Source organism: Pseudophryne corroboree, chromosome 4, assembly GCF_028390025.1.
Source record: "Pseudophryne corroboree isolate aPseCor3 chromosome 4, aPseCor3.hap2, whole genome shotgun sequence".
NCBI classification, from domain to species: domain Eukaryota; kingdom Metazoa; phylum Chordata; class Amphibia; order Anura; family Myobatrachidae; genus Pseudophryne; species Pseudophryne corroboree.
Window position 1 is genome coordinate 7,217,351 of NC_086447.1, and position 72,089 is coordinate 7,289,439.

The 72,089-nt window shown below is 47.6% G+C and overlaps 1 long non-coding RNA gene across 1 annotated transcript; it reads right to left on the minus strand.

The window, feature by feature from the left end:
- Window positions 1-11,321: 11,321 nt before the first annotated feature.
- Window positions 11,322-52,996, minus strand: LOC134911049 (uncharacterized). The gene is made up of 5 exons (XR_010176291.1): window positions 52,844-52,996; window positions 41,295-41,439; window positions 28,886-29,032; window positions 16,141-16,287; window positions 11,322-11,539 (listed from the first exon to the last, which is right to left on the minus strand). It is a non-coding gene; the product is annotated as an uncharacterized LOC134911049 (long non-coding RNA).
- Between the last annotated feature and the right edge of the window lie 19,093 nt (window positions 52,997-72,089).

Here is a 72,089-nt window from a genome sequence, read left to right on the forward strand (position 1 = left end):
TGCTGGCCATTGACTCGGCTAGAAGGGTCTCGGACTTGGGTGCCTTATCCTGTAAGTCCCCCTACCTGAGTTTTCACTGTGAACGGGCGGTTCTTAGAACGCGCCCGGGTTATTTATTTACCCAAGGTGGTGTCTTCCTTCCACTTTAACCAGGAGATTGTGGTTCCGGCCTTTAATTCTCCTGAGTTGTCCTCCAAAGAGCGTTCTTTGGCTGTGGTACGGGCTCTCCGTATCTATGTGAAGAGGACAGCCTCAGAGCTGGATTAAGGCTTCGGGGGGCCTGGGGTACTTAAGACAGGGGGGCCCTAAGATTTAAAATTAAAATCATAGCGTCTTCAATCACTACAAAGAAAATTACGATTAGATGGTAAATTTTACAGAATCTTTCAGACTAATCCATCTTAAATGGAATATTATTATTTCATATTTTACACAAAAACAATATACAATATATTTTAATCAAGGTTTTTTTAATACAGTTTTGAAATTAACAATACAAACGTTGCAGACTATTTAACTGCTGCTAAACAATACCCAGTATAAATAAAAAGTGCAAATAAATAAAATATGTCCAAAGACTGTGCAAAATCCTAACAGGTGAAACGAGTGACCTGACATTGTATTTTGTTTCACGCTTGCAGGCAATAACATTGGGCTGCATTTTAACAGAAATACAGCAACCATAGGATAACATTATATCAAAACTTATGTTTTCTTGCTTTAACACGGGCAAAGTTTTCAATAATGGTTTCAAAGCAGATTCCTCGCATCAGTTCACTTTCAATACTTAGAAGAGTTAATGCCTTTAGGCGCTCATCCCGCATTGTCGATCTCAGTTTATTTTTTATAAGTGTTAATTTGCTAAATGAACGCTCTCCTGAGCAGTTTGTGACCATTAAACAAAGGTAGATTCTCAGAGAGACAGCTACATAAGGAAAAACATCCTCGATCTTTTGTTCATACAACAACTTTGCTTGAGATGAAGGTGTGTGACAGCTCCTTCCTTTGGCAAACTGTACAAACTGAACCATTTCTTGAGGATACACTTCTTTGTCTAGATCTAGTGGATAATGTTCAGCAAGTTTCGTAGCCTCTGCCACTATTTCTCCATCCGTCATTTTGGAAGAGCTTAGCACAACCTTGAAACGATCATATATAACAGAATAGGCAACAATTCTATCATTCAGTGCCATTTTGAGGCAATCAAGTATGTGCAAGTATGTCTCCACACGAAATTTTTCTCTTGCAGAAAATGTGGTTTCTTCTGACTCCACACTATCCACATTCCTTTTTTTCTTTCTTGCACGAGTTACTCTATAGTCTGATATACCACTTGCTGCTTGTGCCTCCTTCTCCAAGTTATTAAAACTTCCACGCAGTGAATCTAAAAAGTGACCTAGAGATTCTAGTAAATCTACAGCAACCTTGAGGTCAATAGTCATGGATTGCAGTGCTTTGCTTGTTGTATTAAATCTGGACAGAATGGTGTTCCAGAGGTGACAGAGGAATGCAATTTCCAGCAAATCCATATCCTGAGACAAGGTGTCCGCTTCGTGTCTTGTAGCTGAACTTTGTTGTTTATCTTCGAAAATTTCATCAAAGGCATCTTGAATGTTTTTGTATCCTTTGGCTAAGGCAGCAGTTGCATCTGCACGAGCAGACCATCTTGTTTCTGATAGATTCTTCACTGTGAGTCCTTGCTTTCCCAGATGATTCATTAAAACAGACCAACGGTGGGTGGAAGCAGAAAAGAATTGGTAAACACTTGAGAGAAAACCAAAGAAGTTTACAGCTTCCACACAGCAATCAACAGCATTTGATCCAACAAGGTTTAAGGAATGCGCTGTGCATGGCACAAACACAGCCAGAGGATTAGATTCCTTCACCCTTGCTTGCATTCCAGAATATTTTCCAGCCATGTTGCTTGCATTATCATAAGTCTGTCCACGGCAATCCATGATATCAATGTTTTCAGACTTCAAATATTCTAGCAAGTCTTCTGTGAGGTCTGCAGCCTTATGACTATAAATCCTTAGAAATGTGAGAAACCGCTCAACTGGTATGCCATTCAATACATAACGTACAGTAACACTGAGCTGATCAGCATGGGTTACATCTGGTGTTGAATCAACCGACACTGAGAAATATTTAGAAAGTGAAATCTCTTTCACAATATGGTTTGTCACCTGCTTTGCTATAAGGTCGATAAACTCTTCAACAATTGTTGATGAAAGATAGCCTGTCCTGCCGCGTCCACTGTTTCCAAAGTCTTGGATATGTTTTGCCAGGAAAGGATCAAATTGTGCTATCAATTCAATGATTCCAAGAAAGTTACCATTATACTTTGAACCAACTGTCTCATCACTCCCGCGAAAAGCTAAACCTCTCTCTGCTAAAAGTTTCACAACTGCTACAACTCTGCGTAGTACTTCACACCAGTATTGTTTTCTTTCCACGAACTGTCGTTCCATATAACTGTCAATATGACCTGATTTTTCCCCAAGTTCACGGGCTTGCAAAATGCAGTTCCGGTGCGCATCACTTTCTTCATGGATTTTTATCCTCTCTTGTGCCTTTTTCCAGTGAGAGAATCCATCAGCAAGTGAGAACTTGTCTTTTTTACTTCCCATCAGTGTACAATAAGTACAATAAATGGAACCCTTTGAATCACTATATGACATCCATTTTCTGTGATGGACTACACCATTAGGCCAGCATCCATAAAACATGGTGTTTTTAAAGAAACGATGATATCCTTTTGGTTTGGCCTGAGAAGGTTTGTAGTAGCGTGATGACTTGTGATATTTGTCAGACTCACATTTGTTTTGGCAGTTCTCTAATCCTTGTTTTAGCCAATAATCAACTGTTGCAGAGCTGATTGGAAACCACTTTGCAGGATCTGTTGATTGGTGTTCACTTAGTGTAGCGAGAGCATGACATTGTTCTTCAGTACCTTTACTTGTTGAAGGTCCACCATATTCTGTCAATTGCTGATTTTCATTATCACTGCCTTCAAAAGGACTTTGTCCAATTTCTCCACTTTCTTCATCAACAGATTTTGAAAATGTTGACTCTGTTTCTTTCTGATTATGTGGTGCACTTGTGTCTGCTGAATGTCTGCAGTGCTCGCTTTCAGGAACAGTGTCTTCACATTCATCATCAAAAGATTTAGCAATATTTGACTCTGTACGCTTCAAATTATGTTGTTCAGTTATTTCTGTTGAATGACTGATTGGCATTTGTGATGTGCTTGGACTGGTAGTAGACGTATTTGGTTGAAAGAAATAATTTAACTTGGGCATCTTTGCCAAGACTGCATCAGCACTTCGCTTCTTCTCTTTTGCCTGTTTGCGCTTTTGAGCTCCTGAAGCTAAAAGTCTTTTTGGCATTTTGAAGGACTGAAAAAAAGATATATAGATAAACAGATATAGCTAGACACATATATATATATTATATATAGATATATATAGATATATAGAGCAGGGCAGGTTAATACTATTTTAGCTATGAATTTCTGCTAATAAAGATATCTGTGTATTACAGCACTGTGAGCTGCTCTTGTGTCTGACAGGCTCTGATGTCTTATATCTAGATTTTCCCTGCACCAACTTCATGGATTTACATACAGTAAAAGCATGGGGTTAGCTATAGTGGTTTCAAGAGGTGCAATTGCTATTGGGTCCAGAGGCTTAGGGAGTACTGAACCAGGTTATATAGTTGCATACCAAATTTCCAGATTTGCCTACTAAGCAATTGGGCTGGTCTTCAGTATGCCGGCTGTCGGGATCCCGAAGCACAGTATACCAGCGCCGGAATCCCGACAGCCGGCATACCGACACTTATTCTCCCTCGTGGGGGTCCACGACCCCCCTGGAGGGAGAATAAAATAGCGTGGCGACCCCGGCGAGCCCACAAGGGTCTCATTTGCGCTTGCCACACTGTCGGTAAGCCGAATGTCGACTTCCCGGCGCCGGTATGCTGGTCGCCGGGAGCCCGACCGCCGGCATACCATACCACACACACCCAAGCAATTGGGTCCGAGCCACTGTCCAGCCTAAATAGATGAGTGTGTAGTGAATGTTATAAATGGGCGCTATAATGTGGCATAATATGAACTGGGGACACTATGTCATAATAGGAATTGGAGGTACTGTGTGGTATAATGTGTACTGGCAGCTCTACAGTAAGACATAATATGAACTAAGGAACTACTATGGTTCATAAAACAAACTATGGGGTATAAAATTAACTAAGTCACTACTATGCAATTATAGGTCATAAAATTGGCAACTGCTGGGGAGAGGTGTCTCTCTACAGCATTGGAACAGGGGCCCTTTCAAAATGTTGCTAAGGGGTGAACCACCTTTTCGGCGTGTCTCGCACCGCCTTTTGGGTATGTCTAGCACTATTTTACATTCTATCGGTAAAATCACATGGCGTAATCTAATTTCTCCCTAGTTCCTAATAATACAAGTAGATATAATACACCCCAGAGAAATAAAATGAAACATAATGGTGAGACCACTGGACGGTACTGACTGTCCACTAAGGCATAACCCTGAGTCCTAGCTGCCGCTGCATCCTATCGTTACTTACACTTCCCCAACCTATCCTTGACCTAGTGGCGGAACCAGAGAGTGGTGTGCCTTGGTGTAAAATTCACATTACACCACACAGTATGAGTCAAAATGAACATTTCACCACACGATATGAGAAGAAATTCACATTACGCCACATGGTATAAGCTAAAATTCACATTACATCGCATGGCATAAGCCAAAATTCACATTATGTAACATGGTATGAGCCAAAATTTACATTACACCAGACAGTATGAGATAAAATTCACATTATGCCACACTGTATGAGCCAAATGTACATTCTGCCACACAGCAAGAGATAATTACATTACGTCACACGGTATGAGCTGAAATTTACATTACGCCACCGCTGAAATTTACATTACACCACGCGGTATGAGCCAAAATCTATATTACGCCTCACAGTATGAGTAAACATTTACATTGTGCCACACACCAAGAGATAAAATTCACATTACGCCACACTGTATGAGCCACAATTCAAATTACATCACACTGAATGAGCCGCAATTCGCATTACATCACACTGTATGAGCCGCAATTCACATTACGCCACAGTGTATGAGCCACAACTCACATAACACCACACTGTATGAGCCGCAATTCACATTACGCCACACGGTAGGAAACAAAATTTACATTACACCACGCTTTATGAGATAAAATTCACATTACGCCACACTGTATGAGCCAAAATTTACATTCTGCCACACAGCAAGAGATAATCGCATTACGTCACACGGTATGAGCTGAAATTTACATTACGCCACGCGGTATGAGGCAAAATTCACATTATGCCACGTGCGAATGAGCAGCTGCGGCCTGGCCTGAAAAGACCCCATAGTACCCCCCAAACATATTATATAATACACAGTGCCCCCAAACACATTATGTGACACATGGTGCCCCTCCAAATACATTATATAACACACATTGGTGGTCATTCCGAGTTGATCGCTCGTTATTTTTTTTTCGCAACGGAGCGATCAATCGCTAGCGCGCATGCGCAATGTCCGCACTGCGACTGCGCCAAGTAAATTTGCTATGCAGTCAGGTTTTTTACTCACGGCATTACGAGGATTTTTCTTCGTTCTGGTGATCGTAATGTGATTGACAGGAAGTGGATGTTTCTGGGCGGAAACTGGCCGTTTTATGGGTGTGTGTGAAAAAACGCTGACGTATTTTGGAAAAACGCGGGAGTGGCTGGAGAAACGGGTGCCTGAGCGAACGCTGGGCGTGTGTGTGACGTCAATCCAGGAACGAAACTGACTGAACTGATCGCAATGGCAGAGTAAGTCTGGAGCTACTCAGAAACTGCTAAGAGAGGTCTAATCGCAATATTGCGAATCCGTCGTTCGCAATTTTGAGAAGCTAAGATACACTCCCAGTAGGCGGCGGTTTAGCGTGTGTAAAGCTGCTAAAAGCAGCTTGCGAGCGAACAACTCGGAATGAGGGCCATTATACATTACTTCTGGGTGCAGTCCTGTTCACATGTGGGTTCCGGTAGCAGGTGTTGCTGACAAATGTACTCTACTGCCCCTGCATGTCTGTCGCCGGGCCTGCTGACCGGGCATAGAGGGCGAGTGTAGACAGGAAAGGGTCGGGTGGATGACGGGCGGGGGTGTAGAGAGCGGGTGTGGGCGGGTGTAGTGAGCGGCCGTAAAGAGCGGAAGGTCTCTGAGCGTTGGAAGTCTGTGCAGGCGGACGGCCGTCGAGAGCGGGCTGTCAGTGCCGGCAGGCGTAAAGCGTGGGCGGGCGTACAGTGCGGTCACAGTCAGGAATAGAACTGCACGCTCGGCAATAAGTCAACTACGGGTGTGTGCTGGACATTAGGGGGTGCATGTGTGCACCAGGCACCCCCGTGCGCACGCCTATGATAAATATATATATATATATATATATATACAAACACACAGGTATGTAAACACACACATATATATATATATATATATATATATATACACACATAGACATACACATATATATATATATATATATATATATACACATATATATATATATACACACACATATGTATATATACACACACATATATATATATATATACACACACACATATGTATATATACACATATATATATATATTAATATATATATACATACATATTAAAACCTTAATATAATAGAAAGAGCCATACTTTTTGTGTGCTTTGGCACAGCACAGGTAGGATGGGAGAGCTGCCAGCAACTGGGTGCCTCGTGCCTGCTGCTCCCTCCGCGCCGTCCTCCTTCCCTGCAGTGCAGCCTGCGCGCCCAGCCAATGACTGAGCCGCAGGCTGCTGTTCGTCACATTATTGGGCAGCTGAGCCGTCGCTCAGCTGCCCGTCCATTAGTGACAGCGCTAGCCTTGGGGCGGGAGCCGGAGCCGCCAGGGACAGCAGTTGCTGAGCTGCCCTGGTGACGCGCGTGGCGCTGGCCGGCTCCCGGGAGACGGGAGTGCAGCGCAAAACCGCAGATCGGAAACAGAGATCCGATCTGCGGCGGCGGGGGGCCCTTCGAAAAAAGGGGGCCCGGGGTACTTATCCCCGGGGCCCCCTTCTTAATCCGGCTCTGGACAGCCTCCATTAGGAAGTCTGATTCTCTCTTTGTACTGTTTGGATTTCACAAACATGACTGGCCTGCTAACAAGCAGACCTTGGCCAGATGGATTAGAATGGTGATTGTACATGCTTATATACAGGCTGGTCGTCCAGCTCCTGCTACCATCAAGGCCCATTCTACTCGGTCGGTTGGACCTTCTTGGGTGGCCCGCCGTGGTGCGACCCTTGAACAATTGTGCAAGGCGGCTACGTGGTCCTCAGGGAACACGTTCATAAGGTTCTATCCTTTGATACTTCCGCCTCCCAGGATGCTTCCTTTGGACGCCGGGTTCTTGTGCCCACTACAGTGCGTCCCCTCCCGTAAGGAACTGCTTTGGGACATCCCCGATGTGAATCCTTGTGGAGCCCAGTGTACCCCGCAGCAGAAAAGGAGATTTATGGTAAGAACTTACCATTGCTAAATCTCTTTCTGCGAGGTACACTGGGCTCCACAAGGCGCCCACCCTGACGCACTTAGCTTCTTTGGGTTGCTATTGGCATAGCCGCTGACACCCTCTCCTGCGGTGAGTGTGTGGTGTAATTGGCTACGAGCGATTGCCGTCTCTGGTACCTGCTACTGCATTGGACTGGTTAACGAAACTGAGCTCCTGTGCACGGAGGCGGGGTTATAGAGGAGGCGGCGCTGTGCATCTTGGGAAGAAGGTCAAAGCTTTGAGCCTGTTGGTGCCTCGGATCAAGATCCTACTCTACACCCCGATGTTATTCGTTATGGAGCCCAGTGTACCTCGCAGAAAGAGATTTAACAACGGTAAGTTCTTACCATAAATCTCGTTATTTATATACAGATGGAGCCATCCTCATCTATCCCTGTAATAGGATTATCTGAGACAGAGCAGTCAGACTTAATCCTCTGCTGTATTGTTCTCTCTGTATTGTATTGCAGCTGAGAACAATAGATGAAAGGCTTATGCTAATATGCCTTGGTGCACCTAGGTGCAGAATAGAAGCCTAGATGAGCGAGGCTACACCTGTGGGGCTCTTTCTCCAAAAGGAATCAAGGCTCTTTGGGGTCTATGTACTAAGCACTGGATGGAGGTAAAGAGGACGGAGATAAAGTACCAGCCAATCCGCTCCTAACATATTTGTGGAACAGTAAATTCCGCGGCATCCGGAACATCTAGATAATTTATTTCCCGGCTCCCCTAGACCAGAGGTTTGTTACGGAGAGACTCAGAAGAGGATATGAAATGACGTACGTTCTGCTTATATGTCTCCTCAGGTGTACGGGGAGGGACAGGACACACATACTGTATATTATACCTGGCAGCCACCAGCCCTGGTATTGCACCAACCTATTACCACCAACCCAGATCTTCCCCGCAAGTGCCCAGAGGCGCCCTCTAGTGACTGGCGCCCAGTTTGGGAAGGTGCTCAGATGATACTTTAGGTCGGCCCTAATTAGACCGTCAGTCAATAGGTCGACACGTAAAAGTTCAACAGTGCTTATGGTCGACAGGTACATATGGCCTGCAGGTTCAAATGGTTGACATGACAATAGCCGACACATATATGTTCGATTTAAGTTTTTTGTTGCTTTTTTTCATACTTTACCATCTAGGAAGACTGCGGTTGGGAATAGTAACATTTGCCCTCATTGTGAGTTGATCACAGCAGCAAGTGTGTTAGAAATTGGGCAAAACCATGTGCACTGCAGGTGGGGTAGATGTAACATGTGCAGAGAGAGTTAGATTTGGGAGGGTTATATTGTTTCTGTGCAGGGTAAATGCTGGCTGCTTTATTTTTACACTGCAATTTAGATTTCAGTTTGAACACACCCCACCCAAATCTAACTCTCTCTGCACATGTTACATCTGCCCCACCTGCAGTGCACATGTTACATCTGCCCCACCTGCAGTGCACATGTTACATCTGCCCCACCTGCAGTGCACATGTTATATCTGCCCCACCTGCACTGCACATGGTTTTGCCCAACTGCTAACAAATTTGCTGCTACAATCAACTTAGAATGAGGCCCGTTGTTCGCTGCGTAGCGATCAGTTAAAAAATGGAAAAACTGCGCATGCGTATGCACCGCAATGCACGCACGCGGTGTACGGGTACAAAGAGCATCGTGGTTTTGCACAGGTTCTAGCGACGCTTCCAGTCGCACTGCCGATCGCAAGGAGATTGACAGGAAGAGGGCGTTTGTGGGTGTCAACTGACCGTTTTCTGGGAGTGTTTGGGAAAACGCAGGCGTGGCCGGGCGTTTGCAGGGCGGGTGTCTGACGTCAATTCCGGGACCTTCGTCGCAGCAATCATCGCACAGGATAAGTAACTACGGGGCTGATCTTGTTCTGCACAAAATGTTTTTGTAGCCGCTCTGCTGCACAGGCGTTCACACTCCTGCAAAGTGAAAATACACTCCCGGTGGAAGGCGGCATAGCGTTTGCACGGCTGCGAAAAGTAGCTAGCGAGCGATCAACTCGGAATAAGGGCCATTGCCGGAAGCGCGGTGAGCGGGGGACGCGGTGCACTAATTGGGGTCGCATGTGCTTTGAATGAGAAAATTACACCACAACTAAAAATGTTGGTTCCACCATTTCCATGTGGACCTTCTCCGGAGTGTTCCTTTTACCTGTCAGCATAATGACCCTGATGAACTTTTTCCATGTCAAATATACAGATGGGTCCACGGTTATCTTGGCTTCTCTGCTGCACCTAGATGCACCATGGTTTATTAGCATAATCCTTTCATCTATTGTTCTCAGCTGCAATACAATACAGAGAGAATAATACAGCAGGGGATTAAGTCTGACTGCCCTGGCTCACTTACTCCTATTAAAGGCCAAGAAAAACATGGCTCCATCTGTGCAGGTCAAACTACTGACCTCTACCTAATTAGGGTGGACCCAGTGACCCGTACCCGTTTGGGAACCACTTCCGTAATGTCTAAGTTGCTGTACAATATGTTCATGTGAGTTGTTGCAAGAGGAATTTCAATGTTTGCATTTGTGTGAGGAACTAACGTATTGGGCGAGACGTAACAGCGTCAGATATTGCGGGAGGGGCGGGATGTAACAGCGTCCGAGATCATGGGAGGGGCGGGATGTAACAGTTTCCAAGATCGCGGGAGGGCGAGACGTAACAGTGTCCGAGATCGTGGGAGGGGCGAGACGTAACAGCGTCCGAGATCGCGGGAAGGGCGGGATGTAACAGCGTCCGAGATAGCGGGAGGGGCGAGATGTAACAGCGTCCGAGATTGCGGGAGGGGCGAGACGTAACAGCGTCCGAGATCGCGGGAGGGGCGGGATGTAACAGCGTCCGAGATCGCGGGAGGGGCGGGATGTAACAGTGTCCGAGATCGCGGGAGGGGCCGTCATCCCGCGCCTCCGGCACTCTCAGACGCTGTTACAGCGCGCCTGTTCTGTCTGATCAGCAGAAACTCCAGAACTCCCAGTGTGGATTCATGTGTGAGAGTAAATTATAAGATGATATTTATTGTGTGGATTCTCTGTTTAGTAATTCTCGGGATAAAGTGGTTTATTGGAAGCGATTGTACCCTGCGTGTCTAGGCTGCCCTCCTCACCTCTCTGTCATCTTCATCAGGACCAAAAGAACCTGCACAAGGTGGAATAGTCCATCAGTGGCTGGTAAGGTCTAAGGGTCTTACACCAACCTACTCTTCCTCCATCCAGCGGTGTCATCATCCACCTGATCCCAGAAAATGCTCTCATTAATATTGTGCGTTGTACCAAGGGGTGTAGTATGGTAGGCCGGCGGTCGGGCTCCCGTCGACCAGCATACTGGCGCCGGGAGCCTTACCGCCGGCTTACCGACAGTGTGGCGAGCGCAAATGAGCCCCTTGCGGGCTCGCTGCGCTCGCCACGCTGCGGGCACGGTGGCGCACTACACATGCCATGCTATTTTATTCTCCCTCCAGGGAGGTCGTGGATCCCCACGAGGGAGAATAAGTGTCGGTATGCCGGCTGTCGGGATTCTGTTGGGGCTTCATCCGTGTGCATGCAGCCAGACCCAGAGGCAGCGGAACAAAATAAGGGCCATTGGATAGATAAGTGTCTGCCAACCCCAGGAGGGTATGAGGATGGGCACTGCCAGCGCTGAGCGATAGGGAAATAAGTGCCAACCAACAAATACAGAGAGGTGTGCGATCTCATAGTTTATTATGTTATGTGTATGACAGTGATGCAATGTATCTCCATTCATAGGAGACAGGACAAAGAAACGTTCTTCTGCATGAAGTGAATGATCCTGTAATTGCTGTGAGAAAGGTAGGTAGGAGGTTCTGCAGCAGCTCTGCCGTCACAGTGGGTTCATGCTGCGGCCTCTTCTGTCCCTTGCTGAGACATCAGGACTTAGCTGTATATGAGAGACATTGTACATGCAGCGTTACTCTCTGTATAGCACCATCAGCATATATGTATTGTGTATATGTATTGTGTATAGTATTGTGTATATGTATTGTGTATATGTATTGTGTATATGTATATGTATTGTGTATATGTATAGTGTATATGAGAGACATTGTACATGCAGCGTTACTCTCTGTATAGCACCATCAGCATATATGTATTGTGTATATGTATTGTGTATAGTATTGTGTATATGTATTGTGTATATGTATATGTATTGTGTATATGTATAGTGTATATGAGAGACATTGTACATGCAGCGTTACTCTCTGTATAGCACCATCAGCATATATGTATTGTGTATATGTATTGTGTATGTGTATATGTATTGTGTATATGTATATGTATTGTGTATATGTATTGTGTATATGTATTGTGTATATGTATTGTGTATGTGTATATGTATATGTATTGTGTATGTGTATATGTATTATGTATATGTATTGTGTATATGTATTGTGTATATGTATAGTGTATATGTATTGTGTATATGTATAGTGTATATGTATATGTATTGTGTATATGTATAGTGTATTTGTATTGTGTATATGAGAGACATTGTACATGCAGCGTTACTCTCTGTATAGCACCATCAGCATATATGTATTGTGTATATGTATATGTATTGTGTATATGTATGTATAGTGTATATGTTTAGTGTATATGAAAGACATTGTACATGCAGCGTTACTCTCTGTATAGCACCATCAGCGTATATGTATTGTGTATATGTATTGTGTATATGTATATGTATTGTGTATATGAGAGACATTGTACATGCAGTGTTACTCTCTGTATAGCACCATCAGCATATATGTATTGTGTATATGTATATGCATTGTGTATATGTATTGTGTATATGAGAGACATTGTACATGCAGCGTTACTCTCTGTATAGCACCATCAGCATATATGTATTGTGTATATGTATTGTGTATATGTATTGTGAATGTGTATATGTATTATGTATATGTATGTGTATATGTATGTGTATATGTATTGTGTAGATGTATAGTGTATATGTATATATATATATATATATATATATATACAAACAGAAAGATCAGCACTCACCATAGCAAGCTCACTTATCCTCACAACATCAATAAACAAATGATGGGGGTTTAGTTAGTGAATTGGCCAATGCACGGAAGCCTGCACACCGCTCGCCAAGGTTCCCCACCTTCTTGCAGGTCCTACACTATCACAGAGTCTCAAAAATTAAAACCTGGCAACTGTATCACACATAATATACTGCACACATGCCCACTAGGTTTAATGTGTATCTGCCATGCATCTTATGGCTTTTAAAAGGTACACTAGTCACCTGACACTGGCTGATAAATTACTAAGGAGCAGCTGACACAGGTTTAGAACAAGTGAGATTACACAGGGGTGCGTGAAAAGGCCTGTGACCACGGTTAATAAGAGTTAACCAAAGATTAACCCCGTAATAAACAAACAAATCTAGAAAACCACAGCACTCGCTACCCCAGAAGCGGGGTGCAATATCTGCACTCACCACTCATAGGGTGGGGTGCATGCAGCCCATGGCCACCAACCCAACGTTTATTACGGGGTTAATCTTTGGTTAACTCTTATTAACCGTGGTCACAGGCCTTTTCACGCACCCCTGTGTAATCTCACTTGTTCTAAACCTGTGTCAGCTGCTCCTTAGTAATTTATCAGCCAGTGTCAGGTGACTAGTGTACCTTTAAAAGCCATAAGATGCATGGCAGATACACATTAAACCTAGTGGGCATGTGTGCAGTATATTATGTGTGATACAGTTGCCAGGTTTTAATTTTTGAGACTCTGTGATAGTGTAGGACCTGCATGAAGGTGGGGTACCTTGGTGAACGGTGTGCAGGCTTCCGTGCATTGGCCAATTCACTAACTAAACCCCCATCATTTATTTATTGATGTTTTGAGGATAAGTGAGCTTGCTATGGTGAGTGCTGAACTTTCTATTTGTATATATTTGGGTTGGTGGCCATGGGCTGCATGCACCCCACCTTATGAGTGGTGAGTGCAGATATATTGCACCCCGCTTCTGGGGTGGCGAGTGCTGTGGTTTTCTAGATTTGTTTGTATATATATATATATATATATATTTATTGTGTATATGAGAGACCATGTACATGCAGCGTTACTCTCTGTATAGCACCATCAGCATATATGTATTGTGTATATGTATTGTGTATATGTATATGTATAGTGTATATGTATAGTGTATATGTATTGTGTATATGTATTGTGTATATGAGAGACATTGTACATGCAGTGTTAGTCTCTGTATAGCACCATCAGCATATATGTATTGTGTATATGTATATGTATTGTGTATATGTATAGTGTATATGTATTGTGTATATGTATAGTGTATATGAGAGACATTGTACATGCAGTGTTAGTCTCTGTATAGCACCATCAGCATATATGTATTGTGTATATGTATATGTATTGTGTATATGTATAGTGTATATGTATTGTGTATATGTATAGTGTATATGAGAGACATTGTACATGCAGTGTTAGTCTCTGTATAGCACCATCAGCATATATGTATTGTGTATATGTATTGTGTATATGTATTGTGTATATGTATAGTGTATATATATTGTGTATATGAGAGACATTGTACATGCAGTGTTAGTCTCTGTATAGCACCATCAGCATATATGTATTGTGTATATGTATAGTGTATATGTATATATATATATCGTGTATATGTATTATGTATATGTATTGTGTATATGAGAGACATTGTACATGCAGCGTTAGTCTCTGTATAGCACCATTAGGGAGCAGTACACCTCCTGTCATAGCAATATATCATACTAAACACCTCATTCCTCTTATAACAGGTGATCAGAAATATTGTGTATATGTATTGTGTATTTGTATTATGCATATGTGTATATGTATATGTGTTATGTACAGTATATGTGTATATGTATATATATTGTGTATACAGTATGTATTGTGTATATGTATTGGGTATATGTATATGGGTAATGTACAGTATATGTGTATATGTATTGTGTATACAGTATGTATTGTGTATATGTATTTTGTATACAGTATGTATTGTGTATATGTGTTATACACAATACATATACACATATACTGTACATAACACATATACACAATACATATACACATATACTGTACATATGTGTTATGTACAGTATATGTGTATATGTGTTATGTACAGTATATGTGTATATGTATTGTGTATATGTGTTATGTACAGTATGTGTATATGTATTGTGTATATGTATATGTATATGTATATATATATATATATAGTGTATATACTGTAGTATGCATTGTGTATATGTATTGTGTATTTTGTATGTATAGTGTATATGTATTGTGTATATGTATATATTGTGTATATGTATAGTGTATATCTATGCGGATTGTGTATAGTGTATCTATATTGTGTATATGTATTGTGTATCTGTAGTGTATATATATATATATATATATATTGTGTATATGTATTTTGTATGTGTATTCTGTATATGTATAGTATATATGTATTGTGTATATGTTGTATATATATTGTGTATATGTGTTTATAAACCGCACATGTTACTCTGCACTGTACGCCGGGGCTCCGGATTGCTGCTGGTGTGCACGGTTGGTTTATCACTGTCTCTGGGAGGGCCCAGTGATCCAGGGCTCTGGAGGTGGGTAAGACGGGACGCTGAGACCCACTGGGTCACCGTTGTGCCTTTTACCCCCGAGCGGGCCGTTCTGAGCATCTTTCCGATGGGGGCAGAGACTTAATCCGGGCAGTAGGAAATGATTGCTTGGTGTAAGTGCTGCAGCAAAAGACCCTCCTACAGGAATGTATACACCCAACCCCGATTCATTTCCAATGACAGTATATAAGGGGGGAAATTCAGCAGCAGTCACATCTCCCCGCACTCCCATGCAGTGCATGCGCACAGGACCTGTACGCGGGCGGGGAGATGCGATCTCATCTCTGTAATGCGGACCCCTGGGCCTGATTGACAGGCAGTGGCGTTCACGGGGCGGGGACGCAGCGTTGAGGGGAATTTGCATGCTGGCCGGGGAGATGCCATCGCAATCGCATCTCGGTTATGTGAACGCCTCTGTCTGATGGACAGGCAGAGGCGTTCGTGGGGCGGCAACGCGGTGTTGCGGGGATGGTGACATGGCAGTGGGTGGGCGTGGCATGGGAAACGGGGGTAGGTTCGGGGGGCGGCCGTGTGTCGTCACAAACGAGCGTTTTTTTGCCAATCTGTGCATGTGCAAACTATCAAAGTGCGATCGCATCCCTGACGGATGCAATTACATTTTGATTGACGGCGGCGGCTGTTGGGGGGGGATCAATGCGGTGTTGCGGAGGCGTGTCTGGATGGTTATCCGGGGCAGCTGCGTGACGTCACACGCCTTTCCTCCCTGGCAGTAGTGTGTAACGCTTGTGTGTGTTATTTATTGTGTAGTTTAATACAATGATTCCCCAGCTCACCCTCCTGTCTGTGTGTGACCCGGACGCTGAGCTCCACTTACCGACAGGATCCGCGCATTGTATGTGGCAGCCGGTGTCACAGCACTTCTGGCTGCCGTCACACGCCCAGTCGCTGGTACAGTCCGTTATAGTGCTATCTCCACACGGTGCAAACGTATTGACCACCGGACACTCGCCTGGTTTCTTCCCTGTAGAGAGAGACACGTCACTGGCTGGTATATACAGAGGAAGCAGGGACAGCCGCTGTCACATCTATATACTCATTATATATAATATACTGTACTGAGCGTCAGCCTTTCTGCCAACATGAATGGGGCAGTAATAATAATAATCTAGTTCCAGATGTGTAATCACTGCTGGCCCCTTCTTGTAGCACCCTGCAGCCACTATCGCCGTGGCAGTGCCCCCGGATGCTCCGGTAGTTAGGGGGTGGGGCCGCTACAGGGCGTTGCGGAGCCTCATATGCCGCTCAGTGGTTATATTGAAGAGAGATTTGCTATTCTATCAGTAGTCAGCCGGCAACATATTTTTTCCACTTTTAACCAATGTGCCCCCTTACTGGTTAATGCGCCTCATTCAGACCTGATCGCAAAAGCAAAATGTTTCTCTAATGGGCAAAACCATATGCACTGCAGGTGGGGCAGATGTAACATGTGCAGAGAGAGTTAGATTTGGGTGTGGTGTATTGTTTCTGTGCAGGGTAAATACTGGCTGCTTTATTTTTACACTGCAATTTAGACTTCATTTTGAACACACCCCACCCAAATCTCTCTCTCTCTCTCTGCACATGTTACATCCGCCCCTCCTGCACTGCACATGTTACATCTCCCACCCCTGCACTGCACATGTTACATCGCCCCCACCTGCACTGCACATGTTACATCTGCCCCACCTGCACTGCACATCTTACATCTGCCCCACCTGCACTATGCATGTTACATCTGCCCCACCTGCACTGCACATGTTACATCGCCCCCACCTGCAGTGCACATGTTACATCTGCCCCACCTGCACTGCACATGTTACATTGCCCCCACCTGCACTGCACATGTTACATCTGCCCCACCTGCACTATGCATGTTACATCTCCCTCACCTGTAGTGCACATGTTATATCTGCCCACCCCGCACTGCACATGTTACATCTCTCCCACCTGCACTGCACATGTTACATCTCCCCACCTGCAGTTCACATGTTACATCTCCCCACCTGCAGTGCACATGTTACATCTGCCCCCACCTGCAGTGCACATGTTACATCTGCCCCCACCTGCAGTGCACATGTTACATCTGCCCCACCTGCACTGCACATGTTACATCTGCCCACCTGCACTGCACATGTTACATCTGCCCACCTGCACTGCTCATGGTTTTACTCATTACAGAAAAAGTTTGCTATTGCGATCAGGTCTTAATAAGGCCCATTGCCTGGTGCACAGAGATGGTGCAGGGTGGGGGGGTGTTCTGATGCCCCTATCTCTCCCATCCTGGTATCCATAAGCACACAGGGCCCCTTTTAGTCCTCTGTTGTATATATTGCTGCACATTTTATACTTTCAATAAAAAGTTTAAAACAACAACAAAGAAAATCCATTGTGATGTCACAGCGCTGATGTTACTATGAAAGCCTGTGTCTCGCTTGTATGGACATTTGGTTTTATGCCGTAGGACGAGCAGGAGAGAATTTCCTGATAGCGGGAAGAAAATGTTTCAATAAATTATGTTTTTGGACCTTCTTGTTTCAGAGTGTATGTGCAGGGCACTTTCATGTGCAGGACACTTTCATGTGCAGGACACTTTCATATGCAGGACAAACTTTAAATCCCGTTTGGTAGCACGAGTTGTAGGGTAATTAGGTATTAATTCTGGAGGTGCCAGCCAATTAAAAGCTTATTCTAATGCACTTTTGGCCGTGCTTCACGCTGGACAGGGGGGTGCGGTCAGCCCTTCATACATTCCGGCCCTGATCCGCCACCCCCTCTCTCTGCGCCACTGCCTGTTCTTTGTTATGGAGGGGAGAGTTGGGGTCCTGTTAGTGCCGGCAGGGATGTACCCCGTTTTCTGTGTTCTCCCCCCGTCCCCCATTTTTCTTGTGTTGGCAACGCAGTTTTTAATAATACTCAAACATGCTCAAACAGTAATAGCACACAGGTAAAGAAGCGTCTATAATAATGCAGGGACACATGGATAGCACCAGGGACTACCGGTGGATCATTGGAAAGTCCAAACTGCACCAACGTCCACCCACAAGCCAGGTATGTAACCCAGCCCTCTGTACCCAGAATATATATGTGACAGGGACAGGACAGAGGTGACAGGACATTGCGGACAGGTTAGAGGTGACAGGGACAGGACAGAGGTGACAGGACATTGGGGACAGGTTAGAGGTGACAGGAACAGAACAGAGGTGACAGGACAGAGGTGACAAGACATTGCGGACAGGTTAGAGGTGACAGGGACAGTACAGAGGTGACAGGGACAGGACAGAGGTGACAGGACATTGGGGACAGGACAGAGGTGACAGTACAGGACAGAGGTGAAAGGGACAGGACAGAGGTGACAGGGACAGGATAGAGGTGACAGGACATTGGGGACAGGATAGAGGTGACAGGAACAGAACAGAGGTGACCGGGACAGAGCAGAGGTGACAGGACATTGGGGACAGGGACAGGACAGAGGTGACAGGACAGAGGGGACAGGGACAGAGATGACAGGGACAGGACAGAGGTGACAGGGACAGGTTAGAGGTGACAGGACAGAAGGGACAGGGACAGGGTAGAGGTGACAGGACAGAGGTGACAGGGACAGGATAGAGGGGACAGGACAGAGGTGACAAGACATTGCGGACAGGTTAGAGGTGACAGGGACAGGTTAGAGGTGACAGGACAGAGGGGACAGGGACAGGGTAGAGGTGACAGGACAGAGGTGACAGGGACAGGATAGAGGGGACAGGGACAGGATAGAGGTGACAGGACAGAGGTGACAGGGACAGGATAGAGGTGACAGGACAGAGGGGACAGGGACAGGACAGAGGCGACAGGGACAGGACAGAGGTGACAGGGACAGGATAGAGGTGACAGGACAGAGGGGACAGGGACAGGACAGAGGTGACAGGGACAGGACAGAGGGGACAGGGACAGGACAGAGGTGACAGGGACAGGATAGAGGTGACAGGACAGAGGGGACAGGGACAGGACAGAGGGGACAGGGACAGGACAGAGGGGACAGGGACAGGACAGAGGGGACAGAACAGAGGGGACAGGGATAGGACAGAGGTGACCGGGACAGGACAGAGGTGACAGGACAGAGGGGACCGGGACAGGATAGAGGTGACAGGACAGAGGGGACAGGGACAGGACAGAGGTGAAAGGACAGAGGTGACAGGACAGAGGTGACAGGGACAGAGGTGACAGGACAAAGGTGACAGGGACAGGACAGAGGTGACAGGACAGAGGTGACAGGGACAGGACAGAGGTGACAGGGACAGAGGTGACAGGGACAGGACAGAGGTGACAGGGACAGGATAGAGGTGACAGGACAGAGGGGACAGGGACAGGACAGAGGTGACAGGGACAGGACAGAGGGGACAGGGACAGGACAGAGGCGACAGGTACAGGACAGAGGTGACAGGGACAGGATAGAGGTGACAGGACAGAGGGGACAGGGACAGGACAGAGGTGACAGGGACAGGACAGAGGGGACAGGGACAGGACAGAGGTGACAGGGACAGGATAGAGGTGACAGGACAGAGGGGACAGGGACAGGACAGAGGGGACAGGGACAGGACAGAGGGGACAGGGACAGGACAGAGGGGACAGAACAGAGGGGACAGGGATAGGACAGAGGTGACCGGGACAGGACAGAGGTGACAGGACAGAGGGGACCGGGACAGGATAGAGGTGACAGGACAGAGGGGACAGGGACAGGACAGAGGTGAAAGGACAGAGGTGACAGGACAGAGGTGACAGGGACAGAGGTGACAGGACAAAGGTGACAGGGACAGGACAGAGGTGACAGGACAGAGGTGACAGGGACAGGACAGAGGTGACAGGGACAGAGGTGACAGGGACAGGACAGAGGTGACAGGGACAGGACAGAGGTGACAGGGACAGAGGTGACAGGGACAGGACAGAGGTGACAGGGACAGGATAGAGGTGACAGGGACAGAGGTGACAGGGACAGAGGTGACAGGGACAGAGGGGACAGGACAGAGGTGACAGGGACAGGACAGAGGTGACAGGGACAGAGGTGACAGGGACAGAGGTGACAGGGACAGAGGGGACAGGGACAGGATAGAGGTGACAGGGACAGGACAGAGGTGACAGGGACAGGATAGAGGTGACAGGGACAGGACAGAGGTGACAGGGACAGGATAGAGGGGACAGGGACAGGACAGAGGGGACAGGGACAGGACAGAGGTGACAGGGACAGGACAGAGGGGACAGGAACAGGACAGGACAGAGGGGACAGGACAGAGGGGACAGGGACAGGACAGAGGGCACAAGGACAGGACAGAGGTGACAGGGACAGGACAGAGGGGACAGGGACAGGACAGAGGGGACAAGGACAGGACAGAGGTGACAGGGACAGGACAGAGGGGACAGGGACAGGACAGAGGGGACAAGGACAGGACAGAGGTGACAGGGACAGGACAGAGGGGACAGGGACAGGACAGAGGGGACAAGGACAGGACAGAGGTGACAGGACAGAGGGGACAGGACATAGGGGACAGGGACAGGACAGAGGTCACAGGACATAGGGGACAGGGACAGGACAGAGGGGACAGGACTCTCCACAAGTATTTGAGCACTTACTAATAGGTGTGGATCATAGGGTCGATCACACTTAGGTCGACAGCCATTATGTCAATTACTATTGGTCGACATCGACTAGGTCAACACCTGAAACAGGTTGACACGGTTATTTTTTTTGGAGTCGTTTTCTTCGTAAAGTGACCGGGAACTCCAATTAGTGCAGCGTGTCCCCTCACATGGCTCGCTTCCCTCCCTATAGTACATGTCACCCTAGTGACTGTCCACCTATAGTACATGTCACCCTAGTGACTGTCCACCTATAGTACATGTCACCCTAGTGACTGTCCACCTATTGTACGTGTCACCCTAGTGACTGTCCACCTATTGTACGTGTCACCCTAGTGACTGTCCACCTATAGTACGTGTCACCCTAGTGACTGTCCACCTATTGTACGTGTCACCCTAGTGACTGTCCACCTATTGTACGTGTCACCCTAGTGACTGTCCACCTATAGTACGTGTCACCCTAGTGACTGTCCACCTATTGTACGTGTCACCCTAGTGACTGTCCACCTATAGTACGTGTCACCCTAGTGACTGTCCACCTATAGTACGTGTCACCCTAGTGACTGTCCACCTATAGTACATGTCACCCTAGTGACTGTCCACCTATAGTACATGTCACCCTAGTGACTGTCCACCTATAGTACATGTCACCCTAGTGACTGTCCACCTATTGTACATGTCACCCTAGTGACTGTCCACCTATAGTACGTGTCACCCTAGTGACTGTCCACCTATAGTACATGTCACCCTAGTGACTGTCCACCTATTGTACGTGTCACCCTAGTGACTGTCCACCTATAGTACGTGTCACCCTAGTGACTGTCCACCTATAGTACATGTCACCCTAGTGACTGTCCACCTATAGTACATGTCACCCTAGTGACTGTCCACCTATAGTACATGTCACCCTAGTGACTGTCCACCTATAGTACATACATGTCACCCTAGTGACTGTCCACATATAGTACATACATGTCACCCTAGTGACTGTCCACCTATAGTACATGTCACCCTAGTGACTGTCCACCTATAGTACATGTCACCCTAGTGACTGTCCACCTATAGTACAGGTCACCCTAGTGACTGTCCACCTATAGTACAGGTCACCCTAGTGACTGTCCACCTATAGTACGTGTCACCCTAGTGACTGTCCACCTATAGTACATGTCACCGTAGTGACTGTCCACCTATAGTACATGTCACCCTAGTGACTGTCCACCTATAGTACATGTCACCCTAGTGACTGTCCACCTATAGTACGTGTCACCCTTGTGACTGTCCACCTATAGTACATACATGTCACCCTAGTGACTGTCCACCTATAGTACATACATGTCACCCTAGTGACTGTCCACCTATAGTACAGGTCACCCTAGTGACTGTCCACCTATAGTACATGTCACCCTAGTGACTGTCCACCTATAGTACGTGTCACCCTAGTGACTGTCCACCTATAGTACGTGTCACCCTAGTGACTGTCCACCTATAGTACGTGTCATCCCAGTGACTGTCCACCTATAGTACATGTCACCCTAGTGACTGTCCACCTATAGTACAGGTCACCATAGTGATTGTCCACCTATAGTACAGGTCACCCTAGTGACTGTCCACCTATAGTACGTGTCACCCTAGTGACTGTCCACCTATAGTACATGTCACCCTAGTGACTGTCCACCTATAGTACGTGTCACCCTAGTGACTGTCCACCTATAGTATATACATGTCACCCTAGTGACTGTCCACCTATAGTACATACATGTCACCCTAGTGACTGTCCACCTATAGTACAGGTCACCCTAGTGACTGTCCACTTATAGTACATGTCACCCTAGTGACTGTCCACCTATAGTACATGTCACCCTAGTGACTGTCCACCTATAGTACGTGTCACCCTAGTGACTGTCCACCTATAGTACGTGTCACCCTAGTGACTGTCCACCTATAGTACGTGTCACCCTAGTGACTGTCCACCTATAGTACGTGTCATCCCAGTGACTGTCCACCTATAGTACATGTCACCCTAGTGACTGTCCACCTATAGTACAGGTCACCATAGTGATTGTCCACCTATAGTACAGGTCACCCTAGTGACTGTCCACCTATAGTACAGGTCACCCTAGTGACTGTCCACCTATAGTACGTGTCACCCTAGTGACTGTCCACCTATAGTACATGTCACCCTAGTGACTGTCCACCTATAGTACAGGTCACCCTAGTGACTGTCCACCTATAGTACAGGTCACCCTAGTGACTGTCCACCTATAGTACAGGTCACCCTAGTGACTGTCCACCTATAGTACAGGTCACCCTAGTGACTGTCCACCTATAGTACGTGTCACCCTCGTGACTGTCCACCTATAGTACATGTCACCCTAGTGACTGTCCACCTATAGTACAGGTCACCCTGGTGACTGTCCACCTATAGTACAGGTCACCCTAGTGACTGTCCACCTATAGTACAGGTCATCCTAGTGACTGTCCACCTATAGTACATGTCACCCTAGTGACTGTCCACCTATAGTACATGTCACCCTAGTGACTGTCCACCTATAGTACGTGTCACCCTAGTGACTGTCCACCTATAGTACGTGTCACCCTAGTGACTGTCCATCTATAGTACATGTCACCCTAGTGACTGTCCACCTATAGTACGTGTCACCCTAGTGACTGTCCACCTATAGTACGTGTCACCCTAGTGACTGTCCACCTATAGTACGTGTCACCCTAGTGGCTGTCCACCTATAGTACGTGTCACCCTAGTGACTGTCCACCTATAGTACGTGTCACCCTAGTGACTGTCCACCTATAGTACATGTCACCCTAGTGACTGTCCACCTATAGTACGTGTCACCCTAGTGACTGTCCACCTATAGTACGTGTCACCCTAGTGACTGTCCACCTATAGTACGTGTCACCCTAGTGACTGTCCACCTATAGTACGTGTCACCCTAGTGACTGTCCATCTATAGTACATGTCACCCTAGTGACTGTCCACCTATAGTACGTGTCACCCTAGTGACTGTCCACCTATAGTACGTGTCACCCTAGTGACTGTCCACCTATAGTACGTGTCACCCTAGTGGCTGTCCACCTATAGTACGTGTCACCCTAGTGACTGTCCACCTATAGTACGTGTCACCCTAGTGACTGTCCACCTATAGTACATGTCACCCTAGTGACTGTCCACCTATAGTACGTGTCACCCTAGTGACTGTCCACCTATAGTACGTGTCACCCTAGTGACTGTCCACCTATAGTACGTGTCACCCTAGTGACTGTCCACCTATAGTATATGTCACCCTAGTGACTGTCCACCTATAGTACGTGTCACCCTAGTGACTGTCCACCTATAGTACGTGTCACCCTAGTGACTGTCCACCTATAGTACATGTCACCCTAGTGACTGTCCACCTATAGTACATGTCACCCTAGTGACTGTCCACCTAAAGTACGTGTCACCCTAGTGACTGTCCACCTATAGTACGTGTCACCCTAGTGACTGTCCACCTATAGTACATGTCACCGTAGTGACTGTCCACCTATAGTACATGTCACCCTAGTGACTGTCCACCTATAGTACATGTCACCCTAGTGACTGTCCACCTATAGTACAGGTCACCCTAGTGACTGTCCACCTATAGTACATACATGTCACCCTAGTGACTGTCCACCTATAGTACATACATGTCACCCTAGTGACTGTCCAACTATAGTACAGGTCACCCTAGTGACTGTCCACCTATAGTACGTGTCACCCTAGTGACTGTCCACCTATAGTACATGTCACCGTAGTGACTGTCCACCTATAGTACATGTCACCGTAGTGACTGTCCACCTATAGTACATGTCACCCTAGTGACTGTGCACCTATAGTACACGTCACCCTAGTGACTGTCCACCTATAGTACATGTCACCCTAGTGACTGTCCACCTATAGTACATGTCACCGTAGTGACTGTCCACCTATAGTACATGTCACCCTAGTGACTGTCCACCTATAGTACGTGTCACCCTAGTGACTGTCCACCTATAGTATGGGTCACCCTAGTGACTGTCCACCTATAGTACATGTCACCCTAGTGACTGTCCACCTATAGTACATGTCACCGTAGTGACTGTCCACCTATAGTACATGTCACCCTAGTGACTGTCCACCTATAGTACGTGTCACCCTAGTGACTGTCCACCTATAGTATATGTCACCCTAGTGACTGTCCACCTATAGTACATGTCACCCTAGTGACTGTCCATCTATAGTACATGTCACCGTAGTGACTGTCCACCTATAGTACATGTCACCCTAGTGACTGTCCACCTATAGTACGTGTCACCCTAGTGACTGTCCACCTATAGTACGTGTCACCCTAGTGACTGTCCACCTATAGTACATGTCACCCTAGTGACTGTCCACCTATAGTACATGTCACCCTAGTGACTGTCCACCTATAGTACGTGTCACTCTAGTGACTGTCCACCTATAGTACGTGTCACCCTAGTGACTGTCCACCTATAGTACATGTCACCCTAGTGACTGTCCACCTATAGTACATGTCACCCTAGTGACTGTCCACCTATAGTACATGTCACCCTAGTGACTGTCCACCTATAGTACATGTCACCCTAGTGACTGTCCACCTATAGTACGTGTCACCCTAGTGACTGTCCACCTATAGTACAGGTCACCCTAGTGACTGTCCACCTATAGTACGTGTCACCCTAGTGACTGTCCACCTATAGTACATGTCACCCTAGTGACTGTCCACCTATAGTACATGTCACCCTAGTGACTGTCCACCTATAGTACGTGTCACCCTAGTGACTGTCCACCTATAGTACATGTCACCCTAGTGACTGTCCACCTATAGTACATGTCACCCTAGTGACTGTCCACCTATAGTACGTGTCACCCTAGTGACTGTCCACCTATAGTACATGTCACCCTAGTGACTGTCCACCTATAGTACGTGTCACCCTAGTGACTGACCACCTATAGTACAGGTCACCCTAGTGACTGTCCACCTATAGTACAGGTCACCCTAGTGACTGTCCACCTATAGTACATGTCACCCTAGTGACTGTCCACCTATAGTACGTGTCACCCTAGTGACTGTCCACCTATAGTACATGTCACCCTAGTGACTGTCCACCTATAGTACATGTCACCCTAGTGACTGTCCACCTATAGTACGTGTCACCCTAGTGCATGTCCACCTATAGTACATGTCACCCTAGTGACTGTCCACCTATAGTACGTGTCACCCTAGTGACTGTCCACCTATAGTACAGGTCACCCTAGTGACTGTCCACCTATAGTACATGTCACCCTAGTGACTGTCAAGCACACATATACAGGGAAAGTACAAGCTCATTCATATCCTGGACAGTGCGTCCTACAGGCCTGTGTCCAGCAGGGGGCTCCATCCGGGTTACTGCGCTCATTGCCGAGAGCTGTGCTGTTGGAGATGGCCCGGTCTGGTCTATGTGATAACAGGCCCGGTCTATTTGATAAAAGGCCCGGTCTATGTGATAACAGGCCCGCTCTATGTTATAACAGGCCCGGTCTATGTGATAACAGGCCCGGTCTATGTGATAACAGGCCCGCTCTATGTTATAACATGCTCGCTCTATGTGATAACAGGCTCGCTCTATGTGATAACAGGCTCGCTCTATGTGATAACAGGCCCGGTCTATGTGATAACAGGCTGCTCTATGTGATAACAGGCCGCTCTATGCGATAACAGGCCCGCTCTATGTGATAACAGGCCCGGTCTATTTGATAACAGGCTCGGTCTATTTGATAACAGGCCCGGTCTATGTGATAACAGGCTCGCTCTTTGTGATAACAGGCCCGGTCTATGTGATAACAGGCCGCTCTATGCGATAACAGGCTCGCTCTATGTGATAACAGGCCCGCTCTATGTGATAACAGGCCCGCTCTACGTGATAACAGGCTCGCTCTTTGTGATAACAGGCCCGCTCTATGTGATAACAGGCCCGCTCTATGTGATAACAGGCTCGCTCTTTGTGATAACAGGCCCGGTCTATTTGATAACAGGCTCGGTCTATTTGATAACAGGCCGCTCTATGCGATAACAGGCCCGCTCTATGTGATAACAGACCCGCTCTATGTGATAACAGACCCGCTCTATGTGATAACAGGCCCGTCTATGTGATAACAGGCCCGGTCTATGTGATAACAGGCCCGCTCCATGTGATAACAGGCCCGGTCTATGTGATAACAGGCCCGCTCTACGCGATAACAGGCCCACTCTACGTGATAACAGGCCCGCTCTATGTGATAACAGGCCCGCTCTATGTGATAACAGGCCCGGTCTATGTGATAACAGGCCCGCTCCATGTGATAACAGGCCCGGTCTATGTGATAACAGGCCCGCTCCATGTGATAACAGGCCCGGTCTATGTGATAACAGGCCCGGTCTATGTGATAACAGGCCCGCTCTACGCGATAACAGGCCCACTCTATGTGATAACAGGCCCGCTCTATGTGATAACAGGCACGGTCTATGTGATAACAGGCTTGGTCTATGTGATAACAGGCTCGGTCTATGTGATAACAGGCACGGTCTATGTGATAACAGGCTCGGTCTATGTGATAACAGGCCCGGTCTATGTGATAACAGGCCCGGTCTATGTGATAACAGGCCCGCTCTATGTGATAACAGGCCGCTCCATGTCATAACAGGCCCGGTCTATGTGATAACAGGCCCGCTCTACGCGATAACAGGCCCGCTCTATGTGATAACAGGCCCGGTCTATGTGATAACAGGCCGCTCTATGTGATAACAGGCCCGCTCTATGCGATAACAGGCCCGCTCCATGTGATAACAGGCCCGGTCTATGTGATAACAGGCCCGCTCCATGTGATAACAGGCCCGGTCTATGTGATAACAGGCCCGCTCTACGCGATAACAGGCCCACTCTATGTGATAACAGGCCCGCTCTATGTGATAACAGGCCGCTCTATGTGATAACAGGTCCGGTCTATGTGATAACAGGCCGCTCTATGTGATAACAGGCTCGTCTATGTGATAACAGGCCCGCTCTATGTGATAACAGGCCCGCTCTACGTGATAACAGGCTCGTCTATGTGATAACAGGCCCGGTCTATGTGATAGCAGGCCCGCTCCATGTGATAACAGGCCCGGTCTATGTGATAACAGGCCCGGTCTATGTGATAACATGCCCGGTCTATGTGATAACATGCCCGGTCTATGTGATAACAGGCCCGTCTATGTGATAACAGGCCCGGTCTATGTGATAACAGGCTCGGTCTATGTGATAACAGGCCCGGTCTATGGGATAACAGGCCCGGTCTATGTGATAACAGGCCCGTCTATGTGATAACAGGCCCGGTCTATGTGATAACAGGCCCGTCTATGTGATAACAGGCCCGCTCTATGTGATAACAGGCCCGTCTATGTGATAACAGGCCCGCTCTATATGATAACATGCCCGGTCTATGTGATAACATGCCCGGTCTATGTGATAACAGGCCCGTCTATGTGATAACAGGCCCGGTCTATGTGATAACAGGCCCGTCTATGTGATAACAGGCCCGCTCTATGTGATAGCAGGCCCGGTCTATGTGATAACAGGCCCGTCTATGTGATAACAGGCCCGCTCTATGTGATAACAGGCCCGTCTATGTGATAACAGGCCCGCTCTATGTGATAGCAGGCCCGGTCTATGGGATAACAGGCCTCGGCCGGTTTTAGACCTTGTGGCGCCTGGGGCGAAAGTTTTCTTTGACGCCCCCCACAATAGGAAAAAAAGGGATAGTGCGCGCTGTAGTCAAACGGCAAAATATAGGGGCGTGGCTTCACAGGGAAGGGGCGTGGTCACAGTTATGCCCCATGTAGTTGTGCCCCCTGTAGCTGTGCCCGTGCCCCCTGTAGAGCTGTGCCCCAGCAGTTTTGTGCGTCACCCGGACCCTCAGCTCCACTTACCGACAGGTTCCACGCATTTTATGTGGCAGGCGTAGTTACAGCACTTCAGGAAGCTGCCACAGTTCGAGTCACTTCCACACTCCGGATTGGGATCCTTTCCACACGGTGCAAACGTAGGGATCACCGGACACTTGCCCGGTTTCGTACCTGTAGAGAGAGAGACAGACACGTCACTCGCTGGTGGCCCTGGTATATACAGAGGACAACGCCTAGGAAGCAGGGACAGCCGCTGTCACACTGCAGAGAGGACTATGCTCATTATATATAATATACAGTACTAATGGTTTCCATGGGATAAAACAAGCGTCAGCCTTTCTGCTCAGCGGGAAAGGAACCAACATGAATGGAGCAGATTACTGGAGCATGAAGGGCCCACCAGGGAAATGCAATCACAGGGGCCCACTAAGGAGCGTTGCCATACTCTGGAAGGGGTGTGGCCATGTGACCAGAGAGGAGTGGCCAGAGATTATAGGCACCACCTAACATAGTATAGAAAGAAAAAGAGCTCTTCACCTCTGCCCACTTCAAGCTGTTGTGTATGTGCCTGGGTTACACTAGGAGAGAACAGTAGTATATGCGCCAGATACACATACTGCCCCCAGTATAGTGCCAGATACACATACTGCCCCCAGTATAGTGCCAGCTACACATACTGCTCCCAGTATAGTGCCAGCTACACATACTGGCCCCAGTATAGTGCCAGCTACACATAATGACCCCAGTATAGTGCCAGATACACATAATGCCCCCAGTATAGTGCCAGATACACATAATGCCCCCAGTATAGTGCCAGATACACATACTGCCCCCAGTATAGTGCCAGATACACATACTGCCCCCAGTATAGTGCCAGCTACACATAATGACCCCAGTATAGTGCCAGATACACATAATGCCCCCAGTATAGTGCCAGATACACATAATGCCCCCAGTATAGTGCCAGATACACATACGTCCCCAGCAGTGCCAGATACAAATATCCCCCCAGCAGTGCCATATACACATACCCCCCAGTAGTGAAGGGCCCGATACATATATGCCCCTAGTAGTGCAATGACAGATACACATACCCCCCAGTAGTGCAGTGACAGATACACATACCCCCCAGTAGCGCAGTGACAGATACACATAACCCCCCCGTAGTGCAGTGACAGATACACATAGCCCCAGTATTGAAGTGCCAGATACACATACCCCCCAGTAGTGCAATGACAGCTACACATAACCCCCAGTAGTGCAATGACAGATACATATATGCCGCCAGTAGTGCAGTGACAGATACACATACCTCCCAGTAGTGCAGTGACAGATACACATAGCCCCCAGTAGTGCAGTGACAGATACACATACCCCCAGTAGTGCAGTGACAGATACACAAACCCCCCAGTAGTGCAGTGACAGATACACATACCCCCCAGTAGTGCAGTGACAGATACACATACCCTCCAGTAGTGCAGTGACAGATACACATACCCCCCAGTAGTGGAATGACAGATACACATACCCCCCAGTAGTGCAGTGACAGCTACACATACCCCCCAGTAGTGCAGTGACAGATACACATACCCCCAGTAGTGCAGTGACAGATACACATACCCCCAGTAGTGCAGTGACAGATACACATACCCCCCAGTAGTGCAGCGACAGATACACATACCCCCAGTAGTGCAGTGACAGATACACATACCCCCAGTAGTGCAGTGACAGATACACATACCTCCCAGTAGTGCAGTGACAGATACACATACCCCCCAGTAGTGCAGTGACAGATACACATACCCCCCAGTAGTGCAGAGACAGATACACATACCCCCCAGTAGTGCAGAGACAGATACACATACCCCCCAGTAGTGCAATGACAGCTACACATACCCCCCAGTAGTGCAGTGACAGATACACATACCCCCCAGTAGTGCAATGACAGCTACACATACCACCCAGTAGTGCAGAGACAGATACACATACCCCCCAGTAGTGCAATGACAGCTACACATACCCCCCAGTAGTGCAGTGACAGATACACATACCCCCCAGTAGTGCAGTGACAGATACACATACCCCCCAGTAGTGCAGTGACAGATACACATAGCCCCCAGTAGTGCAGTGACAGATACACATACCCCCCAGTAGTGCAGTGACAGATACACATACCCCAGTAGTGAAGTGCCAGATACATATATGCCCCCAGTAGTGCAGTGACAGATACACATACCTCCCAGTAGTGCAGTGACAGATACACATACCCCCAGTAGTGCAGTGACAGATACACATACCCCCCAGTAGTGCAGTGACAGATACACATACCCCCAGTAGTGCAGTGACAGATACACATACCCCCAGTAGTGCAGTGACAGATACACATACCCCCCAGTAGTGCAGTGACAGATACACATAACCCCCCAGTAGTGCAGTGACAGATACACATACCCCCCAGTAGTGCAGTGACAGATACACATACCCCCCGGTAGTGCAGTGACAGATACACATACCCCCCAGTATTGCAGTGACAGATACACATACCCCCCAGTAGTGCAGTGACAGATACACAATCCCCCCAGTAGTGCAGTGACAGATACACATACCCCCCAGTAGTGCAGTGACAGATACACATACCCCCCAGTAGTGCAGTGACAGATACACATACCCCCCAGTAGTGCAGTGACAGATACACATACCCCCCAGTAGTGCAGTGACAGATACACATACCCCCCAGTAGTGCAGTGACAGATACACATACACCCCAGTTGTGCAGTGACAGATACACATACCCCCCAGTAGTGCAGTGACAGATACACATACCCCCCGGTAGTGCAGTGACAGATACACAATCCCCCCAGTAGTGCAGTGACAGATACACATACCCCCCGGTAGTGCAGTGACAGATACACATACCCCCCAGTAGTGCAGTGACAGATACACATAACCCCCCAGTAGTGCAGTGACAGATACACATACCCCCCAGTAGTGCAGTGACAGATACACATACCCCCCGGTAGTGCAGTAACAGATACACATACCCCCCAGTATTGCAGTGACAGATACACATACCCCCAGTAGTGCAGTGACAGATACACAATCCCCCCAGTAGTGCAGTGACAGATACACATACCCCCCAGTAGTGCAGTGACAGATACACATACCCCCCAGTAGTGCAGTGACAAATACACATACCCCCCAGTAGTGCAGTGACAGATACACATACCCCCCAGTAGTGCAGTGACAGATACACATACCCCCAGTAGTGCAGTGACAGATACACATACCCCCAGTAGTGCAGTGACAGATACACATACCCCCCAGTAGTGCAGTGACAGATACACATACCCCAGTAGTGAAGTGCAAGATACATATATGCCCCCAGTAGTGCAGTGACAGATACACATACCCCAGTAGTGAAGTGCCAGATACATATATGCCCCCAGTAGTGCAGTGACAGATACACATACCCCCCAGTAGTGCAGTGAAAGAGACACATACCCCCCAGTAGTGCAGTGACAGATACACATACCCCCCAGTAGTGCAGTGACAGATACACATACCTCCCAGTAGTGCAGTGACAGAGATACATACCCCCCAGTAGTGCAGTGACAGATACACATACCCCCCAGTAGTGCAGTGACAGAGACACATACCCCCCAGTAGTGCAGTGACAGATACACATACCTCCCAGTAGTGCAGTGACAGAGACACATACCCCCCAGTAGTGCAGTGACAGATACACATACCCCCCAGTAGTGCAGTGACAGATACACATACCCCCAGTAGTGAAGTGCCAGATACATATATGCCCCCAGTAGTGCAGTGACAGATACACATACCCCCAGTAGTGAAGTGCCAGATACATATATGCCCCCAGTAGAGCAGTGACAGATACACATACCTCCTAGTAGTGCAGTGACAGATACACATACCCCCAGTAGTGCAGTGACAGATACACATACCCCCAGTAGTGCAGTGACAGATACACATACCCCCAGTAGTGCAGTGCCAGATACACATACCCCCCCAGTAGTGCAGTGACAGATACACATACCTCCCAGTAGTGCAGTGACAGATACACATACCTCCCAGTAGTGCAGTGACAGATACACATACCCCCCAGTAGTGCAGTGACAGATACACATACCCCCCAGTAGTGCAGTGACAGATACACATACCTCCCAGTAGTGCAGTGACAGAGACACATACCCCCCAGTAGTGCAGTGACAGATACACTTACCCCCCAGTAGTGCAGTGACAGATACACATACCTCCCAGTAGTGCAGTGACAGAGACACATACCCCCCAGTAGTGCAGTGACAGATACACATACCCCCCAGTAGTGCAGTGACAGATACACATACCCCCAGTAGTGAAGTGCCAGATACATGTATGCCCCCAGTAGTGCAGTGACAGATACACATACCCCCAGTAGTGCAGTGCCAGATACACATACCCCCCAGTAGTGCAGTGACAGATACACATACCCCCCAGTAGTGCAGTGACAGATACACATACCTCCCAGTAGTGCAGTGACAGATACACATACCTCCCAGTAGTGCAGTGACAGATACACATACCCCCCAGTACTGCAGTGACAGATACACATACCCCCCAGTAGTGCAGTGACAGATACACATACCCCCCAGTAGTGCAGTGACAGATACACATACCTCCCAGTAGTGCAGTGCAGATACACATACCCCCCAGTAGTGCAGTGCAGATACACATACCCCCAGTAGTGCAGTGACAGATACACATACCCCCCAGTAGTGCAGTGACAGATACACATACCCCCCAGTAGTGCAGTGACAGATACACATACCTCCCAGTAGTGCAGTGACAGAGACACATACCCCCCAGTAGTGCAGTGACAGATACACATACCCCCCAGTCGTGCAGTGACAGATACACATACCCCCCAGTAGTGCAGTGACAGATACACATACCCCCCAGTAGTGCAGTGACAGATACACATACCTCCCAGTAGTGCAGTGCAGATACACATACCCCCAGTAGTGCAGTGACAGATACACATACCCCCCAGTAGTGCAGTGACAGATACACATATGCCCCCTCTGTGCCAGTTACACATTCTGCCCCACAGTGCTGCTCATATATATTTATATATATATATATATATATATATAGAGAGAGAGAGAGAGAGAGAGAGAGAGAGAGAGAGAGAGAGAGAGAGAAAGAGAGTATGAGACAAGTGGCACCCACTATAAAGTCCAATACTGCGGAGTACAAGGTCTTATAAATGTAAACAGAAAAATAGGACAAAGACCAGCAACATGTAAAATATAACGTTTTATAAAGCTTCCATCATTCCAAGAGAATTTCCATAAAGTGCAAGGTTCAATGTAAACAGGAGATCAGCAATATGAACGCCATTGGCAAGGGGTATATTAGCATAGTGGGGGTCATTCCGAGTTGATCGCTAGCTGTCGTTGTTCGCAGCGATCAGGCTAAAAATCGGCATTTCTGCGCATGCGTATGCACCGCAGTGCGCACTAGTGACATACGGGTACAAAGACCTTTGTGATTTTGCACGAGTTCTAGCGAAGGTTTCAGTCGCATGGCCGAACGCAGGAAGATTGACATGAAGGGGGCGTTTCTGGGTGTCAACTGACTGTTTTCAGGGAGTGCTTAGAAAAACGCTGATGTGTCAGGGAAAATGCAGGCGTGTCAGGGAAAATGCAGGCGTGGCTGGGCGTTCACTGGGCGGGTGTGTGACGTCAAAAGCCGTCCCTCCGTCGTTAGAATCAACGCACACGAAGAGTAAGTACAGGGCTGGTCTTGGTTTGCACAAAATGATTTTGCAGGCAATCTGCTGCACAGGCGTTCGCACTTCTGCAAAGCAAAAATACACTCCCCGGTGGACGGCGACTATGCTTTTGCACGGCTTCTATAAGTAGCTAGCGAGCGATCAACTCGGAATGACCCCCAGTGTTACTTAGCCAAAGTGTGTATAGATCCTCCTGCAGGGTGTAAGCCGGGGTGAGCCAGACGTGAGCCGGATGCACACCCTGCAGGAGGAGCTATGTACACATTGGCTAAGTAACACTATGCTAATATACCCTCTGCCAATGGCGTTCATATTGCTGATCTCCTGTTTTCATTGCACCTTGCACTTTATGGAATTTCTCTTGGAATGATGGAAGCTTTATAAAACGTCATATTTTGAATGTTGCTGGTCTTTGTCCTATATATAGTACCCCGGCAGGCCAGTACTAGCCTGGTAGTAGCAGTAATAATACAGTAGTAGCAGTAATAATTAGAGATGAGCGGGTTCGGTTCTCAGAGAACTGAAATCCCCCGAACTTCACGCTCCGAGCCCGGATCCGAGCCCAGTTTAGGACTTCCCACCAGACTCAGAAACCAGAACGAGGCAAAACGTCATCATCCCACTGTCGGATTCTCACGGATTTTGGATTCCATATAAACATCCGCGCGTCACCACCATTTTCACTCTGGACTTGGAGAGTGAGGGAGACAGACCTCTGTCTCTCTCTGTGGGTGGTGGCGTCGGGTGGGGTCAGTGTGTGCTCTGTAGGGGTGCTGCTGTAGTCACTGTGGTGTATCTGTGCTGTGTTAGGGGTGCTGTCCTGGGTGTCACTGGTGTTTCATGTGCTGCAGCTGTACATGGGTGTTGCTGTCCTGGCTGTCACTGTGTAGTACAGGGGGCGGGGGCACTGTCTTCCTGTATGCTGTGAAAATACAGGGGTGCTGTTGTTAAAATAAAAGTACACTGGTCCTGTATGCTGTAAAAATTCAGGAGTGCTGCTGTTGTTAAAATAAAAGTACACTGGTCCTGTATGCTGTGAAAATTCAGGAGTGCTGCTGTTGTTAAAATAAAAGCACACTGGTCCTGTATGCTGTAAAAAAGCAAAAATTAATAATCAGAAAAAAAAAGAAATTATCTGATGAGAAACGTAAAAATATGTCATTCACAACACAAAGTGGCAAGGAAAGTCTAAGGCCAAGGCCTGGTAGCTCAGCTTCTCATGAAGATGGAAGCCCTTCTCCCTCTTGAATTTTTTTTTTAAATTAAGCTTATTAAAGCACAGGAAAAAAACAACTGTGTATTCAGAGATATCACAAATCCCAAAGGAGAGTCCAAGTGTGTCTGCGGTTGCGATGTCTAGGCCTGACCTTCCCAACACTGTATGGAAAGAGGAGGCTCCAACCACCATTTGCACGCCCCCTGCAAGTGCTGGGAGGAGCACCACCAGTCCAGTTGCTGATAATGAGAATGAGGATGTCACTGTAGAAGTACACCAGGATGAGGAGGATATAGGTGTAGCTGGCGCTGAGGAGGAAGTTGATGATGAGGATTCTGATGGTGATGTGGTTTGTTTGAATAAGGCACCAGTGGAGACATTTGTTGTCCATGGGATGAGAAACCCCATTGTGATGCCTGGGCAAATACCAAAAAAGCCACCTCTTCGGTGTGAAATTATTTTTATTTCTCTACAAATCCAGACAACAGGTGTCAAGCCATGTGTTGCCTCTGTTAATCCATAATAAGTAGGGGTAAGGACGTTAATCACCTAGGAACATCCTCCCTTATACGTCACCTGCAGTGCACTCATCAGAAGTCAGTGTCAAGTTCAGAAACTTTGGGTAAGAGCATAAGCAGTCCACTGACACCTAAATCCCTTCTTCCTCCTGTACTCAAGCTCCTGCAAGCCACACCACCAACTCCCTCAACGTCAATTTCCTCCTCAGCCATGAACGTCAGTAGTCCTGCAGGCCATGTCCCTGGCATGACTGACGAGTCCTCTCCTAACTGGGATTCCTCTGGATGATCTTTGAGTGTAACGCCTGCTGTTGCTGCCACTGCTGATGTTGCTGCTGGGAGTCGATCGTCATCCCAGAGGGGAAGTTGGAAGACCACTTGTGCTAATTCAACTAAGCAATTGACTGTTCAACAGTCCTTTGCGAGGAAGATGAAATATCACAGCATTCATCCTGTTGCAAAGTGGATAACTGAGGCCTTGACAACTATGTTGGTGTTAGACGTGCATCCGGTATCCGCCATTAGTGCAGTGGAATTTACACAGTTGATGGACTTACTGTGTCCCCGGTACCAAATTCCGTCTAGATTCCACTTCTCTAAGAAAGCGATTCCCGGACTGTACAGGGACATTAAGAAAAGAGTCCTCAGTGTCCTGAAAAATGCGGTTGTACCCAGTGTCCACTTAACCACAGACATGTGGACAAGTGGAGCAGGGCAAACTAAGGACTACATGACTGTGACAGCCCAATGGGTAGATGTATTACCTCCTGCAGCAACAACAGCAGCGGCGGCACCAGTAGCAGCATCTCGCAAATGCCAGCTTATTCCTAGGCAGGCTACACCGTGTATCACCGCTTTCCATAAGAGGCACACCGCTGACAACCTCTTACGGAAAATGAGGGACTTTATCGCACAATGGCTCACCCCACTTAGACTCTCCTGCGGATTTGTGATATCGGACAACGCCAGCAATATTGTGCATGCAGTACATCTGGACAAATTCCAGCACGTCCCATGTTTTGCACATACAATTAATTTGGTGGTACAGATTTTTTTGAAAAATGAGAGGGGTGTGCAGGAGATGCTGTCAGTGGCCCGAATAATTGTGGGCCACTTTCGGCATTCTGCCACTGCGTGCCGAAGACTGGAGTGCCAGCAAACACACCTGAACCTGCCCCGCCATCACCTGAAGCAAGAGGTGGAAACGAGGTGGAATTCAACCCTCTATATGCTTCAGAGGATGGAGGAGCAGCAAAAGGCCATTCAAGCCTAAACATCCACCTATGATATAGGCAAAGGAGGGGGAATGCACCTGACTCAAGCGCAGTGGAGAATGATTTCCACGTTGTGCAAGGTTCTCCAACCCTTCGAACTTGCCACACGTGAAGTCAGTTCAGACATTGCCTGCTTGAGTCAGGTCATTCCCCTCATCAGGCTTTTGCAGAAGCGACTGGAGAAATTGAAGTAGGAGCTAAAACGGAGCAATTCCGCTAAGTATGTGGGACTTGTGGATGGAGCCCTTCATTTGCTTAACCAGGATTCAAGGGTTGTCAATCTGTTGAAATCAGAGCACTACATTATGGCCACCGTGCTCGATCCTAGGTTTAATGCCTACGTTGTATCTCTTTCCAGCAGACACAAGTCTGCAGAGGTTCAAAGACCTGCTGGTGAGTAAATTGTCAACTCAAGCGGAACGTGACCCGTCAACATCTCCTCCTTCACATTCTCCCGCAACTGGGGCACAAGGAAAACGATAAGTTTTCCTAGCCCATTCGCTGGCGGTGATGCAGGGCAGTCTGGAGCGAGTGCTGACATCTGGTCCGGACTGAAGGACCTGCCAAAGATTACTGACATGTCGTCTACTGTCACTGTATATGATTCTGTCACCATTGAAAGAATGGTGGAGGATTATATCAGTGACAGCATCCAAGTAGGCACGTCAGACAGTCCGTACGTATACTGGCAGGAAAAAGAGGCAATTTGGAGGCCCTTGCACAAACTGGCTTTATTTTACCTAAGTTGCCCCCCCTCCAGTGTGTACTCCGAAAGAGTGTTTAGTGCAGCCGCTCACCTTGTCAGCAATCGGCGTACGAGGTTACTTCCAGAAAATGTGGAGAAGATGATGTTCATCAAAATGAATTGTAATCAATTCTTCCGTGGAGACATTGACCAGCAGCAATTGCCTCCAGAAAGTACACAGGGTCCTGTGATGGTGGATTCCAGTGGGGACGAATTAATAATCTGTGAGGAGAAGGATGTACACAGTGAAAGGGGTGAGGAATCGGACGATGATGAATGATGAGGTGGACATCTTGCCTCTGTAGAGCCAGTTTGTGAAAGGAGAGATTGATTGCTTCTTTTTTGGTGGGGGCCCAAACCAACCCGTCATTTCAGTCACAGTCGTGTGGCCGACCCTGTCACTGAAATGATGGGTTGGTTAAAGTGTGCATGTCCTGTTTATACAACATAAGGGTGGGTGGGAGGGCCCAAGGACAATTCCATCTTGCACCTCTTTTTCTTCTTTGCATCATGTGCTGTTTGGGGACTAGTTTTTTAAAGTGCCATCCTGTCTGACTCTGCAGTACAACTCCAGGGGTACTGCCGTATAAGTCCAGGGGTACTGCCGTATAAGTCCAGGGGTACTGCCGTATAAGTCCAGGGGTACTGCTGTGTATGTCCAGTCCAGTGGTGCTGTCTTGTGCTGCATCAGTCCAGTGGTGGTGTCCTGCGCTGTATATTATTTACTCCAAATAAAAGGGTTATATACATTACTTATATTATTATCCAAATTAATTTTACAAGCTTTGCCGTGTGTGTGTGGTTTAGGGGTACGCTAACCTGTGCCACCAGTATTGTGTATATGTATAGTGTATATGTATTGTGTATACAGTATGTATTGTGTATATGTATTGTGTATACAGTATGTATAGTGTATATGTATTGTGTATACAGTATGTATTGTGTATATGTATTGTGTATACAGTATGTATAGTGTATATGTATTGTGTATACAGTATGTATTGTGTATATGTATTGTGTATACAGTATGTATTGTGTATATGTATAGTGTATATGTATTGTGTATATAGTATGTATTGTGTATATGTATTTATAAACCGCACATGTCACTCCGCACTGTATTTATTATTATTACCAGTTATTTATATAGCGCACACATATTCTGCAGCGCTGTACAGAGAATATTTACCCATTCACATCAGTCCCTGCCCCAGTGGCGCTTACACTCTAGGGTGGTCATTCCGAGTTGTTCGCTCGCTGACGATTTTCGCAGTGCAGCGATCAAGTGAAAAAAAACGGCAAAAATGCGTATTCGCATGGTACGCAGCGCGCATGCGCTAAGTACTTTCACACACAATTTTGTAGATTTACACAAGCTAGAGCGACGTTTTTTCATCGCTCGAGTGATCGTAGTGTGATTGACAGGAAGTGGGTGTTTCTGGGTGGAAACTGGCCGTTTTCTGGGAGTGTGCTAAAAAACGCAGGCGTGCCAGGAAAAAACGCAGGAGTGGCTGGAGAAACGGGGGAGTGGCTGGAGAAACGGGGGAGTGGCTAGCCGAACGCAGGGCGTGTTTATGACGTCAAACCAGGAACTAAACGGACTGAGCTGATCGCAATCTGTGAGTAGGTCTGGAGCTACTCAGAAACTGCAAGGAATTATTTAGTAGCAGTTCTGCTAATCTTTCGTTCGCAATTCTGCTAAACTAAGATACACTCCCAGAGGGCGGCGGCCTAGCGTGTGCAATGCTGCTAAAAGCAGCTAGCGAGCGGACAACACGGAATGTTGCCCATATTCCCTACCACATGTACACACACACACACATTCACACTAGGGTTAATTTTGTTTGGAGCCAGTTGACCTACCTGTATACTTTTGGATTGTGGGAGGAAACTGGAGTACCCGGAGGTAACCCATGCAAGTACAGGGAGAATATACAAACTCCACACATCGGGCCATGGTGGGAATTGAACCCATGACCTCAGTGCTGTGAGGCAGGGGTGGCACTCGTTGTACCGGCTGTTGGGATCCCGATGCTCAGCATACCGATGCCGGTATACCAACAACTTTTCTCCCTCTTGGTGTGTCCACGACACCACTGGAGGAAGAATAAATAGCGTAGCACGTCGCCGTGCCCTCAGCGTGGGGAGTGCAGTGAGCCCATGAGGCGCTCTTTTGCACTCACTCCCGCTTCCGGCAATTGGTAGTACACCCGTGAGGCAGTGACGCTGACCATTACACCGTCCGTGCTGTACACCGGGGCTCCGGATTGCTGCTGGTGTGCACAGTTGCTTTATCACTGTCTCTGGGAGGGCCCAGTGATCCGAAGCTTCTGGAGGTGGGTAAGACAGGACGCTGAGACCCACCGGGTCACCTTTGTGCCTTTACCCCTGAGCGGGCCGTTCTGAGCATCTTTCCGCTGGGGGCAGAGACTTAATCCGGGCAGTAGGAAATGATTGCTTGGTGTAAGTGCTGCAGCAAAAGACCCTCCTACAGGAATTTATACACCCAACCCCGATTCATTGTCACTTACAGTATATAGGGGGGGAATTCAGCAGCAGTCACATCTCCCCGAACTCCCATGCAGTGCATGCGCACAGGACCTATACGCGGGCGGGGAGATGCGATCTCATCTCTGTTATGCGGACCCCTCGCCCTGATTGACAGGCAGTGGCGTTCACGGGCGGTGAGGCAGTGTTGAGGGGAATTTGCATGCTGGGCGGCCGATGACATCGCTGCCGGGAATTTGCGCTGTGGGCGGCCCCCAGCATGCGATCGCAGCCAGTTGCAGTTAGCTGAATGAGCGCCATCACAAATGAGCGATTTTTGCCAATCTGTGCATCGACTGCAATTATCAGAAGGCGACTGCATCCGTCAGCTCCACTTACCGGCAGGGTCCACGCATTTTATGTGGCAGGCGTAGTTACAGCACTTCTGGATGCCGTCACAGTCCGAGTCACCCACACCCGGGATTCGGGTCCTTTTCACATTTTACTAACGTAGGGATCACCGGACACTTTCCTGGTTTCTTCCCTGTAGAGAGAGACAGACACATCACTCGCTGGTGGCCCTGGTATATACAGAGTATATAGCCTAGGAAGCAGGGACAGCCGCTGTCACATCTATAAACTCATTATATATAATATACAGTACTGAGCGTCAGCCTTTCTGCTCAGAGGGAAAGGAACCAACATGAATGGGGCAGTAATAATAATAATCTGGTTACAGGTGTGTAATCACTGCTGGCCCGTGCTTGTAACACCCTGCAGCCATTATCACCGTGGCAGTGCCCCAGGATGCTCCGGTAGTTAGGGGGTGGGGCCGCTATAGGGTGTTGCGGAGCCGCTGAGCGGTTATATTGAAGAGGGATTTGCAGGGGCGCTGTATGAGAGGAGGAGGCCGGTGTTCCCCACCTCAGCTGGATCCCCCCCCCCCGGGCCCCCTCCTCTCTGCGTCAGCGCTGTATATATAGTATCTCCTATATAATAGCCCAGATCTGTGACTCTGTGCCTGGGCCTCTAACGCTGGGCGTGGCTAGGAGCTCTCATTGGGTTAGCAGCAGGTCTATCACACCCAATCCACAGCTGATTGGGCGAGATACGCCCTCCCACACAGGTTACATCCAATGGGAGGCTCTGCCCTTTATCTGCTGTGGGTTTCCGGGGCAGGATTAACCATACCTCCCAACTGTCCCGATTTTTGCGGGACAGTCCTCTTTTTTTGGGACTGTCCCGCTGTCCCACCCGCGGGCCGCAGTGTCCCGCGGTGGGGGGGGGGGGGGGGGGGGGGCAGTCGGGAGACTCCTGTCATCGCTGCCCTGCTTAGCAGAGCAGCGGTGAATAGACGCTGTGTGCCCTCTTTAAGTATTTACAAAGTTGGGAGGTATGGGATTAACAGTGTGCCTGATGAAGCTGCAGCTCCAGCCCCACATCCCAAAATAGGCCCCCTGCATCTGCAGCTCCACACCCTCCATCAATGTACACATAAGCATCGCTACAAATCCAAAAAGGGGTGTGGCCACGTGTAAAGTGTATAGTGGTGTGACCATGCCCCTTTCCCTATACTTTGAATGGGAGTTTGGAGAGCCAAAAATCAGTATAGACCATAAATAAAGGTCCTGTACCTGCCAGTAAGGTGCAGCTGGAGGGTATGCCACTGCATCTGCAGCAAGTCTCTGCGCTGTACATAGGGGAAAGAAACATCCTTTTACTGCAGCGTCCTATGTCCTGCTGCCAGTCCACCTGCCCCCTCCGCCATCAACAATCCCCACTCCCTAGCCGCAGGGCAGGTGGAACAAAAGCTGCTGCAGCCACCGGCATAGATGTGTATGAAAGCGGCGCAGCGGAAGACTTTCATAGCCCTCCCTGCGCCGCATACTCTCTGAGCCCCAGAGCCTCCTCTGCGCGTGATGTCACAGAAATGCCTCCCCACCACAGCCGCGCCCAGATCCCCAGAGGCCCTGACCCCGCAACACAGCACCTGGCCTGCCGGCCTGGAAGCCCCGAGATGGTTAATGTAACGGATAGAGTGGGTGATATCGCGGAGGGTAATGTCTGGACGCTGAATCAATGTAAAAGGTGACAGTGCTGTGCAGTGCAGTGGGTGTGTGGTGTCACTGACACTGCACAGCACTCTCACCTTTTACATTGATTCAGCCAGTCAGTCAGTTCTGCCAGCCAGTCACTATTGTTATCACCGGTGTCCCAACGCGCCGCATTACAGGGAAGTAGACGCACTAAATAAACTACAGCTCCCAGCAGCCCTTAGCGCCGAAGCATTCCAGCACTAAGGCCTGCTGGGAGCTGTAGTTTATTGAGTACATCTTCTTCCCTGTAATGTGCCGCGTTGGGACACCGGCGCTAACAATAGTGACTGGCTGCTGTGCGAGTCTCCGGGAGAGCCACTGCCAAAGGGAGGACAGCAGCTTAGCTGGTGACAGGAGGAGAAGTATTACCCCCTCCCCCACTCACAGTAACTCCGGACCCCTTCAGCGACACCCCCCCTCCAGCACCCACGGTGGCTCCGGACTCCCTCCCCCAGCAAGTCTTATCTGCTGCTGGCTGTTAGTATCACTGCCAGCAGTTACTGCCCTCGGCCATTAGATGGCGCTGTTGGCTCATAAATGAATTGTCCATAGCTCATCAGTGTCAGACATATTTATCACACATATCTCCTTGTACTCCGCAGCTGACATCTACTCTCCTTATTACAGCAGCCTCCACGTAACCTGCGCCGGGCTATAGAGCTGAATGAGAAGCGGACGTGTACACAGGTGGCAGCTAGGGCCTAGCGGTATGGCCAGTGATATAGAGGTACAGCTACACCTCAGTCTCTCCCTAGTGGAGCCCCGTGTCTCTGTACATAGGCTGCTGGCACATAGATGGGTGACAGAAACCAGCCTCTGCCCTGTTATGTGTGGAAGTGGTGCTGTTAGTGTGTATAGTTCTCACCAACCAGCCGCTATCACTGCGCCCCAGTCTCCTTATCCCGGCTTCCCCGGAGCCGCTTCCCATCATTTATTCAGGTAATAATAACCTGTGTATTACAGCTGCCACATTAACCCCTTCTACAGAGAGATGAGAATATTACCATCCCAATGAAAGTCCAGCACTAGTCCAGCACCAAGTGACAGATCACCGGGATCTGTACTGGCCACAAGCAGCGGGTGCAGGAGGGAGAATATGAGGATCCAACACCCACAGTCCCAATGGCCAAATTCTTACCGCGTTTCACTGTGGAGCTGCCCACCGCTACTGCCTATGCAGGCGTCTTCCCTGGCTACTGTGGAAGCTGCGGGTTATTCCATGTCCAGAGACTGGGCTCATGCATATACAAGATTACAAGAGAGAAAAAGAAATTGGTTATATATATGGGTGCACTCCATCCCCCCTTTTTTTTTTAAATCAGCTGTTAAAATAAGATTTTATTAGTTAAAATCAGGTATGAATGAAGTATACTCAACTTGAAGCCTGTATGGCCCATAAATTGTATTTTATATTTATTTATTCTATCACTAGCCTAAAATAGGCTGTCAAAGCGAAGTAAAGAAAAGATTGTGAGAGAAATATATGAAAGTGTGAATAAAGATTTAAAATGATTATTTGTGTCACGTCTCTTATTTGTCTTGTTTATACATGTATATTTTGAGTTGCTTTGTGCGTGCTATCAATAAATGAATCACACAAAGTGGTACTGATGTGTTGTCATAGATTAAAGTTTAGTGATGCGTAGTTAACAGACTGGAGAATAAGTGTCTAGTTTATGATATAATGTAACACCAATTGGTTACACTTCAATAGACAGGAATAATTATGTATCCATGATGGTCACGTCAATTATCTAAATTGTGACTAAAATGTCATACCACCAGTGAGTACAGATAACGTTAGATACACCAACCTTTGGTCCGCAGCTAAACAGAATCTGAATACACTAATTATAATGGTTGTATCTGGGAATATAATCCTCAAGTATACACCATTTAGTGTTTATACTTCTGATGCTGCTGTATTTCCTTTGTGGTGACACTGTCCTTTACACATACATTTCATGCAGCCATACAGTCATGATAACAATAAAAGTGCACTTGACTTTCTGTGCTTATAGGTAATACTACTATAGGTCAAATTTGATATTACAAATCCCTCTTGTCGGGTACTGTATAGTCTTATAGTTTGTCACAATTCACATTAATAGGGCTTTTATTTCTGACATGCCTATAGTTATATATTATATTATAGATAGCTCTTGTTATTTATAAGGCACAAAGTAACCGCGTGTTTTGCACTCAATGTAAATAACTTGTCACAGTCCGTTTCCACATAAACTTCTTTTTCCTTTCCCAGAACACTTATAATTCTTAAATGTGCTATAAAGAACTTTTATTGTTAATGAGGCACATATAAGGAGTGTGTTTAATGCACTTTAGGCTAGCGGGCGTCCCCGCCATGTATGTCCGTTAGGATCGGATCTAATGCACGCTGCTTTGAAGCCACAGTTCTGTCTCCACCGCTGCCTTGATAAAGACAGCAGTGAAGCACGCGCAGCATCAGTTCGCTACAACTCGTACTATGATGATTGCATTGGAGACGTGACACATGTCCACCAATGTGCATTTCGCTCCAGTGTCGGGCTTCCTCAGGGCATAGTGATTCGCGCCCGCTATCTCTGATAGCTATATAGAGGGAGATCTATCATGAAAGGTCCATTCAAATCTTCTCTTTCCCAATGAAATTTCCGTATTTGAAATCCATGTCACTGATTTATTAATTAATCAGTGATGGGTATGGTTGCGTCTCTTTTTACATTCCCAGCATGACTTTATTTCATGCCGGGTCCCGCACTCCATCTGAGTCTTAGTAAAACCTGACATATGTATTACTAATGTTATTTCTCATACATCCTAGAGCAGCCGTGGCCAACCTGTAGCTCTTGAGCCGCATGTGGCTCCCGACACTCAGTCACCTGACCACAACAGATCCTGGAAACTGGTGCACTCCAGCCAGACACACAGCAGCACCACGGCGACTGAAAACTGAGGGAGCCAGATACTGGGCTGTAGTGACATATGAGGGTGGGCTGGAGTGACACAAGGGGGAGCTGGCTGGAGTGACACAGAAGGATCCTGGTAGGAGAGACATAATGAGGGAGCTGACTGGAGTGATACAGGAGGGTGCTGGCTGGAGTGACACACGAGGGTGCTGCCAAGAGTGACACAATGGGGAGTTGGTACCCCAGGGAAGGTTTTTATTCGAGTCTGTTCGTGGTCCCGAAGTCGGATGGCTCAGTCAGACCTATTCTGAACCTAAAATCCCTCAATTTCTTTCTAAAAAAGTTCAAATTCAAGATGGAGTCTCTCAGAGCAGTGATCCCCAGTCTGGAGGAGGGGGACTTTATGGTGTCGGTTGACATAAAGGATGCCTACTTACATGTCCTCATATATCCTCCACATGAGGCTTACCTGAGATTTGCTGTTCACCAATTTCAGACGTTGCCGTTTGGTCTGTCCACGGCTCCGAGGATCTTCACCAAGGTTATGGCGGAAATGATGGTTCTCCTACGCAAGCAGGGAATCACAATTATCCCGTACTTGGACGATCTCCTGATAAAGGCGAGATCCAAGGAGCAATTGCTGAAAAATGTTGCGCTTTCTCTGACGATTCTGCAACAACATGGTTGGCTCCTAAACTTGCCAAAGTCACAGTTGGTTCCGACGACACGGCTGTAATTCTTGGGTATGATTCTGGATACAGAATTACAGAGAGTTTTTCTTCCATTGGAAAAGGCGCTGGAAATACAGAACATGGTAAAACAGATTCTGAAACCGGCAAATGTGTCGGTTCTTCACTGCACTCGGTTGCTGGGGAAGATGGTGGCGGCCTACGAGGCCATTCAGTATGGCAGGTTCCATGCCAGGGTGTTTCAGTGGGACCTGTTGGACAAGGGGTCCGGGTCTCACCTGGACATGCACCGGAAAATACTCCTATCTTCCAGGACCAGGATCTCCCTTCTGTGGTGGCTGCACAGTTCTCACCTTCTAGAGGGACGCAGGTTCGGGATTCAGGATTGGATCCTGGTGACCACAGATGCAAGTCTCCGAGACTGGGGAGCAGTCACACAGGGGAAAAATGTTCAGGGAAAATGGTCAAGCCAGGAAGCTTGTCTACACATAAACATTCTGGAATTAAGGGCCATTTACAACGGCATTCTGCAAGCGGAACATCTTCGCGGTCTGCCTGTCTTGATTCAGTCAGACAACATAACAGCAGTGGCGTTCATAAGCCGCCAGGGCGGAACAAAGAGCAGAGCGGCAATGGCCGAGGCCACGAAAGTTCTTAGCTGGGTGGAGAGACATTCAAAAGCTCTGTCAGCGGTCTTCATTCCAGGAGTGGACAACTGGGAAGCAAACTTCCTCAGCAGACACGATCTCCATCCAGGAGAGTGGGGTCTTCATCAAGAGGTCTTTGCAGAAGTGACAAGTCGTTGGGGAATTCCTCAAATAGACATGATGGCGTCCCGCCTCAACAAGAAACCTCAGAGATATTGTTCCAGGTCGAGGGACCCTCAAGCAATAGCGGTGGACGCCCTTGTGACACCGTAGGGGTTTCCGTCGGTCTATGTGTTCCCTCCACTTCCAATCATTCCAAAGGTGATAAAGATTATAAGAAGAACAAGGGTTCAGGCGATACTCATTGTTCCAGATTGGCCAAAGAGGGCCTGGTTTCCGGATCTTCAGGAATTGCTCATAGAAGATCCCTGGCCTCTTCCTCTACGAGAGGACCTGTTACAACAAGGACCGTACGTGTATCAAGACTTACCGTGGCTGCGTTTGACGGCATGGCGGTTGAACGCCAAATCCTAGCCCGGAAGGGTATTCCCATTGAAGTCATTCCCACACTTTTTCAGGCTAGGAAAGAAGTAACGGCAAAGCATTACCACCGTATTTGGAGGAAATATGTGTCTTGGTGTGAATCTAAGAAGGCTCCTACGGAAGAATTTCAGCTGGGGCGTTTGCTCCATTTTTTGCAAGCAGGTGTGGATGCGGGCCTAAAGTTAGGCTCTATTAAAGTACAAATTTCGGCCTTGTCAATCTTATTTCAGAAAGAATTGGCCTTCCTTCCAGAAGTTTAGACCTTCGTGAAAGGCGTGCTGCACATCCAACCTCCATTTGTGCCCCCTGTGGCACCGTGGGATCTTAATGTGGTGTTGCAGTTCCTGCAATCTCATTGGTTTGAACCTTTACGTAAGGTTGAGTTAAAATTCCTTACTTGGAAAGTGGTCATGTTGTTGGCCTTGGCATCCGCAAGGAGGGTATCTGAGTTGGCGGCTTTGTCTCACAAAAGCCCCTATTTAATCTTCCATGCTGATAGAGCGATGTTGAGAACTCATCAGCAATTTCTGCCAAAAGTGGTTTCATCGTTTCACGTAAACCAGCCTATTGTGGTGCCAGTGGCTACTGACGCCTTGGCGGAATCTAAGTATCTCGATGTGGTTAGAGTTTTGAGAATCTATGTCGCCAGGACGGCTCAGATTAGGAAAACAGAGGCTCTGTTTGTCCTGTGGGCTCCCAACAAGATTGGGGCTCCTGCTTCCAAGCAGACTATTGCACGCTGGATCTGTAATACGATTCAACAGGCTCATTCTACGGCAGGATTGCCGTTACCGAAATCGGTGAAAGCCCATTCTACCAGAAAGGTGGGCTCATCCTGGGTGGCTGCCCGAGGGGTCTCGGCATTACAGCTTTGCCGAGCTGCTACTTGGTCGGGTTCAAACAACTTTGCAAAGTTTTACAAGTTTGATACCCTGGCTGAGGAGGACATCTTGTTTGGTCAATCGGTGCTGCAGAGTCATCCGCACTCTCCCGCCCGTTCTAGAGCTTTGGTATAAACCCCATGGTTCTTGAAGCATCCCCAGCATCCTCTAGGACGTATGAGAAAATAGGATATTAATACCTACCGGTAAATCCTTTTCTCTTAGTCCGTAGAGGATTCTGGGCGCCCGTCCCAGTGCGGACTGTATCTGCAGTTTTGGTTATGGTTACACTCATGTTGAGTTAAGTTCCGTCAGTCTGTTGCTGATGTTGGTCATGCCGTTGCATGCGTAGTTGTTAAATGCCATGTTGTACGGCGTGTTGAGGTGTGAGCTGGTATGTATCTCACCTTAGTTTAAAAATAAAAATCCTTTTCCTCAAAATGTCCATCTCCCTGGGCACAGTTCCTAAAACTGAAGTCTGGAGGAGGGGCATAGAGGGTGGAGCCAGTTCACACCCCTTTTAAAGTCTTAAAGTGCCCATGTCTCCTGCGGATCCAGTCTATACCCCATGGCTCTTGAAGCATCCCCAGCATCCTCTACGGACTAAGAGAAAAGGATTTACTGGTAGGTATTAAAATCCTATTTTTATGCATCCATAGCTCAGTCTGCTTTTAGGACACATTTATTTCATGCTAGGTCCCGTGCATCATCTGACTCTCAAATAAGCCCGACATCTGCCTTATTAATATATCTATCCTGTTAGTATATTATTAATATATTCCTGGTGTGGTTTTACCAAATAATAGAAATTAGAAATATTTATTAATTAATTATATTATCCTCTTTTCATCAAGTAATAAGAATAGATGAATTCATATCTGAAAATTGGATTTAATAATTAAATAAATTGTAAATGCCATAGATTATTAATAACAGAGAGAAAAGAATATGTTTGATAGTTAAAGTGATACACTTTATTATTACATGACTTCTAAGTGTGTTTGTGTATATTACTGCTTTCCTTATTGAATTATCGTAGGCATTCCTAAACATAACGGACCTACACGGCGGGGACGCCCGCTAACCTAAAGTGCATTAAACACCCTCCTTATATGTGCCTCACTAACAATAAAAGTTCTTTATAGCACATTTAAGAATTATGAGTGTTCTGGGAAAGGAAAAAGAAGTTTATGTGGAAACGGACTGTGACAAGTTATTTACATTGAGTGGAAAACACGCGGTTACTTTGTGCCTTATAAATAACAAGAGCTATCTATAATATAATATATAACTATAGGCATGTCAGAATTAAAAGCCCTATTAATGTGAATTGTGACAAACTATAAGCCTATACAGTACCCGACAAGAGGGATTTGTAATATCAAATTTGACCTATAGTAGTATTACCTATAAGCACAGAAAGTCAAGTGCACTTTTATTGTTATCATGACTGTATGGCTGCATGAAATGTATGTGTAAAGGACAGTGTCACCACAAAGGAAATACAGCAGCATCAGAAGTATAAACACTAAATGGTGTATACTTGAGGATTATATTCCCAGATACAACCATTATAATTAGTGTATTCAGATTCTGTTTAGCTGCGGACCAAAGGTTGGTGTATCTAACGTTATCTGTACTCACTGGTGGTATGACATTTTAGTCACAATTTAGATAATTGACGTGACCATCATGGATACATAATTATTGATGTCTATTGAAGTGTAACCAATTGGTGTTACATTATATCATAAACTAGACACTTATTCTCCAGTCTGTTAACTACGCATCACTAAACTTTAATCTATGACAACACATCAGTACCACTTTGTGTGATTCATTTATTGATAGCACGCACAAAGCAACTCAAAATATACACGTATAAACAAGACAAATAAGAGACGTGACACAAATAATCATTTTAAATCTTTATTCACACTTTCATATATTTCTCTCACAATCTTTTCTTTACTTCGCTTTGACAGCCTATTTTAGGCTAGTGATAGAATAAATAAATATAAAATACAATTTATGGGCCATACAGGCTTCAAGTTGAGTATACTTCATTCATACCTGATTTTAACTAATAAAATCTTATTTTAACAGCTGATTTAAAAAAAAAAAGGGGGATGGAGTGCACCCATATATATAACCAATTTATTTTTCTCTCTTTTAATCTTCCATATTGTTATAATTGGTGAGTTGCACCCAATAGGGACATTTGAATAATATAAGGAAATACAATTATCCCAATTATTGAGCCCTAACTTCCCCAACAATAAACTATCTACATCCTGGTGCGGAAAATTGTCTCTGTTCTCTCACATACATATACAGTAAGTCTATAGAGGCACGGCACACATAATTCTGCACCAGGAGAGGGGGGTAAGGGAGGGAGAGGACGCTCCAGTGTTGGCTGAATGCAGTAAGGATGCTCACATAAATGCAGATCACACAGACATACATGACACATACATATACAGTAAGTCTATAGAGGCACAGCACACATAATTCTGCACCAGGAGAGGGGGTAAGGAAGGGAGAGGACGCTCCAGTGTTGGCTGAATGCAGTAAGGGTGCTCACATAAATGCAGAAACGCGCACACATACATGACACATACATATACAGTAAGTCTATAGAGGCACAGCACACGTAATTCTGCACCAGGAGAGGGGGGTAAGGGAGGGAGAGGATGCTCCAGTGTTGGCTGAATGCAGTGTGAGCTCACATAAATGCAGATCACACAGACATACATGACACATACATATACAGTAAGTCTATAGAGGCACAGCACACATAATTCTGCACCAGGAGAGGGGGGTAAGGGAGGGAGAGGACGCTCCAGTGTTGGCTGAATGCAGTAAGGATGCTCACATAAATGCAGATCACACAGACATACATGACACATACATATACAGTAAGTCTATAGAGGCACAGCACACATAATTCTGCACCAGGAGAGGGGGTAAGGGAGGGAGAGGACGCTCCAGTGTTGGCTGAATGCAGTAAGGGTGCTCACATAAATGCAGAAACGCGCACACATACATGACACATACATATACAGTAAGTCTATAGAGGCACAGCACACGTAATTCTGCACCAGGAGAGGGGGGTAAGGGAGGGAGAGGATGCTCCAGTGTTGGCTGAATGCAGTGTGAGCTCACATAAATGCAGATCACACAGACATACATGACACATACATATACAGTAAGTCTATAGAGGCACAGCACACGTAATTCTGCACCAGGAGAGGGGGGTAAGGGAGGGAGAGGATGCTCCAGTGTTGGCTGAATGCAGTGTGAGCTCACATAAATGCAGATCACACAGACATACATGACACATACATATACAGTAAGTCTATAGAGGCACAGCACACGTAATTCTGCACCAGGAGAGGGGGGTAAGGGAGGGAGAGGATGCTCCAGTGTTGGCTGAATGCAGTGTGAGCTCACATAAATGCAGATCACACAGACATACATGACACATACATATACAGTAAGTCTATAGAGGCGCGGCACACGTAATTCTGCACCAGGAGAGGGGGGTAAGGGAGGGAGAGGATGCTCCAGTGTTGGCTGAATGCAGTAAGGGTGCTCACATAAATGCAGAAACGCGCACACATACATGACACATACATGACTATTCTCCTTGCTTAGATGCTGGTCACTCCAGATCACACAGACATGCAGAAGCACACACATGACACATACATGACACATACATGACTATTCTGCCTGCTTAGATGCTGGGCTCTGCAGATCTGCCCCTAACCCCCCCCCCCCCCTCCCATGTCCCGCGCCCTTTCTCTTACGGTACTTTATGCCCATTCTGCTAATATCTCGGCATAACCCCCATTGTACCGATACCTATATAACGCAGCCCTGTGGTCACCTGACTAGCATGGCCACACCCATCACCTATACACATACAGTCACCTCATTATAAGACGTAGATAATACAACTGGGTAAGATGGTTTGTAGCGGGCTCTGTGCCAGCTGTAGAGAGAGCTGCCAGTCACCCTGCACCAGCAGTGCCCTGTACATCCCCTGTCACAGTGTGTCACACACACAACATCTGTGTAATGACACAATCACCCTCATCAGGACAATGTAACGCTGCAATAATATAATACATGCCACCTGAGATATACAGAAGCAGTACTTACAGTAATCTATGTGACTTACCTGCAGCCACCGCTGCCAGCAGGACCAGCCCCAGGGAGACAACAGCGAGCTTCATGTCTGGTGTCACTAGTATAATAGCACCTGGTCCTGCACCAGCATTTATACCGGAGCCTGGGAGGTGCAGCACGGGGCGGAGACGGCTCCGGGTGTTATTGCCTAATAGCTTCTACATTACATAATAGGCTGTCACATCGCAGCAGCGTCGCCCTGGTCACTAATGACACATGTCACACTCTCACACACCGGGGCTCATTCACTATGGATCACTATGAGACAGGGATAGTGATATTCTCAGTCCTGCTGCTGCTAAACATCACATGTGAGGAGCCGCGGTGCAAGGAGAAAAAACCTCTTACCTAATTCACACCTGATCGCAGCAGCAAATTTGTTAGCAAATGGGCAACCCCATGTGCACTGCGGGGGAAGGGGGGGGGGGGGGGCAGATGTAACATGTGCAGTACAGGGGGGGCAGATGTAACATGTGCAGAGAGAGTTAGATTTGTGTGGGGTGTTTTCAAACTGAAATCTAAATTGCAGTGTAAAAATAAAGCAGCCAGTATTTACCCTGCACAGAAACAATATAGCCCACCCAAATTTAACTCTCATATTCCCCCAGTAGTGCAGTGCCAGATACACATATGCTCCCAGTAGTGCCAGATACACATATGCTTCCAGTAGTGCCAGATACACATTTGCCCGCAATAGTGCCAGATACACATATGCCTCCAGTAGTGCCAGATACACATATGCCCCCAGTAGTGCAGTGCCAGATACACATATGCCTCCAGTAGTGCAAGATACACATATGCCCCCAGTAGTGCAGTGCCAGATACACATATGCCCCCAATAGTGCCAGATACACATATGCCCCCAATAGTGCCAGATACACATATGCCTCCAGTAGTGCCAGATACACATATGCCCCCAGTAGTGCCAGATACACATATGCCCGCAATAGTGCCAGATACACATATGCCCCCAGTAGTGCCAGATACACATATGTCCGCAATAGTGCCAGATACACATATGCCCCCAGTAGTGCAGTGCCAGATACACATATGCCCCAGTAGTGCCAGATACAAATATGCCCCCAATAGTGCCAGATACACATATGCCTCCAGTAGTTCCAGATACATATATGCCCCCAGTAGTGCCAGATACACATATGCCCACAATAGTGCCAGTTACACATATGCCCCAGTAGTGCCAGATACACATATGCCCCCACAGTGCCAGATACACATGTGCCCCCACAGTGCCAGATACACATATGCCCCCAGTAGTGCAGTGCCAGATATACATATGCCTCCAGTAGTGCAAGATACACATATGCCCCAGTAGTGCAGTGCCAGATACACATATGCCCCCAAGAGTTCCAGATACACAAATGCCCCCAGTAGTGCCAGATACACATATGCCTGCAATAGTGCCAGATACACCCATGCCCCCAATAGTGCCAGATACACATATGCACCCAGTAGTGCTGCCAGATACACATATGCTCGCAATAGTGCCAGTTATACATATGCACCCAGTAGTGCCAGATACACATATGCCTGCAATAGTGCTAGATACACATATGCCCCCAGTAATGCAGTGCCAGATACACATATGCCCCAGTAGTGCCAGATACAAATATGCCCCCAATAGTGCCAGATACACATATGCCTCCAGTACTTCCAGATACACATATGCCCCCAGTAGTGCTCCCAGATACACATATGCCCACAATAGTGTCAGTTACACATATGCCCCCAGTAGTGCCAGATACACCCATGCCCCCAATAGTGGCAAATACATATATGCCTCCAGTAGTACCAGATACACATATGCCTACAGTAGTGCCAGATACACATATGCCTCCAATAGTGCCAGATACACATATGCCCCCAATAGTGTCAGATATACATATGCCCCCAATACTGCAGTGCCAGATACACATATGCCCCTAATAGTGCCAGACACACATATGCCCCCAGTAGCGCCAGATACACATGTGCCCCCACAGTGCCACCAGCAGTGCAGTGCTAGATACACATATGTCCCTAATAGTGCCAAATACATATATACCCCCAATAGTGTCAGATACACATATGCCTCCAGTAGTACAGTGCCAAATACACATATGCCCCGATACTGCAGTGCCAGATACACATATGCCCCTAATAGTGCCAGATACAAATATGCCCCCAGTAATGCAGTGCCAGATACACATATGCCCCCAATAGTGCCAGATATACATATGCCCCCAATAGTGCAGTGCCAGATACACACATGCCCCCAATAGGGCCAAATACACATATGCCTCCAGTAGTGCAGTGCCAGATACACATATGGCCCCACAGTGCCAGATACACATATGCCCCCAGTAGTGCAGGATACACATATGCCCACAATAGTGACCGATACACATATGCCCCCAATAGTGGCAGATACACATATGCTGCCAGTAGTGCTAGATACACATATGCCCCCAGTAGTGCAGTGCCAAATACACATATGTCCCCAATTGTGCCAGATACACATATGCCCCCAATTGTGCCAGATACACATATGCCCCTAATAGTGTCAGATACACATATGCCTCCAGTAGTGCAATGTCAAATACACATATGTCCCCAATTGTGCCAGATACACATATGCCCCCAATTGTGCCAGATACACATATGCCCCAATTGTGCCAGATACACATATGTCCCCAGTAGTGCAGTGCCAGATACACATATGTCCCCAATTGTGCCAGATACACATATGCCCCAATTGTGCCAGATACACATATGTCCCCAGTAGTGCAGTGCCAGATACACATATGGCCCCACAGTGCCAGATACACATATGCCCCAAATAGTGCTAGATACACAGGGAGGCATACCGGTGCTGCAATCCTGACAGCTGACATACCGACGACTATTTTCCCTCTTGGGTGGTCCAGGACAGCCCTGGAGGTAGAACAAATAGCATGGCCTGCAGCATGGTGAGTGCAGCGAGCCTGCAAGAGGCTCTTTTGTGCTCACCCCGCTGCCGGCATGCCGGCGGTCAGGATCCCGGCACTGGTATGCTGGGCGAGGGATACAGCCGGCATAGCTTAGTACACCTGATACACATATGCCCTCAATAGTGACAGATACACATATGTTCCCAATAGTGCCAGATACACATATGCCCACAATAGTGCCAGATACACATATGCCCCCAATAGTGCAGTGCCAGATACACATATGCCCCCAATAGTACCAGATACACATATGCTCCCAATAGTGCTAGATACACATATGTCCCCAGTAGTGCCAGATACACATATACCCCCACAGCGCCAGATACACATATGCTTCCACAGTACCAAATACACATATTCCCCCACAGTGCCAGATTCAAATATGCCCCCACGGTGCCAGATATGCCCCCACAGTGCCAGTTATGCCCCACCAGTGCCAGATACACATATGCTCCCAATAGTGCCAGATACACATAGGCCTTCAGTAGTGCAGTGCCAGATACATATATGCCCCACAGTGCCAGATACAAATATGTCCTCACAGTGCCAGATACACATATGCTTACACAGTGCCAGATATACCCCACCAGTGCCAAATACACATATGACCCCACAGTGCCAGATACACATATGGCCCCACAGTGTCAGATATGCCCCACAGTGCCAGATACACATTTGCTCCCAAAATAGTGCCAGATACACATATGCCCCCACAGTGCCAGATACACATTTGCTCCCAAAATAGTGCCAGATACACATATGCCCCCACAGTGCCAGATACACATTTGCTCCCAAAATAGTGCCAGATACACATATGTCCCCACAGTGCCAGATATGCCCCCAATAGTACTAGATACACATTTGCCCCTAGCAGTGCAACTCACTGCTGCTGCTTTCTGGGGCTGGCTCTGCAGTGTCACTGTGTCGGGGAGAGGGGGTACAGCATGCTCCTCTCTATCCATCTCCTGCCCTCAGTCCAGTGTCCTGCAGCTGCATGTATGTTAAATCAGGCGCCGGTTTGTGAGCCAATCAGAGCTCGCAATCCGGCAGCAATGGCTCCTGATTTGCTGTCGGTCCACAAGCTCTGATTGGCTCACAAACCAATGTCTGATTGTGATACACGCCGCTGCCGCTGGAGGGAGACCGGACTGATTGGGCAGGAGAGGCGCATGCTGTGCTCTCCTCCCCTCGGACAAAGTGGATGCAAGGTGGTCTACTTGGCGGTACTGCATACCGTCTGCCAATTTCTTACCGATATGCAGTACCGCCCCGTACCGCCATACTTGCAGCACTGGTGAGGAGTCACCCAGAAAGGAAAAAGACGCAGTCGCATAACTGTGATGTCCACGCAGAAACCGCGCACCGTCAGCAGTTGCTGCTGACACAGGGCCACTCAGAAAGCCGTTGTGTGTGAATGTCACACAACTCTTGTCCAGCTTTGTGCTGTCCGGTCAAACCCAACGCGTGTGACATAGATCTTAGGGTTACAGTCATTGTAAGCAGCGTAGCCCCCCATCCTGAGCGCGGTACATATTGTCCCAGGCAGAGAGGACTGTGGGACAGTACACGACATACCCTGACCTACTCCTCAGTGAGAAATGTAATTACTGCTATTACCGTCACCTCGCTGAAGGAAGTGTAATGAGTGCGGGATATTACAGGGTTTCATCATCTGCCTGCATGTGTCACATCACAGGAACAGGCTGCAGGATATTTACCTACAAACTGGTTTCTGGATGCAGCTACCGAGCAGGAGTCCCAGCATTTATCTGCCCATAGCGGTGTCTGTCAGCGGTGCTCATACCGTACAGCGTACAGCGAGACTACAACCAAAGTGACGCAGAGAGACAAAGCAAATGTACAGTGACAGCGAGACTACATCCAAAGTGACGCAGAGAGACAAAGCAAGCGTATAGTGACAGCGAGACTACTACCAAAGTGACGCAGACCGACAAAGCAAACGTATAGTGACAGCGAGACTACATCCAAAGTGACGCAGAGACAAAGCAAGCGTATAGTGACAGCGAGACTACAACCAAAGTGACGCAGAGACAAAGCAAGCGTATAGTGACAGCGATACTACATCCAAAGTGACGCAGACCGACAAAGCAAACGTATAGTGACAGCGATACTACATCCAAAGTGACGCAGACCGACAAAGCAAGCGTATAGTGACAGCGATACTACATCCAAAGTGACGCAGACCGACAAAGCAAACGTATAGTGACAGCGATACTACATCCAAAGTGACGCAGAGAGACAAAGCAAGCGTATAGTGACAGCGATCCTACATCCAAAGTGACGCAGACCGACAAAGCAAGCGTATAGTGACAGCGAGACTACATCCAAAGTGACGCAGACCGACAAAGCAAACGTATAGTGACAGCGATACTACATCCAAAGTGACGCAGACCGACAAAGCAAGCGTATAGTGACAGCGATACTACATCCAAAGTGACGCAGACCGACAAAGCAAACGTATAGTGACAGCGATACTACATCCAAAGTGACGCAGAGAGACAAAGCAAGCGTATAGTGACAGCGATCCTACATCCAAAGTGACGCAGACCGACAAAGCAAGCGTATAGTGACAGCGATACTACATCCAAAGTGACGCAGACCGACAAAGCAAACGTATAGTGACAGCGATACTACATCCAAAGTGACGCAGAGAGACAAAGCAAACGTACAGTGACAGCGATACTACGTCCAAAGTGACGCAGAGACAAAGCAAGCGTATAGTGACAGCGAGACTACATCCAAAGTGACGCAGACCGACAAAGCAAGCGTATAGTGACAGCGATACTACATCCAAAGTGACGCAGAGAGACAAAGCAAGCGTATAGTGACAGCGAGACTACATCCAAAGTGACGCAGACCGACAAAACAAGCGTATAGTGACAGCGATACTACAACCAAAGTGACGCAGAGAGACAAAGCAAACGTATAGTGACAGCGAGACTACATCCAAAGTGACGCAGACCGACAAAGCAAGCGTATAGTGACAGCGATACTACAACCAAAGTGACGCAGACCGACAAAGCAAGCGTATAGTGACAGCGAGACTACATCCAAAGTGACGCAGACCGACAAAGCAAGCGTATAGTGACAGCGATACTACAACCAAAGTGACGCAGACCGACAAAGCAAGCGTATAGTGACAGCGATCCTACATCCAAAGTGACGCAGACCGACAAAGCAAACGTATAGTGACAGCGATACTACATCCAAAGTGACGCAGACCGACAAAGCAAGCGTATAGTGACAGCGATACTACATCCAAAGTGACGCAGAGAGACAAAGCAAACGTACAGTGACAGCGATACTACATCCAAAGTGACGCAGAGAGACAAAGCAAACGTATAGTGACAGCGATACTACATACAAAGTGACGCAGAGAGACAAAGCAAACGTATAGTGACAGCGATACTACAACCAAAGTGACGCAGAGAGACAAAGCAAACGTATAGTGACAGCGATACTACATCCAAAGTGACGCAGAGAGACAAAGCAAACGTATAGTGACAGCGATACTACAACCAAAGTGACGCAGACCGACAAAGCAAACGTACAGTGACAGCGATACTACATCCAAAGTGACGCAGACCGACAAAGCAAGCGTATAGTGACAGCGACACTACATCCAAAGTGACGCAGAGAGACAAAGCAAACGTACAGTGACAGCGATACTACATCCAAAGTGACGCAGACCGACAAAGCAAGCGTATAGTGACAGTGATACTACATCCAAAGTGACGCAGACCGACAAAGCAAACGTACAGTGACAGCGATACTACATCCAAAGTGACGCAGACCGACAAAGCAAGCGTATAGTGACAGCGAGACTACATCCAAAGTGACGCAGACCGACAAAGCAAACGTATAGTGACAGCGATACTACATCCAAAGTGACGCAGAGACAAAGCAAACGTACAGTGACAGCGATACTACATCCAAAGTGACGCAGACCGACAAAGCAAGCGTATAGTGACAGCGAGACTACATCCAAAGTGACGCAGAGAGACAAAGCAAGCGTATAGTGACAGCGAGACTACATCCAAAGTGACGCAGAGAGACAAAGCAAACGTACAGTGACAGCGAGACTACATTCAAAGTGACGCAGAGAGACAAAGCAAACGTACAGTGACATCGAGACTACATCCAAAGTGACGCAGAGAGACAAAGCAAACGTACAGTGACAGCGAGACTACATTCAAAGTGACGCAGAGAGACAAAGCAAACGTACAGTGACAGCGATACTACATCCAAAGTGACGCAGACCGACAAAGCAAGCGTATAGTGACAGCGAGACTACATCCAAAGTGACGCAGAGAGACAAAGCAAGCGTATAGTGACAGCGAGACTACATCCAAAGTGACGCAGACCGACAAAGCAAACGTACAGTGACAGCGATACTACAACCAAAGTGACGCAGACCGACGAAGCAAACGTATAGTGACAGCGATACTACATCCAAAGTGACGCAGACCGACAAAGCAAACGTACAGTGACAGCGAGACTACATCCAAAGTGACGCAGACCGACAAAGCAAACGTATAGTGACAGCGATACTACATCCAAAGTGACGCAGAGAGACAAAGCAAACGTACAGTGACAGCGATCCTACATCCAAAGTGACGCAGACCGACAAAGCAAGCGTATAGTGACAGCGAGACTACATCCAAAGTGACGCAGACCGACAAAGCAAACGTATAGTGACAGCGATACTACAACCAAAGTGACGCAGACCGACAAAGCAAGCGTATAGTGACAGCGATACTACATCCAAAGTGACGCAGACCGACAAAGCAAACGTACAGTGACAGCGATCCTACATCCAAAGTGACGCAGACCGACAAAGCAAGCGTATAGTGACAGCGAGACTACATCCAAAGTGACGCAGAGAGACAAAGCAAACGTATAGTGACAGCGAGACTGCATCCAAAGTGACGCAGACCGACAAAGGAAAAGTACAGTGACATCGAGACTACATCCAAAGCGACGCAGAGAGACAAAGCAAACGTATAGTGACAGCGAGACTACATCCAAAGTGACGCAGACCGACAAAGCAAGCGTATAGTGACAGCGAGACTACATCCAAAGTGACGCAGAGAGACAAAGCAAACGTATAGTGACAGCGAGACTACATCCAAAGTGACGCAGACCGACAAAGGAAATGTACAGTGACAGCGAGACTACATCCAAAGCGACGCAGAGAGACAAAGCAAACGTATAGTGACAGCGAGACTACATCCAAAGTGACGCAGAGAGACAAAGCAAACGTACAGTGACAGCGAGACTACATCCAAAGTGACGCAGAGACAAAGCAAACGTATAGTGACAGCGAGACTACATCCAAAGTGACGCAGACCGACAAAGCAAGCGTATAGTGACAGCGATACTACATCCAAAGTGACGCAGAGAGACAAAGCAAACGTACAGTGACAGCGATCCTACATCCAAAGTGACGCAGACCGACAAAGCAAGCGTATAGTGACAGCGAGACTACATCCAAAGTGACGCAGACCGACAAAGCAAACGTATAGTGACAGCGATACTACAACCAAAGTGACGCAGACCGACAAAGCAAGCGTATAGTGACAGCGATACTACATCCAAAGTGACGCAGACCGACAAAGCAAACGTACAGTGACAGCGATCCTACATCCAAAGTGACGCAGACCGACAAAGCAAGCGTATAGTGACAGCGAGACTACATCCAAAGTGACGCAGAGAGACAAAGCAAACGTATAGTGACAGCGAGACTGCATCCAAAGTGACGCAGACCGACAAAGGAAAAGTACAGTGACATCGAGACTACATCCAAAGCGACGCAGAGAGACAAAGCAAACGTATAGTGACAGCGAGACTACATCCAAAGTGACGCAGACCGACAAAGCAAGCGTATAGTGACAGCGAGACTACATCCAAAGTGACGCAGAGAGACAAAGCAAACGTATAGTGACAGCGAGACTACATCCAAAGTGACGCAGACCGACAAAGGAAATGTACAGTGACAGCGAGACTACATCCAAAGCGACGCAGAGAGACAAAGCAAACGTATAGTGACAGCGAGACTACATCCAAAGTGACGCAGAGAGACAAAGCAAACGTACAGTGACAGCGAGACTACATCCAAAGTGACGCAGAGACAAAGCAAACGTATAGTGACAGCGAGACTACATCCAAAGTGACGCAGAGAGACAAAGCAAACGTATAGTGACAGCGAGACTACATCCAAAGTGACGCAGAGAGACAAAGCAAACGTACAGTGACAGCGAGACTACATTCAAAGTGACGCAGAGAGACAAAGCAAACGTACTTTGACAGCGAGACTACATCCAAAGTGATGCAGAGAGACAAAGCAAACGTACAGTGACAGCGAGACTACATCCAAAGTGACGCAGACCGACAAAGCAAACTTATAGTGACAGCGAGACTACATCCAAAGTGACGCAAAGACAAAGCAAACGTACAGTGACAGCGAGACTACATCCAAAGTGACACAGACCGACAAAGCAAACGTATAGTGACAGCGAGACTACATCCAAAGTGACGCAGAGAGACAAAGCAAACGTACAGTGACAGCGAGACTACATCTAAAGTGACACAGACCGACAAAGCAAATGTACAGTGACAGCGAAAATACTAGAGATGAGCGGGTTCGGTTTCTCTGAATCCGAACCCGCCCGAACTTCATGTTTTTTTACACGGGTCCGAGCGACTCGGATCTTCCCGCCTTGCTCGGTTAACCCGAGCGCGCCCGAACGTCATCATCACGCTGTCGGATTCTCGCGAGGCTCGGATTCTATCGCGAGACTCGGATTCTATATAAGGAGCCGCGCGTCGCGGCCATTTTCACACGTGTTTTGAGATTGATAGGGAGAGGACGTGGCTGGCGTCCTCTCCGTTTAGAAATTAAAATAGATAGGAGAGTGAGAGTGAGACACTTCATTTACTTACTGGAGCTTAGGAGGAGTTATACTAGTGACTGATGACCAGTGACCTGACCACCAGTGCAGTTTTATAATTTATTATTATTTAATAATCCGTTCTGTTCTTGTTCTCTGCCTGAAAAAAACGATACACAGTGACTCAGTCACACTCACATACCATATCTGTGCTCAGCCCAGTGTGCTGCATCATCTATGTATAATATCTGACTGTGCTCACACAGCTTAATTGTGGGGAGACTGGGGAGCAGTTATAGGTTATAGCAGGAGCCAGGAGTACATATTAAACAGTGCACACTTTTGCTGCCAGAGTGCCACTGCCAGTGTGACTGACCACTGACCACTGTGACCAGTGACCTGACCACACTGACCACCAGTATAGTATATTGTGATTGAATGTCTGCCTGAAAAAGTACACTCGTCGTGTGACTTGTGTGGTGTTTTTTTATTCTATAAAAATTAAAAAACTCATTCTGCTGACAGACAGTGTCCAGCAGGTCCCTCATTATATAATATATACCTGTCCGGCTGCAGTAGTGATATATATATATTTTTTATATCATTATTTATCATCCAGTCTATACTAGCAGCAGACACAGTACGGTAGTTCACGGCTGTAGCTACCTCTGTGTCGGCACTCGGCAGTCCATCCATAATTGTATACCACCTACCCGTGGTTTTTTTTTTCTTTCTTCTTTATACATACTACATCTCATTATCATCCAGTCTATATTAGCAGCAGACACAGTACAGTACGGTAGTCCACGGCTGTAGCTACCTCTGTGTCGGCACTCGGCAGTCCATCCATAATTGTATACCACCTACCCGTGGTTTTTTTTTTCTTTCTTCTTTATACATACTACATCTCATTATCATCCAGTCTATATTAGCAGCAGACACAGTACAGTACGGTAGTCCACGGCTGTAGCTACCTCTGTGTCGGCACTCGGCAGTCCATCCATAATTGTATACCACCTACCCGTGTTTTTTTTTTTTCTTTCTTCTTTATACATACTACATCTCATTATCATCCAGTCTATATTAGCAGCAGACACAGTACAGTACGGTAGTCCACGGCTGTAGCTATCTCTGTGTCGGCACTCGGCAGTCCATCCATAATTGTATACCACCTACCCGTGGTTTTTTTTTTCTTTCTTCTTTATACATACTACATCTCATTATCAACCAGTCTATATTAGCAGCAGACACAGTACAGTACGGTAGTCCACGGCTGTAGCTACCTCTGTGTCGGCACGCGGCAGTCCATCCATAATTGTATACCACCTACCCGTGGTTTTTTTTTTCTTTCTTCTTTATACATACTACATCTCATTATCAACCAGTCTATATTAGCAGCAGACACAGTACGGTAGTTCACGGCTGTAGCTACATCTGTGTCGGCACTCGGCAGTCCATCCATAATTGTATACTAGTATCCATCCATCTCCATTGTTTACCTGAGGTGCCTTTTAGTTGTGCCTATTAAAATATGGAGAACAAAAATGTTGAGGTTCCAAAATTAGGGAAAGATCAAGATCCACTTCCACCTCGTGCTGAAGCTGCTGCCACTAGTCATGGCCGAGACGATGAAATGCCAGCAACGTCGTCTGCCAAGGCCGATGCCCAATGTCATAGTACAGAGCATGTCAAATCCAAAACACCAAATATCAGTAAAAAAAGGACTCCAAAACCTAAAATAAAATTGTCGGAGGAGAAGCGTAAACTTGCCAATATGCCATTTACCACACGGAGTGGCAAGGAACGGCTGAGGCCCTGGCCTATGTTCATGGCTAGTGGTTCAGCTTCACATGAGGATGGAAGCACTCAGCCTCTCGCTAGAAAACTGAAAAGACTCAAGCTGGCAAAAGCACCGCAAAGAACTGTGCGTTCTTCGAAATCCCAAATCCACAAGGAGAGTCCAATTGTGTCGGTTGCGATGCCTGACCTTCCCAACACTGGACGTGAAGAGCATGCGCCTTCCACCATTTGCACGCCCCCTGCAAGTGCTGGAAGGAGCACCCGCAGTCCAGTTCCTGATAGTCAGATTGAAGATGTCAGTGTTGAAGTACACCAGGATGAGGAGGATATGGGTGTTGCTGGCGCTGGGGAGGAAATTGACCAGGAGGATTCTGATGGTGAGGTGGTTTGTTTAAGTCAGGCACCCGGGGAGACACCTGTTGTCCGTGGGAGGAATATGGCCACTGACATGCCTGGTGAAAATACCAAAAAAATCAGCTCTTCGGTGAGGAAGTATTTCAACAGAAATGCGGACAACAGGTGTCAAGCCTTGTGTTGCCTTTGTCAAGCTGTAATAAGTAGGGGTAAGGACGTTAACCACCTCGGAACATCCTCCCTTATACGTCACCTGCAGCGCATTCATAATAAGTCAGTGACAAGTTCAAAAACTTTGGGCGACAGCGGAAGCAGTCCACTGACCAGTAAATCCCTTCCTCTTGTAAACAAGCTCACGCAAACCACCCCACCAACTCCCTCAGTGTCAATTTCCTCCTTCCCCAGGAATGCCAATAGTCCTGCAGGCCATGTCACTGGCAATTCTGACGAGTCCTCTCCTGCCTGGGATTCCTCCGATGCATCCTTGCGTGTAACGCCTACTGCTGCTGGCGCTGCTGTTGTTGCTGCTGGGAGTCGATGGTCATCCCAGAGGGGAAGTCGTAAGCCCACTTGTACTACTTCCAGTAAGCAATTGACTGTTCAACAGTCCTTTGCGAGGAAGATGAAATATCACAGCAGTCATCCTGCTGCAAAGCGGATAACTGAGGCCTTGACAACTATGTTGGTGTTAGACGTGCGTCCGGTATCCGCCGTTAGTTCACAGGGAACTAGACAATTTATTGAGGCAGTGTGCCCCCGTTACCAAATACCATCTAGGTTCCACTTCTCTAGGCAGGCGATACCGAGAATGTACACGGACGTCAGAAAAAGACTCACCAGTGTCCTAAAAAATGCAGTTGTACCCAATGTCCACTTAACCACGGACATGTGGACAAGTGGAGCAGGGCAGGGTCAGGACTATATGACTGTGACAGCCCACTGGGTAGATGTATGGACTCCCGCCGCAAGAACAGCAGCGGCGGCACCAGTAGCAGCATCTCGCAAACGCCAACTCTTTCCTAGGCAGGCTACGCTTTGTATCACCGGTTTCCAGAATACGCACACAGCTGAAAACCTCTTACGGCAACTGAGGAAGATCATCGCGGAATGGCTTACCCCAATTGGACTCTCCTGTGGATTTGTGGCATCGGACAACGCCAGCAATATTGTGTGTGCATCAAATATGGGCAAATTCCAGCACGTCCCATGTTTTGCACATACCTTGAATTTGGTGGTGCAGAATTTTTTTAAAAACGACAGGGGCGTGCAAGAGATGCTGTCGGTGGCCAGAAGAATTGCGGGACACTTTCGGCGTACAGGCACCACGTACAGAAGACTGGAGCACCACCAAAAACTACTGAACCTGCCCTGCCATCATCTGAAGCAAGAAGTGGTAACGAGGTGGAATTCAACCCTCTATATGCTTCAGAGGTTGGAGGAGCAGCAAAATGCCATTCAAGCCTATACAATTGAGCATGATATAGGAGGTGGAATGCACCTGTCTCAAGCGCAGTGGAGAATGATTTCAACGTTGTGCAAGGTTCTGATGCCCTTTGAACTTGCCACACGTGAAGTCAGTTCAGACACTGCCAGCCTGAGTCAGGTCATTCCCCTCATCAGGCTTTTGCAGAAGAAGCTGGAGACATTGAAGGAGGAGCTAACACGGAGCGATTCCGCTAGGCATGTGGGACTTGTGGATGGAGCCCTTAATTCGCTTAACAAGGATTCACGGGTGGTCAATCTGTTGAAATCAGAGCACTACATTTTGGCCACCGTGCTCGATCCTAGATTTAAAGCCTACCTTGGATCTCTCTTTCCGGCAGACACAAGTCTGCTGGGGTTGAAAGACCTGCTGGTGAGAAAATTGTCAAGTCAAGCGGAACGCGACCTGTCAACATCTCCTCCTTCACATTCTCCCGCAACTGGGGGTGCGAGGAAAAGGCTCAGAATTCCGAGCCCACCCGCTGGCGGTGATGCAGGGCAGTCTGGAGCGACTGCTGATGCTGACATCTGGTCCGGACTGAAGGACCTGACAACGATTACGGACATGTCGTCTACTGTCACTGCATATGATTCTCTCAACATTGAAAGAATGGTGGAGGATTATATGAGTGACCGCATCCAAGTAGGCACGTCACACAGTCCGTACTTATACTGGCAGGAAAAAGAGGCAATTTGGAGGCCCTTGCACAAACTGGCTTTATTCTACCTAAGTTGCCCTCCCTCAAGTGTGTACTCCGAAAGAGTGTTTAGTGCCGCCGCTCACCTTGTCAGCAATCGGCGTACGAGGTTACATCCAGAAAATGTGGAGAAGATGATGTTCATTAAAATGAATTATAATCAATTCCTCCGCGGAGACATTGACCAGCAGCAATTGCCTCCACAAAGTACACAGGGAGCTGAGATGGTGGATTCCAGTGGGGACGAATTGATAATCTGTGAGGAGGGGGATGTACACGGTGATATATCGGAGGATGATGATGAGGTGGACATCTTGCCTCTGTAGAGCCAGTTTGTGCAAGGAGAGATTAATTGCTTCTTTTTTGGTGGGGGTCCAAACCAACCTGTCATATCAGTCACAGTCGTGTGGCAGACCCTGTCACTGAAATGATGGGTTGGTTAAAGTGTGCATGTCCTGTTTATGCAACATAAGGGTGGGTGGGAGGGCCCAAGGACAATTCCATCTTGCACCTCTTTTTTCTTTAATTTTTCTTTGCGTCATGTGCTGTTTGGGGAGGGTTTTTTGGAAGGGACATCCTGCGTGACACTGCAGTGACACTCCTAGATGGGCCCGGTGTTTGTGTCGGCCACTAGGGTCGCTTATCTTACTCACACAGCTACCTCATTGCGCCTCTTTTTTTCTTTGCGTCATGTGCTGTTTGGGGAGGGTTTTTTGGAAGGGACATCCTGCGTGACACTGCAGTGCCACTCTTAGATGGGCCCGGTGTTTGTGTCGGCCACTAGGGTCGCTTATCTTACTCACACAGCTACCTCATTGCGCCTCTTTTTTTCTTTGCGTCATGTGCTGTTTGGGGAGGGTTTTTTGGAAGGGACATCCTGCGTGACACTGCAGTGACACTCCTAGATGGGCCCGGTGTTTGTGTCGGCCACTAGGGTCGCTTATCTTACTCACACAGCTACCTCATTGCGCCTCTTTTTTTCTTTGCGTCATGTGCTGTTTGGGGAGGGTTTTTTGGAAGGGACATCCTGCGTGACACTGCAGTGCCACTCCTAGATGGGCCCGGTGTTTGTGTCGGCCACTAGGGTCGCTTATCTTACTCACACAGCTACCTCATTGCGCCTCTTTTTTTCAATGCGTCATGTGCTGTTTGGGGAGGGTTTTTTGGAAGGGACATCCTGCGTGACACTGCAGTGACACTCCTAGATGGGCCCGGTGTTTGTGTCGGCCACTAGGGTCGCTTATCTTACTCACACAGCTACCTCATTGCGCCTCTTTTTTTCTTTGCGTCATGTGCTGTTTGGGGAGGGTTTTTTGGAAGGGACATCCTGCGTGACACTGCAGTGCCACTCCTAGATGGGCCCGGTGTTTGTGTCGGCCACTAGGGTCGCTTATCTTACTCACACAGCTACCTCATTGCGCCTCTTTTTTTCTTTGCGTCATGTGCTGTTTGGGGAGGGTTTTTTGGAAGGGACATCCTGCGTGACACTGCAGTGCCACTCCTAGATGGGCCCGGTGTTTGTGTCGGCCACTAGGGTCGCTTATCTTACTCACACAGCTACCTCATTGCGCCTCTTTTTTTCTTTGCGTCATGTGCTGTTTGGGGAGGGTTTTTTGGAAGGGACATCCTGCGTGACACTGCAGTGCCACTCCTAGATGGGCCCGGTGTTTGTGTCGGCCACTAGGGTCGCTTATCTTACTCACACAGCTACCTCATTGCGCCTCTTTTTTTCTTTGCGTCATGTGCTGTTTGGGGAGGGTTTTTTGGAAGGGACATCCTGCGTGACACTGCAGTGACACTCCTAGATGGGCCCGGTGTTTGTGTCGGCCACTAGGGTCGCTTATCTTACTCACACAGCTACCTCATTGCGCCTCTTTTTTTCTTTGCGTCATGTGCTGTTTGGGGAGGGTTTTTTGGAAGGGACATCCTGCGTGACACTGCAGTGCCACTCCTAGATGGGCCCGGTGTTTGTGTCGGCCACTAGGGTCGCTTATCTTACTCACACAGCTACCTCATTGCGCCTTTTTTTTTTCTTTGCGTCATGTGCTGTTTGGGGAGGGTTTTTTGGAAGGGACATCCTGCGTGACACTGCAGTGACACTCCTAGATGGGCCCGGTGTTTGTGTCGGCCACTAGGGTCGCTTATCTTACTCACACAGCTACCTCATTGCGCCTCTTTTTTTCTTTGCGTCATGTGCTGTTTGGGGAGGGTTTTTTGGAAGGGACATCCTGCGTGACACTGCAGTGCCACTCCTATATGGGCCAGGTGTTTGTGTCGGCCACTAGGGTCGCTTAGCTTAGTCATCCAGCGACCTCGGTGCAAATTTTAGGACTAAAAATAATATTGTGAGGTGTTCAGAATAGACTGAAAATGAGTGGAAATGATGGTTTTTGAGGTTAATAATACTTTGGGATCAAAATGACCCCCAAATTCTATGATTTAAGCTGTTTTTTAGGTTTTTTGGAAAAAAACACCCGAATCCAAAACACACCCGAATCCGACAAAAAAAATTCGGTTAGGTTTTGCCAAAACGCGGTCGAACCCAAAACACGGCCGCGGAACCGAACCCAAAACCAAAACACAAAACCCGAAAAATTTCCGGCGCTCATCTCTAGAAAATACATCCAAAGTGACGCAGAGAGACAAAGCAAACGTACAGTGACAGCGAGACTACATCCAAAGTGACGCAGAGAGACAAAGCAATCGTACAGTGACATCGAGACTACATCCAAAGTGACGCAGACCGACAAAGCAAGCATACAGTGACAGCGAGACTACATCCAAAGTGACGCAGAGACAAAGCAAATGTACAGTGACAGCAAGACTACATCCAAAGTGACGCAGACCGACAAAGCAAAAGTACAGTGACAGCGTGACTACATCCAAAGTGACGCAGAGATAAAGCAAACGTACAGTGACAGCGAGACTACATCCAAAGTGACGCAGACCGACAAAGCAAACGTACAGTGACAGCGAGACTACATCCAAAGTGACGCAGAGAGACAAAGCAAACGTACAGTGACAGCGAGACTACATTCAAAGTGACGCAGAGAGACAAAGCAAACGTACAGTGAAAGCGAGACTACATCCAAAGTGACGCAGAGAGACAAAGCAAACGTACAGTGACATCGAGACTACATCCAAAGTAACGCAGAGAGACAAAGCAAACGTACAGCGGCGGTGATAAGTGCAAGGTGATAACGCATCAAACAATCAGCTCCTAACTGTCAATTTACATATTGGAGCTGATTGGCTGGTGCGTTATTATTATTTTATTATCCTTTATTTATATGGCGCCACAAGGGTTCCGCAGCGCCCAATTACAGAGTACATATGCACATAATCAAAACAGGAAAACAGCGACTTACAGTTGAAGATAATATTGGACAAATACAGGGTAACTGAGCATAACTACATCAGTAGACCACACTGAGATAAGTATCAGGAGGCAGAGGACTGCAGGATTTGGGCAGTTGAGGATTATTAAAGTAAGAAAAGGATAAGCACATGAGGGCCCTGCTCGTGAGAGCTTACATTCTAAAGGTTATCACCTTGCACTTATCACTACTTTTTCTCATACGTCCTGGAGGATGCTGGGGACGACATCAAGACCATGGGGTATAGACGGGATCCGCAGGAGACATGGGCACTCTAAAGACTTTTCATTGGGTGTGAACTGGCTCCTCCCTCTATGCCCCTCCTCCAGACCTCAGTTTTAGAAATGTGCGCAGGCAGACTGGATGCACTCTGAGGAGCTATACTGAGTTTCTCTGAAAAGACTTATGTTAGGTTTTTTATTTTCAGGGAGGAGATCTGCTGGCATCAGACTCCCTGCTTCGTGGGACTGAGGGGGCAGAAGCAGAACCAACTTCCTCAGAGTTTCATGGCTCTGCTTCTGGCTGACAGGACACCATTAGCTCCTGAAGGGTACTGAACACTAGCTGCGGCTATGTGCTCACTCCCACAGCACGCCGTCACCCCCCCTCACAGAGCCAGAAGTCAGAAGACAGGTGAGTATGAGAAGAATGATCTTCAATCAAGTAAGTGACGGCTGAGGTGCGGGGCGGCTTGCACACACAGGCACTGCAGGGTGCGGGGGGGCGCCCTGGGCAGCAAGAAAAATACCTCAAACTGGCTAAAAGGGGGCATAAGATGCCCAGGCACAGCCCTACCCCCGCCAGTATAAATATTGTCATGGATACTAAGGGGCGGAGCTTCTTCCTCAAGCAGCCAGCACACTACTCAGCACCATTTTCTCTCTCCTCAGGCTGCAGAGAACACGCTGGTCCTCTCCTCCACTTCTGACAAGTACAGGGTGCTATAAAGGGGGGGCACAGAGCGATTGTGGTGCATTTGATAGTGTATATTACTATTTAAAAGCGCTTTTGGGCTGTGGACATACTGTGTTCACAGGCAATACTGGCACTGGGTTTGTGAACTGTCTGCTCCTATCCTGTGTCCCTCTGACAGATTTTACTGTGGGTCTGTCCCCAAAATAAGTCCCAGTGTGTCTGTGGGTGTGGTGTACACGTGTGGGGCATGTCTGAGGCAGGGAGTTCCTCCCCGGAGGAAGCCATTTTAGGGACACAGAGTTGTAATGTGGTGGCGCTGCCGGCACACCAAGAGCCTGCATGGGTGAAAGAGCTACGTGACAGTATGCATCTGATTAACCGCAGATTAGATAAATCTGAATCTAAGGCTGCATGCTGGAGAAAATCTGTGGAAGATGTGATTTTTCAGGATGCTGTTATTCCTTACGCGGGCGGCCCCTCTGGGTCACATAGGAGACCATTTGCAAATGTTGTAAACACTGATACCGACACGGATTCTGATTCTTGTGTCGACAATAGTGAATCCAGAGAGATAGATCATAAATTGGCAAAAAGTATACAATATATGATTGTGGCTATAAGGGACGTGTTGGAGGTTACAGAAACCACTCCTGTACCTCAGGAGAAAGCTTATTTATGTAAGGAAAAGAAGTCCAAAATCACGTTCCCCCCTTC